This window comes from Centroberyx gerrardi, chromosome 7, assembly GCF_048128805.1.
Source record: "Centroberyx gerrardi isolate f3 chromosome 7, fCenGer3.hap1.cur.20231027, whole genome shotgun sequence".
Classification (NCBI taxonomy): domain Eukaryota; kingdom Metazoa; phylum Chordata; class Actinopteri; order Beryciformes; family Berycidae; genus Centroberyx; species Centroberyx gerrardi.
The window spans coordinates 14,996,740-15,058,956 of NC_136003.1; the positions used below are offsets into that span (position 1 = coordinate 14,996,740).

Below are 62,217 nucleotides of genomic sequence, written 5' to 3' on the forward strand. Positions count from 1 at the left end.
GCGGGCCTTCCAGATTGGCCAGCCAATCAGAGCAGTAGCTCATTAGCATAAGAAGCTGCTTATGTAAAACGACCTATTTTCTTGTAGGTGGGAAACAAACACTGGGAAGTGAATAGCTAAAGCTATAACTAAACCATTTTTACTGGAAAAAAACTTAACAGAAGTATTTTATAGACACCAGGTAATTATATTAAATTGCTGAAAAAGCAAAATATACCCCTCCTTTAATGTACAAATTGACCAGTGACCAAATTGACCATGTGCACAATGACTGTTTGTCCACATAAACCGTAACATATATATTCAATTTACAGTAATTAATTTTCTACAGCTGGCCTGCACTGTCATAGCTGGGCTGCTCCACTTCCTGGTTGTGGCCAGTTTTGTGTGGATGCTGTTGGAAGCTGTGCAGCTGCACCTGTTGGTTTGGAGGCTTTCCAAGGTGCAGGTCATCGAGAGGGACGGCCTCCCCAAGCCGCTTCTCTACCTGATTGGTTACGGTGTTCCCCTGGTGATTGTGGCCGTGTCAGCATGGGTGAAGTCTGATGGCTATGGTGGTACTGAGATGTGAGTAGCACAAATAGTTTAGTACAGCAACAGAGTGAACACAGAGACATACATAAACACACACATTCATACACACACACAAACACGCTACATTATTGCTCTCACATATTAGATATTGTGTTCATGATGCAGGTGCTGGCTGAGCACAGATGACAACTTCAACTGGGCTTTAACAGGGCCAGTAATTGCTGTCATCACTGTGAGTGGATAATCATGGATTTATACTTACGCAAATGTAGACTGGGCTCATATATACAATTACTCATATATAAGCTCATGTACGCTCACTTTTTCTGGTTCTCTCCTTCAGCTGAATTTGATCTTGTTCTGTGCAACTCTCTGGTGTCTGAGACCTACTCTGGCCAACATGAAGAGTAACATCTCTCAGTCAAAAGATACCAGGTTTGTGTGTAAAAGTAAACCAAGTTCCATTAAGAAAGACCAGTGCAACAGAGATAATATTGAAGCTTTTAGCATGCCCTTCCCCTGGTCATAAATATGTTTTACTGGCACTCATGCCCTTATTTCATGCCTGCACTTTGCCATGACTATTATGGTTATAGAAAGAGCTTCTGTTGTTGCGCTTGTTCTCTTTCTTCAGGAAACCTGGGTTATATGCATAACCTACCATTGTCACACAGAGCATGTGGGTGTGTGTGTGTGTACTGTCATCAGTGTTGGGGTCGTTACTGGAAAAAAGTAATACACTATACATTACTTTTTTTTTAAAGTAATGAATTATCTTATTACTCCCTGAGAAAAGTAGCTTGTTACACTACTCATTGTGTGCAGATTAAATAAAGAATAAGACAAAAAAAGGAAGCTCAGATGGCTGCAAGCAGACGTCTTTCACTGACCACCATTGACCAATGCCCAAAAAGTAGCCGGCCCGTACCTCTTGTGAAAAAGAGCAGGAATGTGTTGCCTTGGACAGACAGGCCAACAACACGTTGCACAGTCTGTGGAAGTTTGTCCTACCAAGGTGACACAGGGTCAAGGGGGAACTAATAAGGAATAAGCTCCAGTGTGTCATGCTGTGAGCCTGACGTCTCTTTATATAGGCCTGCCTGCTATGTGCTTGTTGACCTCAGCTACAGCGTCTGTGGAGGCAGACTTCTGCCATTCTCTGTGTTCCAGGGAGCCATTATCTCCTTTCTTTTTGTTTTATAATGAGCCGTGACAATACACTGTCTCCCTCAGACTTATTGTGTTCAAGATCATGGCCCAGTTTGTTGTACTGGGCTGTACCTGGATCCTAGGCCTGTACCAGACCAATATCTTCTTTCAGTTCCTCTTTATCGTTCTCAACTCACAACAGGGGACCTTCCTCTACATCGTCCACTGTCTGCTCAACAAGGAGGTACAACATAAAATTGATTTTGTGTTTCAAGAAATCCAAGTATAATTGTTTGTAAAATAAGATCAGAAATTGTAAGGAGTTTAAATCGTATGATTGTTGTATGTTTATTTTCCACAGGTGCGAGAGGAGTACAAAAAATGGCTAACCTGCTCCTCTGACTCCTCTCCACAAGCCTCTCTGGTAGGATTAGGTTTATTTATTTTTCTTAAATTCATGCTCCCTGTGTGAATATTAAAAGTAGTGAATAATATCTCTATGGTGAAACCCTCTCAACTTCTTTGTGTTATGCACTATATCACAGAAAGAGACACCATCAGTCTCTGAAGACCTGGACAAGGCTGAAGGACTGCAGGGCTGAGGGTCACACCAAATAAAAAGAAAATCAGAGTGTGATTTTCTTTTGAGCATCTTCATATTTTGTACATATTGTAATGGAAATGGGCACATAGTAAGAGCAGTGTACAGTAGTTGTACAATTTTAAAACATTGAAATGTGACATGGAAGTGTGGCAAACAAGACCGGTGTGTGAATGTGTACTGTTTATATATTGTGATATTTATAACCAAAACAAAGGTAGGATAATTCTTATAATTTTATTGCCATTGTTATAGGTTGACAAGCATGTCTTGATTATAATGTAGGTAAAATGACTGATGTTAGAAGAGACCATTTTTTTTTTATCATCATCTCAATGTAATTTAACCATCTGAAGCAGTACATATTTTCTTAAAATGTTTGACTTGTAGATGGGAAATCTTAGATGGAACCTTGTTAAACCACTATAACTCAAAATACAGGTGTGTTTTACTCCAGGGTTAACAAATATTAGAAATCTAAGCAAACATTTTACAGCCTCAAAAATACATACATCCAAAACTTGGGGTGTCATTTACTGTAAGTCCTTGTATCAAAAGCTCAGACAATAAAATGTGCCGTTCTTTACGAGGAACATCTGACCTGACACTTGATGACAATGCAACCATTCATTCTTGCCAGCAATCAACTGAGCATAGCCTGTCATACATAAACTGAGACCCATCAGACTCATTCAGCAAGAACAATGAATAAGTTAATAACTGCCTGGAGAAATGTGAGCACAGTGCAATTTAGATCATTCAATTAGTTTATTTCATCAGAGAAGCATTGTACATTTGTTTGCGTGTGTTTGGCTTCATGTGCACGTGTAAATGGGAGATTGCAAAACTGCTGCAGTCATGGTTTTATAGGCCAAAAATATCTAAGCCAAAAGTACTGAGAACCACAAAGACAAAGGACTGTTGATCACACATGCAGGCAATGGGCTGCAATGAGGTTGCGTCTCTCCACATCCATTTTTGTCTCTTTTTTGTCTCTCCATATCCATAGTTTGTTCTTGTAGTTTTTTCTCTAAGTACCGAGTACCGTCTTTCAAGTATGGCATCCTAATCAAGATTATTTTGTTTTTAAACTAGTAGTTCTAATGTAATCTAGTCATTCATTCAAAATGAAATGTATTACTTTTTTTGTACTTTTACAATATGGTTTGGCAGCATGGCGGCTCAGTGGTTAGCACCGTCGCCTCACAGCCAGAAATCATTGGATTCGATCCTCTGCTCTTTCTGTGTAGTTTGCATGTTCTCCTTGAGTTAGCATTGGTTTCTTCCAGGTGCTCCAGTTTCCTCCCGCATTCCAAAGACATGCAACTCAGGTGGATTGGAGACTATAAATTGGCTGTATGCTGTGACCCTGAAAAGGATTAAGCAGGTAGAGAAAATGAATAAATGATGTATGGGTTAATCATTAAGCAATTTCTGAACATTACAGATGAGCAATCTGTAGAGCAGATAAGATGTAATTTCACCATGTATATCTAACCTACTCTTCTGGGCCACACAATTTGTTTACTTCATACTGTATCGTCTGACATTGTCATTACGATTGTCAAATAGCGCCAGCAAATGGACGGAGCAGGAGTTGAAATTTTCATGATATGACATGAAACATCTTTGTCTCTGTCTTTCTCAATTAATCACCGTGATACTACAGTAAGTCCTGTTGGTAGTGTTAGTGGCTTGATGGGGTTCAGATGTATCTGGAGGGGTGGAAGCTCGGAGTATGGAGATCAGAATATGCTTTTGCAAGCTAATACAAGCTAACATTAGTGCCAAGACTAATCAAATGTGACACATGCCTCACAAGCAGTGGAGAGGAGAGCAGTGCTTTTTGTTGCACCAGGCCTCTAGGTTGGTTCTGCACCCGTGGGCATGTTCGTCCTCCTTTTCTCCATCCTCCTTTCTGTGTCACAACACCTCCGTAGCAGCTCCGATGGAACTTGTTCTGTTTGCTCCAGATCCACAACATAATGAATTAAGAGGGAAGGTCCTTCCTCCTTTTGCACCTTCCTGTCTTCCCTGTCCAGGCTTTCTTTCTTTCTTTCTTTCTTTCTTTCTTTCTTTCTTTCTTTCAGCCTCTGTATCTCTGCCTCTGCCATTCAATCTATCTATCTGTTATCTCTTTCCCTCCACTATCTTTTTAATCCTGGCCTTGAGATCAATTATTCAGAGCCCCCCTGCAGAGTAGGCAGACGCACTGATTATCCCTGACAGAGCGAAAGAGAGAGAGACAGAGAGAGAGAGAGAGAGAGAAGGTTGAGCAAATATAGGAAAATATGAGGACATTTCAACAGAAAAGGAGCAAAGGAGAATTCAAGTAGATAACGGTTAAGTGGGTGGAGATGAAAGGAGAGGTGTTTGTGTGTGTGTGTGTGTGTGTGTGTGTGTGTGGGGGGGGGGGGGGGGTAGGTGGGGTGATGTACAGAGCAAGGTAAAAGCTTATCTATGTCTATAATAACTACATGTGACACCAACCAAAGGCCCCACCTGTAAATTGTTTTATTACTGAGACTCCAGCTGCAGTAAATAACACGATGATGAAGGAGCATGTGTTGTTTATAGCTGCATTACTGCACGCACACACACACACACACACGCACAGTTGTGCATTTAGTAACTCAACTTATAACAACTTTATTGACTGAGTCTTTCTCTTACATTTCCATAATCTTCTTGCTTTTTACCCATTAGGGCTTTGTGTCGAGCTCAGTCTCTTTACAAACTGAATGTATTATTACAGCCATCATTGCCATTGTGGTGGAGACTGTGTACCCATTATTATTAATAAGTCAGCATACAGATCAAGGGCGGACTGCTCCTTTATCCTCTTAGCCAGCACTTAGTGGCAGACACACACCACATACACGTGCACACACACACACGCGCACGCACACACACACACACACACACACACACACACACACACACACAGACGTACAGACATAACTCCAGTTCTATCCAACTCTTTCGTTTTGTCTCACAGACCCTTACTCTCCCCATAGTCTTTTCTTTCTCTAACAGAGACAAATGGAGAGAGATAAAGACAAGCTACAGTGGGGGCCATCTCAATCCGTCTCAATAAGTAACGCAATTAGCATGCACATCTTCATCTGCAGGCGTAGAGAGGCCTCTTGTTTTCCACCACAGTTAGAACGTACACTCTATTTCTTTCAACACAATTCTGCAGCAGCGGCTATTTGAGGAAATCCTCACACTCGCTATTTCGGAGTGGGCTGTTAGATTTTTGCGATATTGCTTATGTTATCATTTTAAAAATAAGGTGCTGAATCTCTTGATGAAGTTGGTTTATCACCAAATATTTCAGAAAATTAGATAATGTGATTATCTTTGAATTTTGGACAAAAATATGTCAAAAGAATATATTCATAGAATAGAAAAAAAACATATAGAACATGTTTCTTAAACTATTGTTTGGGATTTAAAAATGGTCATCAACCTGTTTCTGTAGGATTCCCTCATGCAGAGAATGTGTTGAGTAAATTTGGGTCCAGGGCTGCAAATGTTTGAATGTTTTTCTATGTTTTTAATTTTTGTATTATTATTATTTTTCCACTGAGCCGTCACACCCACTCAATGTTCAACTTGAAAAGCAAAGGGGCTGATTCTGTACTGCACCCATAGTAGGTCCAGTATGTTGTCATACTCCTCAGCTCTTATCCCCCCAGCTACATTAATGAAAGTTATGCAGTGCTGTACTCAATAATTCCAAACAAAAACATCTCAGTTTAAAAGAAAAATTGTTTACAGCCTCATCAAATGGGGGTATATAGCCTAATTCATATGTATTTGGGGGTCTTTGATGTGAAACATTTTGGGGAACCCCTGCCTTAATCACCTGGGACCGTGAACTTCTGCCCTGCCGTCTCGCTGTAGTGTGAAATGGAATTAAATCAAAATCCACATACATAATGGACGGTCTGGTGACTGGGATGTTGCAGACATAGATTGAGGAATGTGTGTGGTAATCTGCTGGTTGATGATGGATTATGTTCTGTAATATTTCTGGATGTTTCAATCTAATCTCATGAATCAATCTAAACAGGCCCACACACATACGAGACACATACTGTAAACACGCACAGCAGAGCAAGGGGTGAGGGGTTGACAGGCGTGACACACAGCCATAAATACAAGATGGGAGGAGGTTAGAGGGATTTATGTAGCAAGAACATCCATCCATCTGTACATGTCTATCACTAAGACAAACAATGGCCGGCCTTCAGTCCCACTATACTGCAATCAGACAAAATGGGGTGACATAACTGAAAAGTAGAGCCGTCTATATTATCACTCATGGCAAATCAAGATATCGTATGGAAAAAGACTGTGGGAACATGAATCCATAATAAGGTATGATTGGGATAACTACAAAGGATTCTTAATAATGACTGATGAGATGCATTATTGTTGTAGCATCTGGTTACATAACTCTGCAGTTGTACTTAATCAAGTGTTTAAAAGGTGTAGGGTTGCAATTCCCCTGTCACTGCAACAATTGCGATTGCAATTTTGTGGATAGGGCTAAGAAAATTAACATTAGGTTGCAAAACAAAGGTTTTGTTGCAGTGTTGCATTAATACAGTTTTTGTATGCTGCAGTGAAAGCGAGGTCTAGATCCTGCTGTGGCTTGAGCCTTGCTATCTTTCTCACTCCGGCTCTGTACATTAAACCTCATATTGTAAATCCACCTCCTCTTGCTTCATTCTCCCATTCATTCCACCATTCACTGTCTTGGTGCCTCTCGACCTTTCTATCACTTTCACCTCCTCTACCTGCATCACTTCAATTCCCTGTGTGTGTGTGTGTGTGTGCGTGCGTGTGTGTGTGTGTGTGTGTGTGTGTGTGTGTATCTGCACGTGTGTCACAGCTCAACATTTCCCAAATGACTTGACCTGCATAAACAATGGAACAAGCTAAGAGAGGAAAGGGAGACAGAGAGATAGATAATGTATGATTTGACTTATATCAGTGCATTAAAAAAGCCTTGATGCCCATAAGAGATCTTTTTCTTTCTTCCTCTCTCTCACTTATCCTTTCCTCCCTGCCCTCCCCCTGAGCCATCTGAAAAGAAACGCTGACTGTTTTCTCTATTTATCCCATTTAGTTCAAACCTTTGTCAAACGGGTCACACGGACTTACAAAACACACTTGCCTTTCCCTTTTCCTTGCCCCAGGTGATCCACCCCAGGTAGGTCTAAAGATACAAAGTCACACATACAAAAAAGCAGCGGCTCCAATCCAAACACCCCAAGAGAAATCAATTGCCGTTGCACCGCATCGCCTCAGAGCCCCTGCCCTTTACATGCGACCCTCCTCATCCCAGGAGAGGCCCTCTGAGACGGAGGGAGGGGGGTAACAGCTGCGTGAAAGCCCCACCATCCAGCCCAAGAGACCCAGCCTGGCTTCGCCTCGCCTGGCCTCGTATGCAGAAATGATGTAAACGAACCCAAAGGCAGAGGCCTCCATCGTCATGCGCGTTACATAACCCTGTGTACTCTTTGTCCCTCGAGGGGCGCCCTATGCATGTGCGACTGGACAGCCTGGACATGAAGACCTATAAGAGGTCATCATGTTCCGGTTCGTTGTCTTCTAGTTGGATGAAGTTGCAGCGGTGGCGAAGACATTTATCGGTGATCCAAATGAAGAATGAGACGATGAATGTGGACATGGGAACACCGCACACTGTGATTTTAGTATGCATGCTGGATAAACATAGAACATACATATTATTCATACATATTATTCACATGGTTAAGCGCTTGAACTCTTTTACTAGGGCACACATGCACACACACACACATATACACATGTTCATGCATGAATGCGCAGATACACGAGGACACACAGGCCCATTCACATGCATCAACGTATGCATGCACACACACACACGCACACACACACACACACACACACAACACATTTCAATACACAGTATCTTTTCCTCCAATATGACACATGTTCGCAGTCGATTGTATATTATTGTCTCATGAAATGCAACAGCGCTATCTTCTGCCCTGCAGAAAAAATGTGCGACTGCAGCAAATTGATTCAGTGTGAACAAGTGGTCCTCTCTTACTCTTTTCTTCTCTCCTCTAACCGACGGTGACCTGCTGATTCATCTGAACCAATGAACACATTGATCTGAGCCGATGAACATGTCAATAAAAACGTGTGCGCGTAGGTGCTTGTATGTGTCTGTTCCACCCATCAGTATGTGAGTTGACAAAAAAACCCACCCACATGCACAACTAGGCGGTGAGCCTGAGGTCTCTGTTGCTTTATATGAAAAAGATTTCACAAAAATCCCTCTCTCAGCCCACGTTCTCTCTCCTCCCTCTTCTTTCTCTGTTTTCTTCTGCATTCCTTTTCTTCCTCCCCTTCCTCTAGCCCTTTATCATTCTCTCTTCTCTTGCTGTAACCCCCCATCACCCCCCACCACACACACACACACAGACACACACCACACACACACCATCTTGGCTCTATCTCTCGCTCATCCTCCTATATCTTTTTCATTCACTCTCCTTATCGCAGCTTTGTTTTTCTCCCCTCCCTCTCCCGCCCATCCTCCCACCCTCTTTCTCCCTCTCTCTGTCTCTCTCCCTCTTTCCCCTGGCATCTCCTTCTACCTCTCTCTCTGACGTCATAGCAACTGCAGTGTAGGACCCAGGGCTTGCTTAACAGCGCACATCTCTCCATCAATAATGATGGAGAGAGCGAGATAGCAGAACACTGGAGGATAAGGGCTGGTCAGAGGGGGGCAAGGAAAAATACAGGCTCACACACATCAGTTGTATACTCCAGCTCGCATCACACGGAGGATAGATGCGCTTACTGTGGGGGCTAATTTGGCTGGCGAGCTGCGGGCAAGGTCGCCTGTAGGGAGGGGAGAAAGTTATTCTGTCGGCAGCATTTTTAATGATATGACTCACGCTGGCATGGTGCAGTGAGCTGAGCGTGCGAGCGGTGCAACAGGGTAACAACGAACAGACTGGCGTCATACTGATGTGTCAGAGGGCAGAGGCGGAGGAAGGCGGGGTTAGAGGAGGACATGGAGAGAGAGAGAGAGAGAGACTGAGGGAAGGGCTGCGTAAGGTGAAAGAGATTGTTTTTAAGAATAAGGACAAACAAAATGTGTGGTGTATGAATGTGTCAGTGAGCAAGAGAAGGCAGTTGGTGGGCGAGACGCAGGGGAAAAGAGGAAGATGGAGGGATGGATTGGTGGAGAGGGGGAGGGAGAGTGCAATAGGTAAAGATGGAGCGAGACACTAAGTAATTACCATTTGAAAGGAATTGGCTGCTGAGTCAGGAGGCTATGCAACCATGTGTGCGCAGGTTCATGCACACACACACACACACACACACACACACACACACACACAAGCTTACAGACATACACACACACACACACACACACACACACACACACACACACACACACACACACAATCTCATTTTTAGAACAAGAAATTGAAATCCAGTTTCCCACGGCGCAGATTTTCCAGCTCTCGCATCAAAGCGTCTGCTCCTGTCACGCATGAATCTCCTCAAAGATAGGTGAATAGCTGATCATTTGGTTTAAAGCCCATTTAGGCCGGCTTTCATTGTACCTTAACTAACCTGAGATAGCACAGGGTATCCGTCCCTTCAGGCCAGTTTGTACTACAGGAGCACAAACAAGACGGCTATTACATCCCGTCTAAACCATCTCCCAGGTGTGTGTGTGTGTTTGTGTGTGTGTGTGTGTGTGTGTGTGTAGGCGTGTGTGTGTGTGTGTGTTGGCGGGTGGGAGTGTAATAAAGTGGCTGTAATAAAGAGAACAGATGCTGTAGGGTCTTTCTGTCAATGGTGGAGCTACAAAAATGTGCCACAGTGAAAAAGCCTGTGCAATGGAGACATCTTGTGGAGCAAAAGGATGAATGCATTATGGTGTAACATCAGTCATCAGGCATTAAGCACATTCCCTAAAATGATTTTAGGAGAAGTTCAAGGATTAACACAAAATAATTTCAATTGAATGATTGGCAATTAGTCGTCATTACGTGACGGAAGATTTGACTTTGCATGACCTGGCTTCATCTTATTGCCATTTCTGCCATTAGTGCCATTTCTGTTCATCCCGAAACAACAGCTTGGCTTGCTTTATTTAGTATTCTAGTATGGATAGCTCATCCATGCTCGAACTCAATTTAATCTTGAATCTATTAATTTGAAAATGTGAACAGAGGTTGATTGGCTAGAATAATAAAATATTACCCTTTCACCCTTTCAGGCTGTGTATCTCTCTCTCTCTCTCTCGCTCTCTCTCTCTCTCTCTCTCTCTCTCTCTCTCTCTCTCTCTCTGTGTGTGTGTGTGTGTAAAGTAGAATTAGATTGTGGAATGGGTGGTCGCCAGCAAAGAAGACATGTAGAGCCATCTTGCTTGGGCAAAATGAACTGGAATGACTCTCTCTCTCTCTCCATCTCTCTCTCTCTCTCTCTCTCTCTCTCTCTCTCTCTCTCCATCTCTCTCTCTCTCTCTCTCGCTCCTTTTATTGAGCATATTGATCCTTTCAGTTACCACGCATTTATACCCTGCTTTATCATGGGATATTGAATAGCATGACAAAAAATATAAACCACGCAAGTGGTCATCACATTCTTGAAATACATATAGTCATAGCCTATGAACAAGTTACCAGTTTATTAGGAATACACAACCATGTTTTCAAAATTGAAAAGAAAATGGGGAGAGTCATGTAGCCTAAGTACCGGCAGGCAAACAGCAGGCATCAAAAATAGCCTTTCGCTGAAATGACGTAGAATCGATGATCCTGGGGTGTTTTGGAGGCAAACCCGACCGGCGCTTGATGGATGGATGTATCTGGCTACTGAGTCTGCAAGACCCTATAGACATATTATTGGAATGCCATAGGAGATAAAATACCATAACGTGCGATACATACGATAAAGTCACTACAAACTCACTATTGACGAGAGGAATATGATTTCACCTCAGGTGTAATTTTCAAGTTCATTTCAATTCATATTTCAGTTCACAGTGATACTGTCGTGACGCACTTGTACTGAAACATTCTGATTTGTTGTGCCTGAAAGAATAAATTAACGAACTAAAGTGCGCTGCTGTGAATGAATGAATGAAAACGACGTATGGCCACGTCATTCATCTGCTCCAATGCGGAAGGATATTTTCAGAAACAAGTGTAGTTCCGGGATCGGGAACTACTTCTCACGATAACCCTCAGGGGCGTAGGGATACGAGGGAGCTACACATCGCTAGCAGGTGCATAACGCTAAACAGAGAGGAATACAAGAGGGAAGATGACATAGGAAATGCTGCTTTCCTTTCCAAGTAACCAAGGTACCATCGCCAGAAATCATAACCGTGTGCTTTAATTACAATAATGTTACGGTAAGTTTTGCGAGCAAGCTATTGCTCACTGGCACTGCACAGCTTATGTATCCAATGTAGCTAGCTAGCTAACGGCAGCCTGTATGGCTAACAGCTGATTATTCCCAGTGAGTACAGTGGTTCCTGAGACCGCGCTATTAACGTTAGTAGTTTAGCCAACGTCAGTAACTTGCTTTTTATCGCACTCTTTGGTAGGACAATTTACAAATATAGATAGAAATTCACTGGGCTAAATGTGCTGTCATTCAACAACAATGTTCAGTTTTCAGTCTTTCGACTTCACCTAGCGGCAGCTGGTGTGACGTAGGCTTGCTAATGTTAAGCGTGTGCTTTCCAGACCGTGACTGTATATACCATTTGCATAAGTGATAAGGATATTGCTGTCATAACTTGTTAACACATACTTTGCATTACAACGTGTGGGCCGGGGGAACCACTACACCAGTTTGCCAGCAAGTATCATATCTGACCTGCACCAAGCACGACAAGGTTTTACAGTAACATCTGGAAAGCAGAGGACTGTTATTGCACTGTGTTTGTGCTGAATTGGGTGCGTTCGTGTATGTTTGTGCGTGTTTGTGTATGATCGAGCGCGTGAGGGTCGGAGAGTCCGTCTATCCCAAATGAGTGTGAAAGACTTCCAGTGTGCCGCACCCTATTGTATGATTAATGCTTGTTTAGTCTCTCTCCTGATCCCAAGCCACTAGACTCACCTGTTGCTACTTCCAATGTCTGTAGTGGCTTGTTGCGGATGTGCTCTGGCACAGTAGGCTGCTTAGCTTAAAACTACAATGTTTGATCGAGAGCTTTAAGTTGTTGTAAACCTTTTACCCTGCACAGCTGTGTTTTCCCCCCCTCTAAGCTCTTTGGAAAGTTGTGGATTTAGAGGGGTTTCCCTATATCTTCTTATTTCAGTGCTGTTGAGGAAGTGGCATTCCTGTTCACAGTGACACATGCCTCAGTGTGTAAATGAGACTGTGAATGGATGGATGCAACACGTGGCACAGTGCATGCGTGTGTGTGATTCAGTCTGCCAAAGAGAAGGAAGGCCTGTCGATCATTCAGCCAAAGACAACTCAACGGGGCATGAGGCAGCCATTCTCTGATGTGTGTGTGTGTGTGTGTGTGTGTGTGTAGGTGGGTGGGTTCACAAGAGGGAAACATGACTCACCATTGTTGTTGTTACTGTGAGGGCCCACTGAAGAACGTGTTGTTGGGGGGGGGGGGGGGGGGGGGCTGGTCACAGGGCAAAACATATGAATAGCCTACATTCACAAAGGGAAAACAAAACAAGAGAACACTTTCCCCTATTCCCAAAATATTGAGCGACAGGAAACTCAAAAGAAGGGAATGGTTTAGCCATGGACACACACATGCTCCGCCTATAGAGCAGGAAGTTTTAATCTTTGCTTTCATTGCCACAAGGTGTTGACCAATGTGAGCAAACAGGTTGGCAGAGCCTCACCTCCACAATGGAAGAGGCTTCTGTGTGTTCATGCAGGGAGGAGGTGGGAAGACTCCTTATCATAAGCACACTGAAGTCATCCACTAAGTCAACAGGATGGGTTTGGTTCTTCGGGGTTTTCCTATGGATTCTATGACATGGTGTTGCTAAGGGATTGTGGTCCTAACAAGATTCTTTCTCCATGGAATCTGTGAAGGTACTTAATGCAACCGACAACTCTGTGTCTGTAATGAATGGAGGTTGGTTTTCTGACACCGTTTCTGAATCTAGCAGTCACAGCTCAGAGGTGATGATGTGCAAATTACTCCTCCAATGATTGGACTGGATAGCAACAGCCACTGTTTTTGTATTTTTTACCAAACAATTAGACATGAAGCTAATCTGTTTAATGTTAAAATAACTGGACAAAATCAAATCACTTCTTGCCAGACCACATCATAAGTAAGGTCTGGCAAATAAGGCATCATAAAAGATAGAAATAAGTTGTTGAGTATTGTTGATAGAATTCAGTTGTTGATATTAACTGTGTGTAGGCTAAATCTCCACGTTGTGGTGCTGCAAAAACTGTTTGTTGTCTGGTTGTCTCCTTGTTCCATGGCGCAAGACATGCGCATTAGGAGCCATTTACCCCTGTATACAAATGCACTATCAAGTTGATTGCAGTACTTGAGAATATAATTGTATATTTTTTGTTTCCTTGGTTTATTGAGTAGTAGGCCTATCTCTAGTATAAGATGAATGTAAGGCTAACAGTTCAGTTATTGTGAACATTTAACATTATTGTGAACATTTAACATACAAATGAATTTTCACACAACCTTACTGTAATTTTTGTTTAACTGCCCAAGTCGTTCCTTGAGTGATCATCTGAATAGTGATCTCCCTATACTGCACACTCCCGCCATTTATGTGCATGCCTTGCCTTCTCCCAGATTTCAGTTGGCAGTGCCAGTGCTGTTGAGAGTGGTCAGTCTAGGACTTACTAGTTTAACAGTGTGATCGACCAATCACTGACTGAGATGATGCATTTTACATCTTCTCTGGTAGTCAGTGCCTGACAGTTGTTGAGTTGTCCCTCCATAGTTTGCTCTGAGGTAACATCAAACAGCGTTCTCTTACCTCGTATTGTGTGATGCTTGTTACAGTCTCATTAATATGTGTAAACTTTGCAACTGCAGTGGATAATCTATGCGTGGAAAAAAAAAATCAGAAACATATTTTAGTTACAACTAGATTGAGCTAGCAAAGCAGTTTTGTGTAACCAGTGTGAAATGTATGAAGTTTGGGCAATGCCAAAAAAACATTTTGGCAAACTACTACAGGCTACTGTGTTATGATACTGAAAGACAGATAACCTACTGATGTGTAGCAATATAGTAGAGTGGATCTAGCCTATTCTTCTTGACAATACATTGGGTGAATGATGTGGGTATCCTGATTATACCAGGGCCCTGTCTCACGAAGAAAATTCAGCATAGTATCTTTGTGATAGCTGGCTTCACGGAACCAAACAATGGCAGTCCCAGGTAACTGGTCTCATGAAGGTGGTTATCAACTGGCTCTGTCAACCCAGTATCTTCTAATCCAGTTATGAGTGCGATCACACAAAAGGGACAGGGTTTGTAACAACTGGCTAATCACCTGCAAAATGGACAGATCCAGATCAGTGGATTTAAGATAAGATGAAACTATTGATCCCTGTGGGGAAATTGGGTTGTTGCTTATCACTGTCTGTCATTAAGGCACAGTGGGCATACTTTTCATTAGTATTGTGTTGTCACACTGAGGCTGTGAAAAGATTTTCATTTCATGAAGTCGGCCTCATGTTCCCCCAGGGTTGCGGTGATGGAGTATGGGTGCAATATATTGCACAAGTCACTCTCGGGAATCCTATGAAATAATTTAAGCGCACTTAATATGCAACAGTAAATTTCATTAATTGCTGCTATGTAACTATAGTCAACTATAAGCTAACTACTATTTGTTAGAAGCCTTCTTATATTGCCAGAGTGGGACTTGCCCACAATTACATTGTGCATGAGATCCGTCTGGCCCCAAGCCACTGCATAGTATTTGCTAGCCATTGCATAGTATTTCAGCACCGCTCAGAATATGAGCGGCCTATCAGCGCTACAGGGCAGGTTAGTTGATGATGAAAAAAGGAGAGCACTGAATTAAAATAAAAAAACAACAATGGTGGCTCTTGAGGATAGTTTAATTGATGCAGCTTTGGAATCTGTTTAGTTTGAAATGGACAACATAAAATCCTTAAAAACAAACAGAAGTCCGCTTTGAAGGCTTTTCTATGAGGATATATTTTAGCCTTTCTTCTGACTGCAATCGGCAAGAGCTTGATTTATCAGTTAGCTCCGTTATTGTCCAAGAAAATTTACCCGGTCAAGAACCGTATTTTCATTGTTGTTTAACCGTTGATTGCTCTCATGGAGGACCAGATCAATGAGGCTATGAAGCTGGGGATCACAGCTGCAGATTGGTGTCCACAGCAATTCTGACATTCTTCATGGACTTTGCCAACTTGTACTTTACAGAAATGGCAAAAATCACTGATAGACCACATAGCTGCTAGTTGCTATCAGCCGTGCATGTCAGCAAATGTATAGATGCGGCACCCATTGATTGCGTCTCATAGTTTGAGCTGATTTGGGTGACGATTTGACGCTGCCAAAATAATATGCTCCTCATTCATCTCAGTGACGCTTTTGGCCAGCAGATATGCTGTGTTCAATATGACTTTGGTCTCAGTGAAAATAAAAAAAAAAATCTGCAAGGGAATTTCCACCGCCGTTGGATTCAGCCTATCGCCCATCCCCGATCTATTCGTCCAATCTCCCAACCCTAGCCTGAACGTGTGCAGCCAGTTACCATGGTAATGCACTCTGCTGAAAAGTGAGCCACCATCGTAAGACCGAAAAGCCAGGGTTAAGCCCAAAGTTAGCTCGCTAACGCATTAATCTCGCTTTGTGAGATGGGTCCCAGGACTGTAGTAACTTAAACTACAGCAACAGTTGATGCTGCACACCTAGTTAGGTGCGTGGAACTGTATAGCATCTGTACTGCACAGTTAGAGATGAACAAAGGATTGTCCATGAGAAACTGTGCTTTGGGAACAACTACATCTGGTATTGCCTTTTACAGTAGCATTTTCCAGTGAGAATATCGAGATGAGTGCAACAGGGTCCAGGAGGCTTTCTATCATGTTGGCTTTCTTGGCAGGTGAACACCAATAGTCTAACTATTGGTGTTCTTGTAAAAGAGCTGCTCCAAAATCCCAGGTGTCCCTGAGATACACACAGACATGGCTTGTCTGGCCATCCTCCAAACCTCAAATTGATTTCTCATCTCTCTTAAGTCGTAAATCCTTCTTCAGATGCCACAAGCCTAGCACTGCAATGAATCACTCTGGTGGTGTGTTTGCATGCTGGTGAGCCTCTTTGGTAGTTTACAATTATTACGCTTTTGTTGTTGCCTATGTATGTTTGTTTGTGGTTTGTCAGTGCTTGCATTGCTAGCAGTGTCCCTTCTCACTGCCATATTGTGTGTTTTCCTCTACAAAGTGACATTTGTGCTGTTGCATATGTTTTCAAAGTGATGTTCTGAGGAGGGGATTGGATCTGTTTCCAGGAATCTGTTGCCATGACATTGTCGCCATGGAGTCATTGTGGCATGGAACTAAACATAATTGTCAAGGCAAGATCCCATTATGTTCGCATCGAAAGTCCTCCCTCTACACTAGTGCCTGGCTGATATAGGATTTTTGGCTCTAATACTGATAATTGGGGGTGTGACTTGGGGGTGTATTTGCGAATTTGGACAGACGGGCATTTGTTTGTGGTGTTTTGGCTCTGCACTCTTTGGCTCTGATCGCCAGACATATCAGATGGACAGTATAACAACTGCAGCACTATTTGTACATAATGCTAAAATGATATTAAATGAAATAGGCTAGTTGTTTTTAGTATGTGCAATGACCTATAAGTGTACAGCCAATAAACTCACCAGAAATTGTGTGTTGCCAATCTGAAAATGCCATGGGCAATAAAGTGTTTGCTATTTTTAAGAAATCTGCTGGTACCACATCAGCTGAACTTTTGCCGGCAATGGTATACTAGCAAAGGCCAATATCAGCTGATATCATTGGCTGATTTATCTCTCATACCCTGCTCTATGTTGTATTGTTGTGTCCCTGCTTGTGTGTTTTTTTTAATATGTGCACAAAGTCATGAATGCTATACAGTCAAGTCCAAGTGTAAGCTAGCTGATGCACTTAAGATACTCTTTTACATGTGGCATAACCATGACCACCATTGCCAGGGCCCCGGAGGGCTGTAACCAGGCCTTTATTGCCATAGCAATGAGAGGAGAAGATGGTGATTGGCTCAGAGGGACTGTAAAAGGCTCTGTAAAGCTTGAAGCACAGGGACTGCTGGGATAGAGTTGAGTACTTTGTGTTTGGCCACTTCATTATTTACTTCACCGCCTTTCTAATGAGGTGAACACACATCTAGGGACCCGTCTGATTTGTAAGGACATAGCCAGTTGGACAACAGAAAAGTGGTGACCATTTTTAAAATCAAAACACTCCTTATGTTGGCTTAGATTTGTCCCTCAGAAAACCTTAATGTACAGGAGATCTGATGATTCAAATCGAGTACACATTCCAAGTACTCATGTAATCATTTTGTAGGCATGATTTTTATGTATTTATTTATTTATTTTGAATAACGCAGTCCTTTATGATCCATGAAAGGAAGCACTGGAGAGCACCACAGATGTCATTACAGGCTTACAAACTTCAGCACTGAACAGCGACTCTACCTGGAGCAGATTCAGAGTCCCTCCCATCATAGTGCAAATCCTACCATCAAATAAATTGCATATTATTTTAGATATAAAAATCCTAACTTTCTGCTTTTAATTTATTGTCTTCGCTCCCAGGACTTATTCCTACTAACTGTCCCTAAAGTCCGTACTGAACTGGGAAAAAGGGCGTTTAGGTATGCTGCTCCCTCTGCTTGGAATCAGTTGCAAAATTACCTGAATCTTTGGGAGCTGGTCTCACTGGATGCATTTAAAGTGTTTCTAAATGACTTGGAAGCAAACACATCTGGCTGTAGATGTTTTGAATGTTGATGAAATGTGTTCTTTGTTTTCATTCTAAATTGTTATATGTTTGTTTTATGTCTGCAACTGTGTAACTGTGCTGCTGCCTGTCTTGGCCAGGACACTCTTGAAAAAGAGATTTTTAATCTCAATGAGACTCCACTCCTGGTTAAATAAAGGTTAAAATAAAAAATAAAAAATAATTCTATTGTGTCAGGTCAAAGTAGCGCCATATGTGACAATTTATGCTTTATGCCTGTGAGGATGCCACATCTTGTGTATCATATAAAATTCAGCTTTCCTATTTACCACTTTATTGGGTCGTTCAAGCACACTCTACCCATAATTACAATATTTCTGACAGCATTTGAAGGCAGCATCTGCTTGATACTGTTTGGCGAGATGAAGTGTGGAAGATCTAGGAGTAATGAGTTAGCCTAAATATTGGACTTTTGGACCCACAGTGTAATTGTTTGGCTTCAGAACACTTGGATTATGCTGCATGAGCTATTTGGAGTAATTTTATGTTCATTTTATGATCATTTAATTAGGCTGTTGATTGATTGATTTGTCATATTTTCTGCTGGACACTTTGGCTGACAATATTTTTATTGGTCGGACAACTGCACGCCAAAAAACGACATACGGGTCTCCACTTCGGCATTCAAGCTAGCTGTTGTGTCAAATGATTTATTGTTTTTGCTATTGGCAAGTTTTCTGCCTGTGCTGTTCCATCAACATGTAATAAACATCCTGTAATGTTTGCTAACCTTTGCTTGCATTGGCTTCTGGTCCAAGTAGAAAGTAGGCTACTGATATCATGAAATCTTGGCGTAGATGATCTTCTCACTGTGGCACGCAAGGAAAGTCATCATGGTGTTTGTGTTCAAAGCACAGTGAGAAAAGGCTGAACTTGTCCTCTATATAAAAATATATATATCTATAGGTATATAGATAATTGAATTAAATCAATAACATAACTGTAATTACTTGTGGGCTGCTGAAGGTGACATTGATTAAATTGTTCAATCTGTTTTAAGGCATGAAGCTTTGTTTTACTACTGTAAGTTTCATACGGTTGATAATTCAAGAGAAAATATTTTGGATTTGTCAGTGGGAAAATGATTTTCACAGCAATTACTGTAACCACCAGTCACTGACACCTTTACCCGCCATACCAAAGATGTTCAATATCGAAGAACCTACTGAACCGTGAATTTTGTAGATTGTCCCACCCCTGTTGTCTGCGGACCCCCCTGTGTTCCTTTCAACCCTCATAGGGAGAGAGTAAGTGAAAGTTGCTGGCTGGGACTCCATGTTCCAGACCTCACAGTCTGGTCATCAGTATTGACTTGCACTGTCTGAGATGCTGAGATAGCCTGTCCAGTCTGTGGAGCGAGTTGTGTAAGGCTGCTTGTCTATGACAACACTGACCTTTAACCCTTTGTGTCATTCAATTGGTTGACCCTCCAGTGTATGTATGAGTCTGTGTAGTTGTCCATTCACACTCACACAAACACATGTTTGTGTATCTCCATCCCACATTAATCTTTTGCATTGTGCTGGTGGACACCTGTTGAGTTTCTATTTACACCATATGCAACACACCAGGCACAGATGCATGCATAGAAAAGTATGAACACTTCAGTATTTTTCTTATATTTCCCTAGTGGATGTCCTGGACAACATTTCAAGATGACTGTGTTTTGAGCTAAGCTAATATTTTAAAGTTTGCCACTACTGGGGCAAGCTTCTAGAAACAGGTTTTGTGGTTTGGCCAGGAGCACCCTTTCTCCCTTTTCCTCTACTCCGTGTTGAACTGCCTGCCGTACCTTTGTTTTGCTTTAACCATGATAACAAATTAAATTCAAACTAGTGTAAACAACAACATCACTGCAGCCAGTAAAAACAATATTGCATTATTCATGCACATGCTCCCTCGTGGCAAGCTTGTAATTAGCACTGTGCTAGTTTTTCTCTTAACTTTCTTGTTGCATTTGGTCTTGGAAATTTGGCTTGGATGGTAAATTGTGCTTAATTAATCTATTAGACAATGCATTCTTCCCATGTATTCAACGCATAAGGAAATGTTCTAAACCTAATGCATGACACCACAATGAGGAAACTGTATTTTTTTTCCTCTTGAGGCAAGATACAAATGCACTGTACTTCCTCCAGAATAAATACAATAGAGCTTACATCTGGGCTAAACTGATAACCAGATTACAAGCATTCTATTGTAGTATACAATCAGGCTCTGTCCAAAAAGGCTCTAGGCTTTTTTGATCAGGCAGAGGTCCCTACAACTGTTCCATGAAGTGGAAGTATACCCCAAGACACAGGGTGATGTTTGGCCTTGTTGCTTCCATCTGTAGTGTGCTCATTAAGTTAACCACCACAGAAGAGAGCCATGTCATGAGTTTAGCCTGGGAGACTTAAGACACAGCAGACTTTGTGGGGCTTATGTGACACTTTGACACATTGCAAAAATAAGCATAAAGCCAGAATTGACTTCTATCATCATTTAGTCTTGTGCAGTCATTGGGGTTATGATCATGGTAAGACAAAAAAAGCAGGCAAAGCTTCAGGAATAGGAATTATGCATTTTGTAATACTGTTTTCCTCCTTGCTATGTTTTGTTTTCATTTAGTTGCTGTTATTTAATTCAGATAAATAATGTTTATCAAACATTATTTTTCTGTTCTTTTTGTAATTCTTAAATTTGCAAATAAATAAACTCTAAATTCTAGGACTTGATTGTCCAAAAAACAGACAGGCTGAATAATCCCATCATAAACATACGCACATGTAGCCTACATGCAGACACACGCGTAAACAAGCAATGTTAAGCAAGCTAATTGGCCTCCAGCCACGGTCATATGGCCATAAGAAGAGACACTGCCACAGAACCTCCCCCATTTTCTCTCCCAGTATCTCTCTCTCTCAGTATCTCTGCCTCATTCACTCTCTGCTCTCTCTCTCTCTCTCTGTGGTTTTTAAGTTAAACATTTAGAGTGTAGGAAATTTTGTGAAAAGTTTTGTGAGAGGATTGTTGGACTTTGGGCTTGGGTCTGTACTTCCATCACTTGAACAATTTTATTTTTTAGTGACTGGCTTTGTTTCAAAGTGTACAACAACAGAAGTGATTGGGCAAGGGATAAACTGATTTTGAGAAAGTAGGATGTCATGGCTTGCAGTCAGTAACGGCAAAGGAAGCTGAAGCGCAAAATACAAGACCTTGCAAGGCAGATTTCAGACAATGTAGGAATTCAATAAGCGTCAACTTTGCCTTGGATGGAATGTCATCGCAACATTAACTAAGTCAACGGGTCACTTGGTGCTGACTAACCGGCACTCATTATCTTCTCTTCCTCCATTCTTCCTCTCTCCAGAGCAGGAACTGTCGACTGACCTCCTTTCCCCAGTGTGGCTGCTGCCTCTGCATATAGACGCCATTGACTCTACTACCCACCAGCATGTCAGGTATAGACTGGGCTACAGCCTGTCTCTTCTCTCTGTTGACTCACATGCTCCTGGGTTTGGCTGTTTGCTTTATTTTTCACCATTTTTTTTGTGCAAATTTTATGTTTCCTATTAATCAAAGCCATAGCCTTCAAAGTTATGAAAATCATTAAGTAGTTGAATGTTGAGAGAAACCTTAAGTGAATGTCCAACTTTTTTTGTCATTATCCAAAGTATGAATGATACATACCTACATATAATTCTCTGACACAATTACACGTCTCTTTAAATCCTCTCACTCTCCTCTTCGGTGGTGTGTACTGGATAGTAGTTCTTGTTTTAAGTGTATTTTGATCCTAAAACAGAATTCACATGGCATTCTTTTGATCTTAGACAGTTCAGTCTTGGGCTGGGCAATATGACAATCTCACATTCTCACAGGTTATAACTTATTGTCATGATTTGGCTTCACAGGGTGATTGTGGACATTATGTAATAGCCTGAAATCCACACAATTTCCATTCATAACTTTAACCATAGTTTACATTCACTACTTTCTGTGTAACTTTAGTACCAACACTTTTGACACAAATACATTTAAACAGTGTCAGACAGCTCATTAAGAAAAAAAATGGAAGAAACCTTGGAAACCTTTTCTCCAATTCCTCTATAACTTATATCATATTGTCTTTTTTAATATCTGTTTATCTCTCTCATCTCATCAAACTTTCTCTGTTCCAGGTAGCTACACACCGGCCCCTGGGGGCCCATTCTCTGCCCTTACCCCCAGCATGTGGCCCCAGGACATCTTGGCCAAGTACCACCAGGTGAGGATGTGACCTTTCATATGTTGTTTCATTGCAGACTTTTTTGGAGGTATTGGCATATTTTTTTGGTGCTATTTCTTGCATGGCTTCCAAAAGTCCCTATCTGCGATATGCTTATCAAGAAGTCAGAAGGCCAGGATTTGATGTTATGTAATCTGTTAAATGGTTTTCTAATTGATTCTGTTCTGGATAGTTGTGCTCTGAGACGTGTTGTCCTCCACTGTTTTTCAGTGTTCATATGTGATTGCATGAAGTTTCTATAATGTTTAAGTTAATTTGCACAGTGATAAAGCATAAAAGCTCATTGAATGTCAATTGAATATGAAAAGAAATGGAATGAAAAGACGCAATCAATAATCTGGGCAGGCAAGATATAACAAAACAAGGGTCTTATAAAAATATGTCACCTCAAAACAAACTACAGAACACAAGATTACAAGCTAAGACACATCTGCTTAGCATAACAGAATATATATAACAACAGAAAACAACAACAGCTCTGTCTTGAAGTGACACGCTGTGATTTGATCTGCTGAGTGGTAACTGATGTGTTAGTTCCTTAGAATAGCTGCCTTGGCCGTATCCAGCAGTGTTTCTTTCAAGCACCAATCCTGGATGTTTTTATGTGTTTTGCTCTACAGAAAGATCCCACAGAGGAGTCAGAGCTCCAGTATGACGAGTTTGGCTTCAGGATGGACAGCAAAGGTAACACACACACTCAAAGTGACACTGACACACACTCACACACACACACACACACACACACACATACACATGCTTTCGCTCATTTTATCACATGGCTAATATTAACTCCCAGTCAAGGAACAAAAATAGACATCTTATTGATACCTTTTCACCTCTAGGCACAGTAACTACATTAAGCTTTTTGTGACCAATTGAGTGTACGTGATCTTGGACTGATGACTACAATTGAATTGAGCCGGTCTTCCACCATGTCCCAAGATAGCTCTCACTGATGGAAATGTAGTTCCTACCACTTTGAAGCACAGGAGACATTGGCTTTCTTGTTCAAGGCTAATTCTTAAATTTACTGATTCAATATAATCTGGTAGAAGAGTGTTAGTGATTAGAAGGCTGTTTTCTATGCTTAAATGGTCCGATGGTGTGTCTGACACAGTCTATATTTCCCAAGGCGCAGCCGAGGGCATCATGAGGTAAATTCAGGTCAGACAGGCAGTCAGACATCTGTCGCTTCGTGAGATGATGCGCTTCAGAAGTTGATGCGCTTCATGAGATGGCCTCTAGAGGGCGTCTTTGACTGCGAGATGCAGTGTTTCCCATAAACAGGCACAAAATCAAAAGTTGGTCAATATATAGAAATTGATTTAATGTGCCTGATGCGTGCATCATGTCATGTTTGTCATTTGTAACGTTAGTGGAATTTGGTAATTTAGCTGATAACCGTGTCACAGTGCGTCAGTGCATGTAATTGAATTTAATTTAATTGAACACACACGCCATGGGTCTGTACAGGATCCCTGCGTCCGCCGCCGTGTCTGCCGCAGATCCTTCGCGTGAACGCGATAACTTGAACAGGTTTTATAGGAATCTATTGAAATTTGGTATGGACATTGATGACCCCTAGAGGAAGAACTCTATTGATTTTGATGTGTTTATGATTATTATAACTATTATTAATTAACTAGAGAAAGGATTTTTTCTGGTATAGATTGGGCTTCAGTTATATTCACACAAGTAGTTATTACCATTCTCCATCATTGCACCCCCTACAATTCAAGAGCTTAATCAGCATAGTACAGATAGGTTTACATTAAGATGACAAACACTACAAACGGTATCATCAAAAACCCTGATATATTCCTCTGTCCTCACTCAGACGGTGAGGAGCCCAGGTCCTGGCTGGGCAGTGAAGGCTCACCACAGCGTGAGGACCCCCAGCAGCGATTGCGCTGGCAAGCTCACCTGGAGTTCACCCACAACCACGCAGTGGGCGACCTGACCTGGGAGCTCATCGCCCCTGTCCTTCCACGCTCTGAGCGTCTGCGTTCCCTGGTGCTGGGTGGTATACCTCACAGCATGAGGCCACAGGTAAACCAGTGTTTCCCACATATAGACTTTACTTGGGCGGGCCGCCCAGGTGTATTAACGGCCGCCAAAGTATATTTGGCGACCCATTTTAGCATTTTTTATTTTTTATTTTTTTTATCCGTCCGAGAGAACGACGCCATCCGCGATCGATTAACTAGTGGACAATCTCCCCTCGCTCTAACTTACCCCTCCAGGGTTTCCCACACACAGAAAACTTTATATGAAACTATATAATCGTAAAACTGCGTGTAGCGCATTGATTCGCTCAGCCCCTAATTGCTCCACGCGATCTCTGTCTCTCGCTCTCTCTCTTTCTCTGTCTCTCGCTCTCTCTCTCGCTTGCTCTCTCTGTTGATCCCCCTCTCTCTCTCTGTTGCTCGGTCTCGGTCTCTGTCTCTCTCTCTCGCTCACTCGCTCTCTCACCGGACCAGTCTATTCGCCTCCCACTGCACACGCATGAGGGATATTTTTTTTCCATGCCAAGAAGACGGCCGACTAAATTCCCGAAAAGAAGAACTAACAGTTAACGTTACTCGGAATAGCACGCTGTATAGCCTAGCTGCTAGTCAGTATCCACTGAGTGGACTGATATCGTTAATATTAACTTTTTAACTCTGATTCTGAATGTTTGCTCTCTCAATCCAGATTAATATTGAAAAATATTTTCAAAGAAGGAAAAGGCCTCGTCCTGAGGAGGAGCAGGACAGTCTGGACCAGAGGAGCTGCTGAGCAGTAAAACAGAGTAGATAATAATATCAAAGGCTGTAATGTAACAATGTAAAGATACAGGTGAGACTGACAGCAGAGAGATGCAGCAGGGCAGAGGGGCAAAAAGCAGATTTCTCTTTCTGTAAAAGGGGTCTCATTTCTATTCTTCACCTTGTAGACAAAAGCAAGCAACAAACAGAACAGTGTAGCACTGTTTATATTTTTAAGTTATGTTATCTTTGACACAAAGTACTTTAGATATATACAGGTTAGTTATTTGTTTGACAAATGGAACTATTTAAAATGGAGTACATTAGATAATTTTTCAGCCATCCAGGTAGTGGGATCCTTTATTGATATTAGCCTATATATTGACAATATAAGAGAATACAAGAATAAAAAGGCACTTTTTATTCTAACTTTTTATGCCAACCCACCTACCACCACAAGTACATTCGAATTCTGTGGGAAACACTGTAAACACACACAGCAGGGGAGAACAACTTGTGCTAATGTCTGCTTACTAGGAAAGGACAAACAGAGCAGTGATGAGAAGTGGTCTGCATGGGGTTAAAACACACAGGTCCATTTTGGAGCTGTGGGCGGGTAGAAGGGATTTATGAGGCAACGGGTCACAACAGGTTAATTGTAATTGCTTTGGTTGTCTTTGCTGCTTGAATATTGCTTTATCAAATGAACTATATAAAGGGGAAATATGTAATCTGTTTGTCATGTTGTGGACTAAGGAAAGTAAACAAACTAGAGGACAGCCCAGGCTCTTTTTACAGTTGTCTGGGATTATTTTTTACATTTTTTAATCATCACAAAGGACACAAACTTCATTTTACTTCTGTTCTCTCTACTAGCTATGGATGCGTCTGTCTGGGGCACTGCAGAAGAAGAGAACCTCTGAGATCTCTTACAGAGAAATTATTAAGAACAGCTCCAACGATGACACTACCACAGCTAAACAGGTAAAACATACGCGTACATGTGTACACACCCACTATTCCACTGCAGTTAAGCTACATAGCTTTCTACTTCTTAAGAACATATGAAAAGATTGTTGGAAACTGGTTCAGAAATGGAGACAAAGATTCTCCATTAGAATAGTTATATATTGGACATAGGAAGCATGGGAATTTGCATGACAGAATTGCAGTAGTCTAGGTAAGACTTTTGCTCTGCTTTACAGTACATAATCTATATGGATTCCATAATCCTCCACAGCCCCTAGCACACATGTGGATGCAGCAGCTTTAAATCTGTTGTAGCCCAATGGTAATTTAGTCTATCTCCAACACAGAGGGAGATGGCGTAAATGAGAAAAAAGACAGATGGGATAGGTGAGGGGTTGAGCACTACCATTAAAGTCAGACATTCGCAGATCTTTTTAAGCCACAATTAATTTAAATTAAATGAAGTATTGAAATTCTCTCAATATTAGATCTTGAATAACAAGGGGCACATTAATGTGGGAATGTGAGTTATTTTGCACACGGCATACATGGACTTCCTAGATTATGGTGATTACCCAGAGTTTTGAAAATCCAAACCATTTGGCCATGGTGCACAAATGAAGATGGTGAGGACTCGCAAAAACAAATGAGGCATAATTCCAAAATGCTTGATGCTAGACCACCCAAACTTCACTTAGGCCTAAGTGAAGGGCCCATGTGTGTTGACCACATTTGGTCATGCTGAATAGCACCACCATGAGGACAAATTGGAAAGTTTTTAAATGGCAATATGTCAGGCACCGTTTCATCTGCAGTTGCAGGTCACTGAATCTCTCCCTCTTGTTTGTCCCTCAGATAGAGAAGGACCTGTTGCGGACCATGCCGTCCAATGCATGTTTCAATAGTCTGACCAGTGTTGGCGTGCCCAGACTGCGGCGGGTACTGAGAGGCCTGGCCTGGCTCTACCCAGACATAGGGTACTGTCAGGGCACTGGCATGGTAAGAACACACACACACACACACACACACACAAAGCCTGATGGCCTCACACACAGCCACATTATACCAGCAGACTCACTCAACACACACATGTGCACGCACACACTGCGTCCACAAATTTCTATACCATTTTCCTGTAGTCATGTCCCTTTCACATTCCCTCATCCTACCTTTTTTTTCCCATTTTGTCCTCTATACCCCCTTTGTTGTCTCTTCCCCTCTCTTCCTCCCTGGTCTCTCCAGGTGGTTTCCTGCCTCCTGCTGTTTCTGGAGGAGGAGGACGTGCTGTGGATGATGTGTGCCCTGATCGAAGACCTCCTCCCCCCCTCCTACTTCTCCTCCACCCTGCTGGGTGTCCAGACAGACCAGAGAGTTCTCCGCCAGCTCATTGTCCAGTACCTGCCTGCCCTCGACCGCCTTCTGCAGGAGCATGACATCGGTAAGGATGGGAAGGGAACAGGTCAGGGGGCAGACGGGGTGAGCGAAGGCGTACTACATTCGATCGTCTGCTACAAGAGCATGACATTTTTATGGGGAGGCAGTGTAGGAGATGGGAGGCAGATAGGGGAAGGACTTAGTGACAAGTCATTACTCAATACTTGCTCGCTGCTGACTGCCTTCCGCAAAAGAACAATATTGGTAAGTTGATAGGGGTTGGGAGGAGAAAAGAGGAGATATGGATGAAGAGGGGATGGGGAACGATGGAATACCTGCCTGCCCTCAGCCTCCTGCTGCAAGAGCATGTTGTAGGTATTGGAAGAGAGGAGGACATCGGGATGGAAGGGATTGGGGGAAGGGGTGAGTGACAGCTTGTCCTGTAATACCAGTTTGCCAACAACTAGTTCCCTGCAAGAGCATGATATTGACAAAAAAAGGTATGGATGATGGGAGGATAGAAGAGCAACCTTTGCATGGGGAATGATTGTGGGTGATGTGTGAAAGCAAAAGGCGAGGTAAAGGGAAGATGTGATGGAGAGTTAAGATAAGATAAATCTTCAGTGATCCCTGTGGGGAAATTGGGTTGTTACAGCAGCAAGTAACATTTGGATACAGCATCACTTTTGTGATTTAAAGAAAAAAAGATGAATTACAGCATGTATGCAGGGTGTGCAAAATAGCAGCAGTAGAACATATTGACACAAAGAAAATTTTATGGAAAAAATATATACAATATGAAAAAATACAAAAAGTATGTGCAGTATAAAAATAAACAAATTCTAAAAAAAACATATATAAGGATATGCGCAATATATAAAAAATGAGAAAAGTACCTGAGTTTGTTGGTTAGTTTTCCTCTTCTTAGTTGGATTGTTGAATGAGTGTATATACTGTACATGTAACACCTTCCCTCCTCTCCACTTGTCTCTGTCTGCTCGCCACCTCTCCCCCTCTCTTCCTTCATACCTCCAGAGTTGTCACTGATCACACTGCACTGGTTCCTGACATCATTCGCCAGTGTGGTGGACATCCGCCTGCTGCTGAGGATCTGGGATCTGCTTTTCTACCAGGGCTCTTTGGTGCTCTTTCAGGTCACACTGGGCATGCTCAAGATCAAGGTACTTGCACTACACTGCCACTTCCTCATTCTGAGATGATTTGAATTTTCACATGTTTGTTATTTTTATACTTTGGCTTTGATTTTGCAGCATCTCCGGCAAATGCTCTGTTGATTTGGCTTTGGCTCTGTCGCTGTATTTCTCTCTCTGTGTATCTTCTCTCTTTTTCCTCACTCTTAACAGCTGAAGTCTACTATAGTTTCTGCTAATACGAAGATGATGCTATTTTATGCCAAGATTATATTATTATAGCCTAGAACCACCACTCAATCAGTAGCCACACCTACTATTAAAAATGTTGCCAAAAAAAAACAGTACATGTTAAGAAAGTTATCCATATGGAATTGACTCCCCCACCCCAGGAAGAGGAGCTGGTATCATCAGAGAACTCTGCATCCATCTTCAATACGCTGTCAGACCTGCCTAGCCAGCTGAGAGATGGGCCAGCGGTTCTGGGGGAGGCTATGAGGCTGGCGGGGACACTGTCCCAGGAAACACTGGAGGCCCACCGACACAAGCACCTGGCGTACATCCTCAATGAACAGGCCCAGCTCAACAACGGAAACAACGGGACACTCAACACAAACCTCAACAAGGTCGGTCATTGTAGCCGTAGTATTGATTTTTGTCGCAAACCAAACATCAACTTTTGGGTAGTGTTAGGGTGATTTGTGCAAACTGCAATCACATGGTTTATGCCAGTGCTGTTGACATGTCCCTTGGGCAGACTGGGAGGTCTGTCTCTTTCCTTTTTTTATTTTAACTAAAAGCTAAAAAGTGTTTATTCTGTGTTTGTATGTCTATGTGATCAGGTGGTGAGGAGACAGTCCCTGCGCAGGAAGTCCACCCTGAGCTCCCTGCTGTTTGGGGAGGATGAGGCAGAGGCCCTCAAGTCTAAGAACATCAAGCAGACAGAGCTGGTGGCTGCCCTGCGAGAAGCCATATCCCGCACTGCAGAGCACTTCCACTGTCTGGACCCACGTCACTCCAGCACTGTGAGTCCACGTCCTGAATCACTCACCACCCAGCACACAATCTAATGGGTGATTTTATGGGTTTGTTTTATGTCCTGTTGCACAGTCTAAATGAATCAGTGAGTCATGCTGGTGCAACAGTTGAACCAAGGCAATCATACAACAGAGCTGTTGAGCGTCACACCCCTTTTTTGAGGGGGTGGGAGTTTGACATTTAGCTCATTCTCTTATCCGTTTAAAATGAATAAGCAGGTAGGAGTTCAGGCTCTAGCTCTAGGGCATGTCAACGTCTTACCTGGCTGTTGATGGACACACTGGCTGCTGCGAGGATCAAACCTGTGATCTTTGTGTTACAAGACTGCCTCTAACCTCAAGCACCCCCCCTGTATAGAATGGGTTAGTCCTGACTTAGTAATGCAGTGCCACCACCATGAAACATTCAGTGTAGATACCGTTTTGACTTTTCTGACTTCTCCCGTTTTGTCTTTTGCATCATTCCTCCATCTGTGTCTGTCCCTCCCTCTGTCCAGGACCTGACTCCTGACTACTCCATGGAGAGCCACCAGCGGGACCACGAGAACTTCCTCGTGGTGTCCCGCAACCGGCGGAGACGGGCCAAGGCCTTGCTGGACTTTGAGCGGCACGATGACGACGAGCTGGGCTTCAGGAAAAATGACATAATTACTGTGAGTCGGGATGCAAGCGCACACACGCGCACACACACACACACACACACACACACACACATCACAACTTTCTCCCTTGTTCACAAACACATCTCTATCCCTCTATATTTTTTTTCTATTTCTCTTTCAGATCATCTCACAGAAGGATGAACACTGTTGGGTGGGAGAGCTCAATGGCCTTAGAGGTTTGTGCTTTTTGATGAACTCAGTAACCATACCCACTACTGCCAGTTGGATTATTGCTGTTTCTACAAAGCTTCACACAGCTCATTTGACACATTTTCTATGTCCTTCTGCAACAGGTTGGTTTCCAGCAAAGTTTGTGGAGATTCTGGATGAAAGAAGCAAGGAGGTATGATTACTAGAAGTAGATGATTTTCATCTTAGTGAGTTAAGTGTGTTGTATCGACAGTCTGTTCTGGTCTGTATGTCACTTTCCTTAATTCATTGGTCTCTCCTCACTCCAGTATCCTGACTATTAATTGATCCAGTGTCCTAAACATTTATCCGTGCTCTTGTGTGCCTCCTCAGTACTCATTAGCAGGCGACGACTCTGTGACAGAGGCAGTGACGGACCTGGCCAGAGGGACCCTGTGCCCGGCCCTGAAGGCCATCTTCCTGCATGGCCTGAAGAAACCATCCATACTGGGGGGGCCCTGCCACCCTTGGCTATTCATAGAAGAGGTAGGAAAGAAACTGGAGAGAGAGTCGGCTTGTGTTTAATTCCACATGTGGCAGACAGTTGGCAGATAATTATGGTCTCTTATCTGCTCTGGTGTGCACTTATTCACTTCTTTTCCAGTATTTTTTTTCCCTCAATCAATCCATGCTATGCTCTGGTCTTCCCTCAGGCGGCCAGTAGAGAGGTGGAGAGGGACTTCAACTCTGTCTACTCCAGACTGGTGTTGTGTAAAACCTACAGGTAAAACACACACATACACACACTCATTCTGTCACTCTGGTCACTCAGACCACATTTACGCCAGACATTAACATGCTTCCTGGGTGATGAGTCCTGGGGATTGTAATCCGTTAAAGCAAAAATGCATAAAATGTAGGTATAAATGCGCTCAAGATGCATTGAAGATCCGATCATCCAAACTACCTCCAAATGCGGTCAGGGATGCATACATAATCAGACAGGTGGCAAGCAGCTTGGATAGTAGCATACCTGCCATGATACTTGTGGACTTGTGGAAACAAAGATGGATAGTACAAGAGGAAGTGACCTTTGTCTGCATGTACAGCAATCCATATTTTGGCAAGAGAAAGAGAAATCCAGTTTTAATTTTTGTTGCGCAATCCAGCTAAATCATGCCTAGACAAAATCCCGAATATGAATGTATTTTAATGCCAGATGTAAAGGTGGCCTCATTCCTTCACTTTCCCACAATACAGTCATGACTCATTCCCTCCTGTCATCCTCCAGGTTAGATGAAGATGGGAAAGTATTAACACCAGAGGAGCTGCTATACAGAGTGAGTACTTAAAGCTAAAAGATTACATTTACATTACATTTAATCAAATGTAACATTATCACTAAACAATATACAAGACAATTTAAAAGCTATAACAGTTACTCTTGTTAAGTTCATTGTCTTGTTTTCATGTCTCTGTTGAGAGAAATGTCTTAGTTGAGAGAATCCAGCCCGTAGGAATTGTTTGTCATTAGCAAGTTTCTAAGCACCCTCTGTTGCCCTGGCCAGGCGGTGCAGTCAGTCAACATGAGCCACGACACGGCACACGCTCAGATGGACGTCAAGTTCAGGTCCCTTGTCTGCGTGGGCCTCAAGTAAGTGACACACACACACACACACAGTCAGAGTCACACAGTCAGAGTCACTCAGTACTTGCGCACAGGATTCCACCCATGGCATGCTATCAAAAAGTACGGGAAATGGTTTTGGCAATGTCAAGGGCTTTAAAAATGTGCAAATGCACAAATCTTGAGAAAGTTGAGGAAAAAGTCTAGAAATTCATCATGTCATTATGAACTCACCACCACAGATAATGTATTGAGGTACGCACCCAAGTATTGGTAAAGTTTTTAGCCTGTGAGTTAGAAAATGGAAAATGTAGGAACACTGACTCACCTTACCTCAGGCTATGAGTGAACACACAAGCTCTTCACTCACTTCATTCACACTGTCTCTCTGACACACACACACACACACACACTAAACCTGGTTGTTTCTTACCATGCGTCTACCCCAACAGTGAGCAAGTGCTCCACCTGTGGCTGGAGGTGCTGTGCTCCAGCATGGCTGCTGTAGAGAAGTGGTACCATCCGTGGTCCTTCCTCCGCAGCCCTGGCTGGGTCCAGATCAAGTGTGAGCTCAGGTAAGACACGCATGACTGTAAAAGTAAGGCTTACCCATTTAGTTCACCCATTTTTTATCTCACCAGCACCTGCATGTGCAAATAAATACATTCAACTAAACTAGTAAAGTAATGTAGGCTTGAATCTGACAACATTTGTCATGTTATCCCCCCTTTCTCCCCCATATTCCATATCACTCTCCACCATTTATTATCAAATAAAGTGAAATTGTCATTAAAAATCTACAAAAATGGCTTGACTTAAAAAGGAAATGGAAGAATCAAATGAAGGGAGAAGTTGTGAATGGATATGGACATGTGATCTGACCAACAAGCCAAGCAATGACCAGTGTACTGTTGTCGTCTCCTCAGGGTCCTCTCAAAGTTTGCCTTCAGTCTCTCCCAAGATTGCGAGCTGCCTGACAAGAAAGAGGTGAGCCAAGGATATTACCAGACCCCCATCCCCACACAGTGCACTTACATGCTGAGACTGCACTGAATATTTTGAAGAAAACAGGGAAAATTGAGGCAATATAAGTCGTTATAAAACTTGTATGGGCACTCACAAACACGCATGTACAGTATACATGGAGGGAGAATAAACCCATGACTTTATGCTGTTTCAGAGTTCTCCTGTTCTGAAAGCAGAAGTTGTGGACGTGCTGGTTCAGCATCACCTCTTTAGTTGGGATCTCTAGGTAACTTGTCACAGATCAGACTGTAGATGCCGTAGTCGTTAGCTACACTAGTCTCTACTGTCCTCAGCTGATTGAGGTTCTGTTCCTCTATCAGACAATCTCAAGTCTATATACATATCTGGTTCAAAATATGTAAGATCCTTCTTTTTTCCTTTTCTCTTGACCTCAAGCAAAAGTTGTAAGTTTACTTGATCTCTGTAGTAAAGTGACAGGTAAGATAATATAAAAAACTGTTTTCACACTTGTTAGTCATTCCCAACATTCCCCTGCTTCCAGTTGCTTAAGGCGGTGCGGTGGTGTTTGAAAAGGGTAAGAGCTTGGTGCTTCTAGGTTGAACCTGAGGGCTTTTGAGTCTCTCCAGCTTGTATCATTACCACCCTGTTTCAGATCTCTTAAACTGGGTGGTCAGTAGTGCTCATCTGAAGTGGGGAGCTTCAAAAGACTTCTGAGATTCAACAATGCAGTAGTGGGGAAGTGACTGGAGGTGACAGTGGTAGTAGTGGGGCAGTTGGGGCAACTACCGCAATGGGTGTAACTGTGTTTTAGTTTGATAAAATCTTCAAATTCACTTTATTGTTGATACAATTCTGTAGTTTCCTCATGATCTCAAAAGGTACTATATGCCATTGCTTGGCTCCCAAAGTGTGCATGCATGCTTGTCTGCACACTATCAATGTATCCCTGCTACCATAACACTTAAGTAAACCTCTTCCTCTCCCTTTCCTTTCCAGGAGAAGGAGCAGAGGCCGCTGAAAGAGGGAGTGCAGGACATGTTGGTGAAGCATCACCTCTTCAGCTGGGACATCGACGGCTAGACGCACACACTGCAAAAAATGGCTGCATCCCACCCCGTCCTCGCCGTGTGTGTGTGTGTGTGTGTCTATATATATATATATATATATATATATATATATATATATATATATATATATATATATATATATATTTGATCCATCTCTTTAGCTGTTGCTTACAGACTGATATCAATCATACATTTGAATCCATTACCTCCTACAGTTGCTGACTGTATCACAGTTCTGAAGCACACTCTCACTATTTCACAGACATGGCGATATGCATCATGTGGTTTGCCCAACTCAACCTGGAAAAGTCATTTTTTTTTGCATCAACTTAATCTGTTAAATCACTGTTAGTCTCTGGTCATTGATCAATCACATTTATTTTACTAAGCTCATTTACTCAGTCCAAGGTGTTCATTTTATGCCACAAGCTTTTAACGTTGGACAATGGTGACTCTGAAACTCATGTCTTTGCAAAGTTCCACTGGTTTGTATGGGTTGATGCATGCGTGTGTGCTTGTGCATACTTCCAAGCCTGTTTTTGCCAGTGTTTGAGTTTGCACTACATGATAAAAACTATACAAAGTTAAAAATATAACACTCCTCATGGGACTTGAGTTGTATCATGAAGTATTTATTACCACTCTGGCCTTTCACCTTTTCATAACTGAGTAAGTGCGTGTTTGGTACAGGTGTGAGAAATGTAGGTCATTCTCTTGTACTGGTTCTGTTATGGCACCAGTTTGCCCCATGACAAACACTTGGCCTTTGACATTGTCCTAAATTCCGAGTTGTCCCGTAAATTCCCAAATAACAGAACAGAACATTCCAAAACATGAAGCTGTAAAATTCCAAAATGTTATTTTTGAAGGGGAATAGTACTTTCTCTCCCTCAATATCATGATGAATTCCACACAGTGCTTCATTTAATGTTAACGCTGCACATGCCAAGTAAAGCCTTTCCAAGTTGTGATACTAGATTGTGGGCATGTGCACTAGCTTACTACTTAACAGTGGTAGTAAACACTGTCTATGTGCACTTGTATGAGATAATGTAAATGCAGCAGAGGATGACTACTTTTTGTGTTACAGTCTAAACAAATGTTACATAAATGTATATGATCTATAAATTGTAATGTTTTCTTGTATAGAGAGTATACATTCTGAGATGTCATATGTGACTAAATGTTTGGACAGTTAAAATTCAATGAAGGACTTGGTCATTACTATTTTGACATACTGATTTCCTACCCACACACATATGTAGGTTACAAGGAATTGTATAATGTGATTCATACAAAGTGTCCCATTCTTAATAATGGAAGATGGTAAATGGGGAATTGTAAGGGTTGATTTGGAAACAGGTACACATTTTTCTTAACAAAATTGCATTACCTTCCCATGACTATTCTGTGATATATAGTGCAATTTTCATGACCAGTATTTATTATCCATGTTCATATTATGTTTTTTGTGGAATAGCTTTTTTTTTTTTTACTAGTTACAGCTATCATTTGGGACTGCTGTTACCAGTGAATTTGTTATACTGGTTGTTATTCATTCCAAAGTAATTAGATCTTCCAGCTCAAGCTTTACAATGAACATTTTCTCTGCTGAATTTCCATGACATTTCCACATCGTTTGGGCATACATCATTTTCTATAACATTTCCAGGCCTGGAAAACACAACAATCAAACATCTTTTCTGGATTTTCCATGATGATAGGAACACTGTGTAAATTATACAGATTGTGAAAAACAGTCAACTGAAATAATCTACTGTAGCCAAACAGTCTGGTGTCTGTAATCATAAGAATGAAACAGGTGCTTATCCAGCCAACAATTCCCACTTGCCTCCTGTTTTAGTGTACTAGAAATATTGAGACTGAGATGACAGTGCTATACTTCTGGACTTATTGTAAATACAATGTGACAGTATGTTAAACTAAAGACGATAAACTTATATATGGAAAACCCACCCCTTGTCCTGTTTAATTATTCCAAGATAAACTTTTGTTGCAGACTTTCACACTAACAAATGCATTGCATGCTACACTGATTGTTTAGATATTTAATATTTTAAGTTACTTATATTTCATGAGGAAGTTTGAGGAAAATGTGAATGTGGCCTACAAGAAAAGAGGCACTACAGACAAGTTCAGTAAAGCCTGTTTATTAATGGTCAATTTATCAGAGGCAAAGTGTGTTTAAAATGTCCACAACATGTAAACAGCAATGGGTCATAACGCATGGGGAGCTAGAGATACAAATAGCACTGCAAATACCGCATGTCCTACAATCATGAGCAACTGATGGAGTGACAAGGTTATGTGTTGTATTCATCTGTACTGTGTCGCATACTATCGGAACAAGGTTTGTAACTTGAATGATTGACAATGGAAGCTTGATAGACACTATTGGATGTAAGAGCACACGTGAGAGTGGGGTAGATGGAAGACCATCCAAGACTTAAAGTTCTGCATGTATGGCAAATAAATAATTGTTGACAATTATAAAATGTAATAGCTTATATTTTCCATATCTCTAGAATTTGGAACCACTATGTGCCTTCTGCTACATTCATTTGTGATTTTCATACATTTTTGTACACGCATCTTTCCAATCAGAACACAACTAATAGCTATATTACATATGCAATATATAAATAGTACATGAAACCGTGTTTCATTGCAGAGACAGAGGGAATGCATGGGGGTTTCAGTTATAGCTGCTCATATTGGTACTGGACCCTTAACCTCATGTTTTGGGCTTAGCCTCCCTCCCTGCCACTGACTTTGACACAGAGGATCATTGTGGGTTTAATTCAAAACCAAAAACCTGTTGCTGTTGACTCAGTGGCATTAAGGAAATTCAACTTGTGGATTTGATAGACACATAATCAATATGTGACACCGGGATAAAATCAAATTATATGGTACCATAAAGCATCCTGAGTGAGGCTAGCCTCAAAAGCCACATTGCTTTTCCACACCCAAACCATTCATAATAGTGAAGGCAGCAGTCAAGAAAATGCAGGGAAGGGCATACGCTTTTTGGTTGGGAACACCGCCCTTCGTGTTCCCTTTTAAAACGGATCCGTACTATACTAGGACCCGGTGCAGAAAGGCAAATGAAAGGAATATTAAGACTGAGGAGTGTATGTATGTATGTATGTCTTGGTCCAAAGAAAGATTTCCTTCTTGATGTGTGCAACGAAGACACTTGCTGGAGTGATAGCAGAGAGGGAGGTATAGGTCTGAGGGATGGGAGGGTAGTTCAGCAGCCCCCTATCCCTGATGAGGAGGGGGCTGTTGTGGAGTTGGTGCTGCTGTTCTGGCCTTTTCCTTTGTGCCTCTGGCCTCCTCTTCTCCTTCCACCTCCTCCAGACTTTGGCTGCACAGGAGAGATAACAAAAATCAACATTTGATAAGGGCCCTCCAGATTTACATTTGAGGTATTTAACTGATACCACTGGAGCAATTTAGAGTAACAGCTAAGAACATTAGAAAAGCACAATTAAAATCACACTAAAGCTATAGAAATTTCATCCGCTCATTCACACATTTAGCTGAAAACCTCTTTCACTCAATGACATTTATCCAGTCGGCAACATCTCCAGTTGATGCAACCTTAGCGAGAAACACCATCCTTTGTTCAGCCTCTCCACAGTTCTGTTTCAATTTGAATCTACCAATTTTACCTTGTTCTCTTTGTTGCCCTCCTTTATCTGAGGGTCTTCATCTCCCTCTCCCTGAGGCAGACCGCCACGCAGCAAAGGAGAGGGAGAGAGAGGGAGGGAGTCATGTGGCACAATAAAGTGGGTGATTTGGAAAGAAAGGAGTGGAAATCAAAGCAACATGAAGTAGGTGGTGGATAAAATATTGCAAGAGAAGAAACCAAACATGGAGTTATGATAGCAGGGGGATGAAAGAGGGGGAGATGAAGAAGAAAAGGTGAGAAGGAACAGTGATGTTAAGTACAAGTACACAGCAGGAAAGGAAGGAGGCAAGTAGGAAGAGCACTCAAGAGTTGATTGATCTCATGCTACATTACAAAATATCCCTTTCTTATACACTCCTAACTGCACTAAATAATACTTCATATTCATAACACTTTTTATCCACTTTTCTCTCACCGGCTGTGTTGAGTTTGGACTTGCTGTCTGTGCTATCGTTGCTACATCATCACTAGCTGCCGTGGTGCCGTCCTCTTTGCGGGGAGGTGCCTTTTTCGTGGACTGCATTTTGATTTGTGGAGGTTTGGAATTCGATGGCAAGTTATTGGTGGATTGCAACAGCTGAAAAGAAAAGTCAATATTAGAGTAAATGACAACAGGGGGAACTGTCATTATCGCATTCAAAGAGATGTACAAAAGAAAAACAGCCACTCTTAAAAAAAGCACAATACCCCAGCAAATGCTACATATCTCAGTGTTAGAAACTGGTGCAAATGGGGGGGGGGGGAAATCATATCATCTCATTTTGTTTTAGTCAGTGGTTCAGCTCTTAAAATAATTTTGACTGTTCCACCGCTCACCACCTTGGCCATGTCCCTATATAAAGCATCCCTGATCCTCCATAAGGCCCAGTACCTTAGTGATGGTGCCCACGGCCTTGGTGCGTCCCTCTCTGAATACCAGCCTCTGGTCACAGTGCAGGTACTCGGGGGTCTTGATGAAGCGGAAGTGGACTGAGGCCTTGTCCCCCGTCCGTAAGCAGTCTCTGTTCATGGTCAAGATGGTGGCTGTCTGCCTGATGCTGCCGCAGTGGACTGAGTGGAGGGCGAGGACAGAGGGGTGATCGGATAGAGGATGACAGTGAGTTGCGAAAATTTTACTTTCACTACAAACCGGCGACAAAACTCCCACAGTCCTATTCTAAATATATGTCATCACCACGTGACAATGCGTTATGGGATTGTACAGACTTAGTATGTGCCTCTCTGTGTGTTTGTTACCCACCCATGGCCTGGTATCTGGGGGATATCGTGGTGGGATGATGCAGTACCAGGATCTCAGCCTCGAACTCCCAGGTGGCCTGGGGGCTTAACCTTGGGGACACCATCACCATGCCTTTCCTTATGGACGAACGCTTGATCTACACAGGAAGAGCACATGGTAGGAAGGGCAAGGCCGACAGGAGACAAATTCTCAGAAACGGGTGACCACATTCATTATACAAGCACATCAATCCTGTGATCTATACGTGGTTCATGTAAACAACTTAAGTTCATTTTTATAAAAGGTCAGAGGCAGACTTTGATTATGTCATAATTTGATTAGAGTTTACATTCAGAGGGGAAAGGCAATAATTGGATTATTGTGTGCATGTCAAGGTCATCGCTGATAGTACTTCATTGTTCAATAGTTCCCTTGTTCCATAACACTGTTTTTCAACATCGCAAAACCACTCAATACCAACACCAACAGTGATGCTTGAGCTTGGATCAAATCTGTTAATGACAATTGCCTAAACAAGCAAAATATGCCTTTTTATAATATACTAACAATAATGAATAGATTTGAATAGCACTCTTCAAAATCAATCTTGCATTTGAGATATCTACACATTCATACTGGATCAAAGTAAGAAAATGGGTTCAAGAGTGTTCTTGACTGAGGCAAAAAGGACTCCTCTAAAAGAGGAAAAGGTAGACAGAAGGACGTTAGAAAAGTGAGAATGTAGTGCACTAAAAGTAGGGCAAAGGCTTTGGAAAGAAATTCATACATAGGTATCAACTTCACTATTTATATTTGTCTAAAAAACAAATTTCAAGAATTTAAGCATCAGCCTTTAGATCAAAATGTCTTTAAGATAATGAAAAACACAGTACATTCAATCAGGTGTGTCCAAACTTTTGACTGGTAGTGTACACTGTAGAATAGTATCTGTCATCACATGCATCTTTTTAGACCATTTTTAAGGCATTGCTGCTTTATTAGATTAGTGAAGAGTGATAACAAAAATAGGAGAGAGAGGGGAGATTACATGTGACCAAGGTCATGAACCAGAACCTAACCCATGACAAAACAAATACATCAATCAATCAATCCCTTCACTCACTGAGCCGCCATGATGCCGCCACCTTAAAATCTACTACTGACTTATCATAATACACAGAAAACCTGTGCAGTCCCAAACTGTCCCACTAGATGCTGCTGTGGGAGATTCCCCCCCCCCCCCCCCCTTACCTTTTTGAGAGCAAACGAGGCAGTCTGGCCGCCCCTAACCTCCTTGACAGGCATCCTCTTGCGGTGGATGGATTTGACGGCGATGGGTGTGAAGCTGCCTAGGGGGTCGGGGCCCAGCAGCATGGTATCGTTCAGACGTATGAGTCCGCGTAAAGTAGTCCCCGATACTACCGTGCCCACTCCCTGACACGTAAACACAACACGATTAGTGGACCAGAGAGCATGTAGCAGCTACTGTTTTGAATGACGTGTGAGCAGTAGCCTTTGCACGATATTCTTTGCATCTATAACGCACACACTTGAATATATTTAGCAATGGCGTCCATCAGTAGTGTGTATGCGTGTGTGTGTGTGTGTGTTCATGTACCGGTACAGAGTAGGTGTCGTCTATCTGAAACTCAGCGGGCTGGTCGTCCCGGTACGAGGTCCTGGAGGAGAGCAGGTTGAGAAACATCTTCAGCAGGTCCATGTTCTCGCCTGTCACGTTGGAGATCTGAAAGATGGGACACATCCTGGGGGGGGGGGGCACACACACACACACACACACATACATAAATACACACAAAAAGGTTAAAAAGGAGCTTTTTCGCTCTATTTGAGCATGCACCTTTCAGATTCAGGTTCAGAAAGCTTTATTGTCTAAAATTGTCTTTGAAGTGCTTCATAAAAAAGACAATAAACAGACATAACGGTTAAAAACATACATAAGATTAGAGGTAAAAGTGCGAATATGACAGTGTGTGAATGTCTTCCATTGTTTGTTTAAAATGCTGACGGCGGTTGGGATGAAGGAGTTCTTATAAGTGTTCTACAGTGTGTGAGTACAGTGTGTGTGTGACGGACTGACTGGCTGGCTGTGAGACAGACTTGAGCACCTCTCAGAGCTGAAGTTGGAGGCTGTGACAATGACGTCGTCCTTGTTCTGGACCAGGACAGGGATCTTCCTACAGCCGGGGGACTTCAGTAGCCTCTGGAGCAGCTTCAACGTCTCTGTTAGGACCAAAGCAAGACCGCAATAATTATATAGCCTGATGATGAGGGCTAATTAGTCTAAATCCCAACACGTCCTCAATGTTTTGGCAGCAAGAAAACATTCAAGTGTAGCTTTTTGAGAAATTTTGGGGGAAAATAATGTCTCACAACTGTCTACTGAAAAATGACAGCATTTGGGCATAGTAACTTAGTTATTCCTATAACTGCAATGGGTATTGGCATGTAACAGAGGAAAAAAAGGCAGGAGAGAAAGAAAAGGGAATCAAGAGAATGACCTTGTAGGATGTTGGCGGGACACATGTCTATCTTGGTTACCACTACAAACACAGGAACATTCAGAGCTAAGGCCAGGCCCAGGTGCTCTTTGGTCATCCCTACGATACCTGCGTTACTGCCCACCTAGAGAGGCACAGAGAATTTTAGACTTTTAGTTATTTTAATGAAAGGAAAATGAAGTTTTGAAATTGTCAACACTGCAAATAGGCTTCTTTTCTCAATATTTTGGTATGTAAAAGAACTGGAAACAGTTTCATCTGAAGTTTAAATATTTGATGGCATATATTTAGAAAGCTTTATAGAGAGATAAAATGCACAGACAGATTTTATGTTTTCTTGACACTCGATCTTGATATTAACTGGCACAGTGCTGATTGCCATCTCTCACATTTCACCTCCTGCCCTCACACACACACACATACACACACACACACACACACACACACACACACACACACACACATCTCCCCCTCCCCGCTCCCCTGCCTCCCTTCCTGACCATGAGCATGCAGAAGTCGGGCAGGTGTCCGGTCATGCCGAAGACGGTGGTCTTGAGGTACTTCTCGTGGCCGGCCAGGTCGATGAAGGTGATGACCTTGGAGGACTTCTCGCAGATCTTGGTCCAGTCCAGGCTTCCTCCGTGACTGTCCGGCTTGTTCACCACCTGGGGGAAGACAGAAGAGGACTAGGTTATATCCAAAGCATTCAGACGGTCACCTCCTCCTCTGCTTGTATGTCATTTCGCAGATTTTGGGGTGATATCATGACCAGGAAGCTACACAGCCCAAGGTACTACCAAAGTTCAACATCCCTTTAAACAAGGAATATTGGAGAGTGACAGAAAAGATGAGAGTGGAGCCATGCAGGATATGCAACATGAGCCAGTGCTGTACAAGCGCTAGCCTGCTGAACCTTGGATCACCTATCTACATCTCACTTTTGCTGTATCCCACCCTCTATATTCCCATTATATCCTCTACTTCACCTCTTGCACTGTTATCTCCTTCACCTATCTAGTTCATGTCAATATTTCTCTCAGAATGTCAATGCATTTGAGCACCCATGTGTTCAGCATCAAACCCCATGATGCGATTACTTTAAAACACAGTTAAGTTCAAGTTCAGGTTTGTTTATTTAGTTAGCCCTTTATCACATGCATGTCTCAAAGGGCTTTACAGAGAATGAGCCTAACTAGATCTAACTGATCAACAATCAACCATAGAACAGAATGATATAGGGCAAACATAGCAAGACATCAGCCTACCTATTCCACATAGCCTTACCTACCCGGCACCACCAGCCTTAGGCCCTCAATGCATACATGAAAAAACTTCCAAGAAAAAACCTAACCTTTTTAACCTAGTTAAAGGATAAGGCCGGTGTTTTTTAATGCATTGCTTACCGTCAATAAAAATAACAAAATCAACAATGTGTTTGCTCTACTCCCGTTACTTTCTGACTTCCCACGTATCGTTTTTAGCCGTCAACCCAGAAGTCATTGGCTCTAATTGTAAGCTAAAAACCTTGAAATACAGCTCACAAAGACATAGTTTCAATTTTAAAAATCACTAACTGTTACCACGAAAAGTCAGACTGTTGTAGTTATTACCAAATCAAATTCAAATGGGAACAAATTCTTCATTACGCCGGGGACTATTTTCAGTGCTACGGAACTACTTTCCTGAGATCGCAAAGTGTTTACAGCCGGCTTATTAAGTTGTTTGAGGAAAAAGTCGGCTGGCCCGGTGCATCGTGATGATGAAATATATTGCCCAGAGCAACGGCATGGCTCTTTGACGTGTTTTTAATCGTTTTTTTAATACAATGGAGTTCTATGGCTGCTGGAACATGGCTGCATTGGGCACCGGCTACATGGATGAGACTTGTTGGCAAAACAAAATCATTGCTGATTTTGTTATTTTCATAGGATTTGTTGACGGTAAGAAATGCATTAAAAAACACCAGCCTTATCCTTTAATCAGTTTAACAGTTTGATGTGCATCTCCTGTACAGAGTGGAGAAATCATGCAATTTCCCTGGTTCTGGGAAATTTTTGCTTAATTGTCTGTAGCAGACAGACTTCATCATAGGATGGATTTACATAATTTGCAGATGTCATTGGTCTAAGTGATTACAAAGCAATAACATCATATAAATGGTGAAATGCTGAGTAAGCCCATTAAAAAAGCTAAGACTGAATAACAAATTATTTGAGCAGTCATAACCAGGGCAACCAGGAGACGTCTCTGCTCTGTTACCTCTGGGTGATTCTCTCTCTCTCTCTCTCTCTCTCTCTCTCTCTCTCTCTCTCTCTCTCTCTCTCTCTCTCTCTCTCTCTCTCTCTCTCTCTCTCTCTCTCTCTCTCTCTCTCTCTCTCTCTCTCTCTCTCCTCTCCTCTCCTCTCCTCTCCTCTCCTCTCCCCCCCCCCCCCTCACCTGTCCCTCCTGGTCAAACCCCAGGATGTCGTTGCCCACACTGCTGGTCCGGCCGCTCTCCATCTCATGCTTGTGTCTGAAGAGCTTCTGGCGGGCAAAGCCCCTGCCGTTGTCCAGCTCACCGTGGGTCAAAACCCCCAGGAGGGTGCTCTTACCGGCATCCACGTTCCCCACCACCGCCACCCTGAGGGAGAAAAGGGGAGGGGAGAATAGAGAAAAAAGGAAGAGGTTAAACAGGTAAGAAAGAGTAAAACTGTAATTCTAACCATCTTAAAAGGATAACTCAGGCCATTTTCGACAAGGACACTATTTTTCTATAAATTTCCATCATTCGATTCTGACCAAAATGTTGTCAATTGTTTCACTATAGAGTTTCTTATGCCTCACGTGCCTATTGGGTCCTATTGGGCACTCATAAAATTAGTAAATCAATAAAGTAAACTTTTGACCCAAACAGTACCCAAAGCATGTCCTTTTCAACACATTGTATAATATCATATATTATAATATATAATGGGATATCTCTATATTTCATTTTCAAGTTATCCATCACCTGACAACTTTTGCTATTTATTTTTGCTAGATACAGCTGAAGCACACAACAAATTTGGCAGTGAGGGCAGACAGAGGCAACTTGAGAGTTGGAGCCAAACTGTGGCACTGTGGGGTCAGAATCAATTGATATGATGGAAAATTACAGGAAAATAGGGTCCAAGTCAAAATGGTGAGAACTGTCCTTTAATATTTACTCCTAATTGCTTAGATTGAGCTGAACATGTCATTAACAATTGTTGGTGGTTTTCAGTAAATAACTAGGACGAAGAGGAGAGGAGAGGAGAGATCGGGTCCGTGGCCAAAATAATGAAAAAGTAAGACTTCAAAGAGAAGAAGGGGGGCTTCAGAACACCTGAACTGAACAATCAACCCGGGGGAATTATCATCATAACCACAGGTACTGTGAGGGGAAAGTACTATCATTTTGATCTCCGACCACTCGCCTCCACTCACCTGACCTCCAGGAAGTCCAGCTCACCCACGCGCCGGCGGATGAGATAGTCGCGAACCAAGCCGGCGGCCTCATTGCGCTCCCGGAGAGGGATGAGGTCAGAGTCCAGCTGCTCACACAGGGAGCGCACCGTGGCCACCGAGGCCTCCATATCCTTCTCATCCAGACCCCAGTCACCACCGTCTACAGTGGAGTGGGAGGAGGGAGGGAAGGGGAAGGAGGGAAACAAAGAGGTTAAGTACATATGGTTGAGATAACAAGAAGGCCCAATGTACTGTACAGACTTTACAAGTTGCTGTAGGTATAACTCACGTATATATATATACAGTATATAGGCAGGTGTAATTCACGTAGTCTATACCCTAATTTTCCAATTCTTCAAGTGAGCTAAAGGAGATTGTTCATGGGTTTCTCACCTGAACCCATTCCCACCACATAAATGGTCTCACCACACCCTTCTTCCATCCTGTCCCGCAGCTGGCGTAGTAACGAGTCATACTGCTCTCCATTTGGGCTAACCAGTGCCAGCTGGTAGGGGTGGGGGGGATGGAGAGAGAGAGATAAAGAAAGAAAGATAGAGAGGGAGAGACTTGATCATTATTGCAAAATCACAATCCTGATGGTTGTGTGTTCCATGATAACAATATAATCAATGCAAATCCTTCACCCAATGAAAGGCCTTCAGTGACAGTCAATAGCTGTTCAAGTGGAATAGTGAACTGCCGTTGCATACCATTGCATCAGGTGTTGTTGCTTTTAAGAGAGACAGTGACTGGACTTAATTTGCTGTAGGCGTCACTGAGAGGATTGTTCATTCAGTTCAAACAATTACTCTCCTGTTCAAAATGCAAACAGGAGAATAAAGTAAAAATTAATGACATGGCAAAATGAAAAGCTGTTGTTCTTCACACACACACACACACACACACACACACCTGTCTTTCTTCCCATGCAGCACCTCAAGGACACGTGGTGACCATACTATTAACACTGACCTAAAAAGCTTCATGACAATCAATACTATAGTAAAACTGCCTTAGGCTATAATTAGATGGAATTAACCTAGTAATGCAAGTAAAATAGGCCCATCAAAAACACTGCGCTCACAGCCACCACTCAAACAATACAACGCAATACAATTTGAAAGATAGTTTATAGTATGTGTTCACCATACATCACAAATTAAGCAGAAAATTAAAAGTGGCAATCAAATGGACCAGATGTACAATGCTTTGCTATTAGGAACTGTGACTTTGAAATGATGTTATCCAGTCATCATATCAGATTATTACGGCAGCGTATTGATGCCACAGTGGGGAAAAAAAAACGGCTCAGTATCTCGTTATAAGGAGAAACCTTTCTTGTTATTATAACAAGATCTTTTTCTCATTTTAACAAGATATTTTCACGTTATAATGACATCTTTTTTCGTTATTACGACATACCAACTTATCTCATTGTAACGAGAAACGTTTCTCGTTATAACGAGATATCAACTTTTCTCGTTATAACGAGATATTGATTGTGTCTGAGTCAGGATGAGTTGAGTTGACTGTATTACCCAGCTGGCTGCAGTGCTGAGAATTGTGAAATGTTTGTGCAGTTTATTGTTGATGCAGTGTGGAGCTTGTAGCATCCAGCATCCCATTATATTTTGTAGACTTAACACCATACTGATTTCTTGTGTGACTGTGTGTCTAAGAGATTACCGTGTGTGTGTGTGTGTGTGTGTGTGTGTGTGTGTGTGTGTGCGTGCATGCTCATATGTGTTTATGGTATGGATCCATGTAACATGAAGCCCCCCTGTCTGATTGTTGCTGAGTTGTTGAGTTAAATCATGTAAACGAGCCTTTCTCAATTTCTCCGATGTCCATAGGCTGTTTTCTCATTAGGCTATAGATCTTTTTCTCATTATAACATTTGAAAGTTTCTCGTTTTAATGAGAAAAGTTTCTTGTTATAACGAGATATGTTGGTATGTCATTATAACAAGAAATGTTTCTCGTTATAATGAGATAAGTTGGTATGTCGTAATAACGAGAAAAGATGTCATCACAACGTGACAATATCTTGTTATAATGAGAAAAAGATCTCGTTATAACGAGAAAGGTTTCTGGTTTCTTGTTATAACGAGATACTGAGCCGATTTTTTTTTCCCACTGTGGCATCAATACGCTGCCGTAGATTATGGCTGTAAGTAATACCACAATACATTTTACAGCTGTATGATGCATAATGACACTTTTTTTGCATCACAATCACAATATATTGTATTGATGTATAGGCTACACATACTGATATTGGTAAATCACAGTATCAACCTACTGGTTTATTGATAATGTTACAGCATAGCACGTCAACGCCTGACAAACAGATGAAATTGATAGGTGCCAAAGGTGAGCAAGAGAATTGCCTCCCTGTTGCAACCCTGTGCAATCTGTGTAAACAGGACAGGTCATAACTTTGTAATGTGTAATTTGAGCCTACACAAGCCATAAACCTGTTTGCCTGTCACACAACCATCACACACACACACCCACCCTTATTGCCCTGTATTTCATCAGTCAATGTGCTTTTGTATAGGGGAAACTCACCCAGTCAACCCAATGTTATGATAGTGGTTTGTTGACAACACATTCAGGTTGCTATGCCTTGCTTAGGAGAATAATTGCATCACCCAACATGGTTGGCAAGTTGCAGATGTTGTAGTTGTAAGTGATGTGGTGGTTAAATGTTTGAGTGCAATTTTAAAAGAAGAAGATACAGGTGTATTGTGCTCCGACCGAGAAGCAGCTAACGCTAGTCATTTAAGTGCTTGCTTGCTAAGCAACAGCGGCTAGCGTTAGCCACAATTAGCTAGCTTAGTTAACGTCAGAAAAGCAATTCCCCGAGTCCAGAGAGCCAGTGCTGTAATATCAGGTGTTCAACTAGGCTCGACCTGCAGTCTGCAACTGCTTAAAGTGTTGCCTAATTACATGCATGCAAATGACACACCAATATCTGTTTCATTCATTCATTCATTTCTAGATGCACACGTAGCTAGCCACCATTAGCTTGGCGTTGGTCCTCCAGCCCTCTGATACCCAGGGCCTACCTTGCTAGTGAAGTCGACCCCACGGTCCCCGGGCTCGCCGTTGAACATGTCCCCGTCCTCGAAGCACTCGTCCCCGGCGTCGTCTCCACATCCTCCCCGGTCTGGTGCAAATATACTAGCGGGAACTAAAGCTTCTGCCAGCGGTATGGACCCCGGGCTTATACTCGGCTCATGCGCCGCTGCCATTGATGCCATTTTTATGCCAGCTTTGCTGCAATAAATTTCAAGCCTTTCCTTACTGTTGTGATGACGACTGGCACCCAAACACACAGACAGACCGCAAGCCTAACGCTACACTGAAGGAGACAAGGTAATTGTCATCTAGCTGCAGCCTTACTCCAGCTAACGTTACAACAACAAACTGCTCCTACTGTATGCGAAACTGACAAGACATCAGTTTCGTTTCGCCTTCATGACATTTAAAAATGAAATCGCCACAACCTCATCAATAATTATGAGGAAGGTGTGGATGAGCGTACGGACACGCCTCTTTATTTACTATTCGCCAATGGCATCTAAAATATTGTAAACATTTTACCAGTGGACCAATAAGAGTAAGGGGGTCGTTCATATGATTACAGGTTGGTCAAGTTGGTCAAGACAGCAGAGAGGTGTTGCAGTTGTTACTACCATTATAAACATAGTTTCTAATTGTGTAATAATCATGCTAACCTAATAAATTTACCATTCATGTAATAAAATGTACCGACCATAATCGTAATAACTTTTTTCCCTGCTAACATAAAAAATGATTAGCCTACATTATTGGGTTTTATTACATTAACACAATGGCCAAAATTTTCAACTTTCAAAAATGTAATAAATTAACTGATAATTTAATGATTATGTATGGAAGAGATCTTTGGTGATCTTTGTACATGGCTTACATTGCCAACCAGAGTGATTTAGCATTATACTCAAGTATTTTTAATACACTATAACAAATGTGTATTGTCTGTTGATATATTCCTTACTGCATTGAAAATAAGTATAATGGATGCAAGCCAGCTTGTTCACAAAGAAAAAACAAATAAGAAAGGTGCCAGAAAGGTTTTCATACAAAATATAAGTTAATAACGATAATGATTTTAGTAAATCATATATATAACTAAAATTAAATCAAAGTCAGTGAATGAAAGAATCAGAATTAGTATCTAACTTTCAGCTGCCATTGTGGAATCTGATCAATCCCTTCTCCATTTGCGTACAGTTGTTTACCACACTGACCTGCTCTGTATGACAGCAACCTTTCCATTTCTGTCAGTTGGATTACCTCAGTGAAATGGTCAACTCATCCATTTAGACTGATGTAATGCTCCCCATGTCCTAATATGCCATGTCGACTCGATGCCCGAGAACTAACTGGGGCAAACTGTCACTGTAGTGATTTGAAGGTAGAGTGAGAGATATTCAGTCAGGACCAAGTGACATGCAACAAGCAGCTGAACATTAAACAGTTCAGATTCTCTCTGCAGACGGGCCTGACTCAGCAGGCGACCAGCAACAGTGCCTTTCACCAGTTTATAGACATTGTTATAGTGTATCTATGCTCATCTCTGTATAGTTTTTTTGTATTCTAAGTACTTTTTAATTGTAAATGATTGTTTGATTGATTTAAAATGAGATTAAAAGGAGATGCAACCCATACATGTGCAGATATGCTTGTCTACTTTCCTGAGTCCCCAATACACCACATTCACTTTGCCTATGGATTATTATTATTTAGATGATTATTTACATAATAACCTGGGGCATCAAGATACTTGTTAAATTACCCCTTTAAAGAAATGTCTCAAAATAATTTCTCAGCTTTTATTAATATGCATACATTTATAAAAGTTAAAATATAGAATTATTACGCTTTTAAAGGTTGAAATTGTTATTACGTTTATGGTTTATTTCGTTAATGGGAAGTTTTATATTAACAGTTGTAACAAGGGGCCCAATGCATAAGAGCATATGCAATGTCCATGGAAGAGTGATTGGCATGTTTTTAGGCTACACCTGGTCTTAGTATATTGACTTTTCTGTAGGGATGAAATTAGCAAACTCATTACAGAAACAAAAAAGCCAAATCCAAGAGCAGCATCACCTCTGGGATCAACTGAACAGGCTATAAAACAGGATAGAGATACATAATTGGTGGGGGATCCGAAAAAAATAGTAATTTAAAACAAATTTCCTGCATTTCTACACCACCTAACCTCTTGGATTAAGTCAAGAAACAGCAACCCTGTATAATGTTAACCAAAAATGTAAAATTATGTTATATTACTAGATTTCAGCATTGAGGTGCTTACATTCATGATTTTGCACAGGCATACTAACCTAAAAACCTATTATTGGGAATCGCGAGAAAGTTTCAGAGCGACAAGACACAGAGCGTCCCGTAACCATAGTAACTCACTCTCACTCCTGCCTGCGTGCGCACCGTGAGAGGAGAGGGAGAGACGCAGAAGAGCCACTGACTGAGATTACTCTGAGCACCATGCATGGGAATAAATTACAATATAATAGATTTGTGTATATTTGTTGCTATTCAGATGGTCTGAATAACTCTCTGCTGCACGGTGCTGCTCTGTCTCGTCTCGTGCGCTGTCAGTGTCTCTTTTCGTGCCGCAACGTTATCAGTTATGAATTTGTTTTTCACTGCGTGAGAAAATGGACTTGTGGCGTGAGAGCGTGTGAAATGCGTGAGTCTCACGGTCAATGCGTGAGAGTTGGCAGCCCTGTGAACTCGCTTGACATTGTATGAAACTGCCAATCAGATTTATTTACTTATTAACCGAAGGTCCCGGAACGCCGTTCTGGATCGTTCCGGCCCACTTTAACCCTTGCCTGTTGTTGAAGCTGGTGCTCCTCAACAGATTCAGGACATACTGCTCCAGGCTCTCTCCTTGATGGCAATAAAATTGTGAAGGTCAGTGAGCCGTTGTAAACTGCTAGCGGTCTTTCTGTGATAGACACAGGGCTGCATGCATGCCATGCAGTCTCTCATTGACCAAGACTTGGCCGTGGGCGGAGAAAGGACCTCCTGCACTGACAACTGTCCAACAGCTGTGTTTGTTTCAGCCACTTCAGGACAGCCCCATTCAAAACTGGCTGTGTTGCTCCAATTGTGCGTCTACAACAGATGACAAGATGACTTTAACAATGTAGCTCCTATGTGTAAACAGTTGAAATATTGAATCTATGGTCTTTGAATAGGAGAGGGGCAAAGACTTTGACTGTACTGGTCTAAAATTAATGGTCTTTTCTTTATTTTTCAAATCGAAAAAAGCCACTATGTTCAGCAAGAGGAGGATAACAGAAAGTTTGTTCAGACTCCCTCTGACAGTAAGGCTGGTATAGCTGGATTACCTTGATTCTTGGAGCCAAAAGGACTGAAAATGCATGCTCTAACCATAAGATTTAATTTAGAGTTTAACTTGCACAATGGCATAATTGCATAATAAAGCTATTTCTGAATGTCAATGTGTTTGGTTTAAGGTATATGTTTGTAAGAGTAGACAACAGTAGATAAAACAGTATTCAAAACTGTTTTATCCTGACTGAATCAAGCTTTGAGCAAGAGGACATGTACAATTTGACACGCTGAACTAGGCAAGACAAAGCAAGGCAAGTTTATTTATATAGCACATTTTGTACACAAAGGCAATTCACAAGGTATACAAGACATTAGATAAGAAATACAGGATAAGATAAAAAAATATAATGTATATATAAAAGAGATAAAGAGTATAAGTAATGAGCAGCCAAAGTTCATCAAATCCATACACTATATTACATGTAACACCACATAAGAACCCAAGAAGTCTGCCTGAACAGGGAAGATATTCAAGCTTGCTATGTCTTAGGCATGGCTATACTAATACACCCGCCATTCTTTGAGCTCCCGCAGTGAAAAAGAAAACCCTGTGGAGTTGTAAATGGAGTGTATAGATATACTATATACTGTTGGTAAAATTCATTTCAGATTGCTAAGTAACTCAGCATGTGCTCTTTTGCTACATAGTTTACTATAGAAATCACCCTCCATTCTTGCTGTAAAGAACTCAACACATGGTATTTTGCTAGAGAGACAGTTATAGTTAGCCAACCAGTTTGCTGGCTCATCAAAAGAAGAATCATCTGATTACACAACACATATTCTATCTAGCAACCTTAGTAACTGTATCCAGCAAGGTCTGTTGTCGATTATTTGATTAGGTTTGTCAGCAGATGAAGTTCTTACAATCCGCCCCTCTTTCACTCTTACGTCTTGAGAGCTTCAGGTTTGAGTGTCTCTAGTTTATGATGCATTTTCGCGACAAATCATCTCGTCAGGAGATATTATGGTTCTTGAGATTTACCCAGAAATGACCCTTTCAAGAGGGAAGTTTGCTATGGAACTTGCACTGCTTCCCTATTTTCCACATCTTCCACATCTTATTACACCATTACATTATTTCTCAACAGCATTACTTACATCTAATCGGGGGGAAAAAAACACATCCCCACAGGGATCATTAAAGTTTCATCTAATATGTTTCTGTTATATTTTATTTCTATCCTAGAGAAGAGACAGTGTGTGTGTGTGTGTGTGTGTGTGTGTGTGTGTGTGATATAATTGAAAGCTCTCTCACTGTGTATTTCAAAGATCTCTGTGTCATTAGATCTCATGACTGTCTCAAGACTGGGTCTTGGGGTAAGAGGGAACATATCAGAACTCTGTGCCACTTTAAACTTTTGATGCTAGTTTTCCCTGGTGAAAGCCACAGTATAATATCTTTTCATACATGCATATTAGATCCAAATGAATGAAACTAATAGTGCGGTGGGGGTTGATATGAGGAATGCAACTGTGTTATTTGAGGTGGGGAAACAATGTGCACTTTCAGCTGTAGCTGTGACACACACTGCCAAATCTTTAAGGCTGATATGCCCCAACATTGACAGTCAAGAAAATAACACATCATGGGCTTTTTTTTCAGACAAAAAGAGTCAGAGAGGCCAATCTAACTCAGCTGCACCTCTTGCGGATAAGGGTGTGTGTGCGTGTGTAATTGTGTGCATGTGCTCCTCCGCCAGCGAGCACATGAAAAAGAGGGTTGTTGAGTTATTTTGGATTATAATCAACTGATATACAGAGCATTGCTGTGATACGGCCTATCAACTATCAATTTGTCTGTCATCCAGTCTCTACCACAGACACAATAACAAACTCTTTCTCCCCCTCAGAGCATTCTCACACCCCTCTCACAGATGTCCCATCAGGCCTGTTGTAACTAACAGCACAAACAAAGGCTACTGCCACCAAGGACGTTTTATAATAGGCAACAGTTGGTATTGGTAATATAAAATGAAATCTAGACTCCTGTAGTGTAATCATGCGGCTTTTCTCGTGGCTTATGCCCTCTTTGACTCACAGGAGTTGTGTCAGAAAGCCTATCCCCACGAGTCAGATGTATTAAAATCACTTTGAGCAATGAGGCAGTTTCAAAATTTCACCAGGGTTTTCTCCAAACCAACGTTTACTTAAAGTCAGACTGAATTCAAACACTGCCATCTGACCCTGCATTACAGGCTATATATGTGGCTTTCAGGATATCGGCTGTGCCAAATATTTAGCCGTCTCCCCGGCAACAAAGTAATTTCTATTTTTATCTGCCAGGCCTCTAGTCTCTGGTCTTATGGCCCCTTCCTCTTGCCGTCTGACTAACTCCACTACAATGTTGTAGTAACGGTCCACTGTCGAAAATACTCTGTCGCTAATTATCTTCACCTCCATCAACATCACAAGGCCGACGTTTAATAGCTTATTTATGGTGTACGTCTATAGTTTCACCTCGTTGGTCAGTGTTCGCTAATGGCGCGATTCTATTGGCTGCTTGAAATGTCACTCAAGCGGAAGGCAACACGCTCTCTATAAATGCCACCGTAAGGTCGCAGTGCGGCCCGGACCCACGCAGGCAGCACTCTCACTCCTCCTCGGTTATTTGACAGCATCTGCAAGCAAGATGAGCGTAAGTGTGATTCAGAGACTACAGCATTGTACTGCTGCATTGCCTTTGCTTTCTGTATTTTATGACCCTGATGCACGAGCACAGATTCGTTTATATAGGGCCTACTTGTACTGGAACTGACAGCTGTTTGTCATGAGCCAACACAATCTGATATGCTGAAGTAACTAAACTTAACCAAACTAAACCAGCTCATAGCTTCTAACAGTGATTTTGAGACTTCTGCATCTGTGAATTGCTTTGATTGCCTTTTATGGTCAAAATATGCACTGCAGAGAAAATAGGCATGTTAGCAACCTAATTACTATTGGATAATGCATTATGGGCAAGTTATTCTATTCATTGTATATACATTACCACTGATAGCACATAGATTATAACTGCACCCCCAAACTGTTAGATTCTAGCTTCAATGTATGTGAATTCTTATTGCAAATATGCACTACCAGTCAAAAGTTTGGACACAGGCATTTTTCTTTATTGTTACTATTTTTCACATAATAGTAAATACATCAAAACTACGAAATAGCACAAATGGAATTATGTAGTGACCAAAAAAGTGTTTAACAAATCAAATTTTAGAGGCAAAGGAATTTTAGATTCCTTTGCCTCGATGGAAAGGCAAAGGCTTTGGAAAGAAATTCATACATAGCCATCAACTTCACTATTTATATTTGTTATATTATTTCAAGCATTTAAGCATAAGCCTTTAGATCAAAATGGTTTTAAGATAATGAAAAACATAGTACATTCAATCAGGTGCGTCCAAACTTTTGACTGGTAGTGTACTTTTGAACCCTAAACTCACTCCAGGGAAAATGCCTGCAATTATTAGTGCACTTTAATTCAATAATTTTCCCTCAATCTCAATAACTAGAACTGGGAGCTGAACACGGGCAGCATTGTGATCTCTTTGGACTCATAAATTGCGCTGGAGGAGTAGCTTACAATAAAAGCCCTGTATCACTTTGGCTTTGTGTTGGCTACAGGGGTAAACACGTGTTGGGACGATTTGGAGGGCAGCGGACTGAAATCACATTACGGGATATAATGAAATAAAGTCGTCCTCCGGAGGCTAGAATAGACAGTGCAGAGCAGAGGTAGTCTGCTATGTTGTGACTCTCAAGGCTAACCTCTGGGGGGGGGGGGGACAAATCCATTTCAGCAGTGGCAGATTCTGGAACAGTGTAACTGTAATTGCACTATATTAGATCTACTCTTTTATCCCTGCCATATCACAAACTGGTTCGTATTACACAGAAGTTGCAGTAGGATGACATTGATTTTAGAATAAAGTAATCCATTTATAGCAGTGACTATATACTATATTTGTGGAGGATAAATCCGCTTGACTATACATATTTGATAGGGGTGTTTCCAGCCAGTCGGCAGCCCCAGCTGTCTCGTCTCTCTCAGTGAGAGGAGGGAGGTGGGTCGGCATGTCACACACATATGGGGATTCCTTCGGTCTGCAGTGTCGGGGGGATGCAGGACCACTGCCAGGTCCGACCTCAGCCCAGCCCCATGCAGCCCCGGCCCCAGTGCTAAGCGCTATGCACGCACTTTACAGTTGGATTCAAAGACTAACATGGAAAGAATGTGGTACCCTGTGTCACTCTATCCCTCTTCCCTCCCTTTCATTTTATGGTTTAGTCGTTCTTTCAGATAGACTTTTTGGGGTTTTGACGTTTTCCCCCTCCGTGTTTTTCTCTCTCTCCAAATTGATCCTCTCAGGCTCTGCCAACATTAACAAAGCACTAACGACATGGCACTATTTCAGCACAGGGAGTCATCGTCTAGTGTGTATATTTGTGTGTGGCTCAGCACTAGACTATACAAATCACTATTAATCCTTAAACTAATGCATTTCTTCTGGACTGTAATGCTATCTTGATAGGCCTATATCCCTATCTTATTATCCAAAAAGAGGACTATTTCACACCGGTGTTCTGCTTTTTGAGAAATAAGCAGCAGCCTCATGTTTGCATTTTTTTTTTAAAACAATATTACTACAAGTCAATGTGCAGCCAAGCCATTTCTCTTAGAATCCAGTCAGCCATATTACTCATTATGACTCTTACTTCGTCAATTCAGTAAACTTGCACGATACTTTTGGTGGAAAGACTTTTGGTGTTGACTAGGCTATATCCAACTTTGTTAACATTTGCTAGGAATTTCCTAACAGCTGCAGCAGTCATAAAAAAACTCTTTGGGTGCCCTGAAACGGGGCTTAGAATCAATAAAATAGACCAATATCTATACCCTTTTTATATATATTTTTTTCCATGAATGGCAAATGCTTCCTTAAATGTAGGCACAAATAGTCAACCATGTCAATTCCAAATAATCAACTTAAAACACATCCATTTGTTCGACTGTCAAACCATTTATTGTTGGGGCTTTTACTACTGTGTATGTTCAGAATTAGATTGCTCTAATGTCTAGGGTAGCCAACCCCTTCAGTGCACGTTTAACTACATTGTGAAAAAGCCGTCAGTTGTCAAAGGCTTGCTACAGTTGTAACTGATAGTAATTATTGCCGTGGTGACAGTTAACAGTTCCCCCAACGCCGAATTTGACACATTGACAAAATGTTGAACAATGGTGGTCTGTGTGTAACGAGCAAGTAATAGAGTGCTCAAGTGCAATTTCCTAATCATGGCACAACTCCGTATTCCCCTGCCACATGTACAGTACTGACCTAGCAGAGCCAGTTCTGCTGTGCTCAGCCTTTTTTTCCCTGTGCACTAGCCATCCACTGTGGCGTTGAGGAAAATATTACTCAGTTTAACAACAGCCTTCCCCCATCAATTTTCAACATTTTTAGCCTCTCCTCTGCCAAAATCGGTGCAGGAGAAAAAAAGGGAATGGCATCCAACACTAGAACAGGAAAGAGTTGGAATCTTTGACCAGTCCTTCAATGGGAGAGTGTAATCGGAAACACATGTTTTATTACTTGGATAGATGGAGTAAGGCTTTCAGAGAGTAGGCTGAAGCTACCTCTGATTCTGCCTGCATCCCAAGCTGCAACAATAATTGGATCCAAGTAAAATCCAGCAGTGTTACCATACAGTAATGTATTATATCATTATCTCACTCTCCTCTCTCTCTTTCTCTACAGGGAATGATTGTAAAGAATATGTCCTTCAAGGTCGGACAGACCCTGACCATCACTGGAGTCCCCAAGTCTGACGCCACCAAGTGAGTGTCCTAGAAGCACAATGGCTGTTGCTCATGTAACACACACTGTCTAGACCAGTGGTTCTCAACGTGGGGTCCGGGGACCACCATGGGTCCTTGAGGGCGTTCCAGGGGCTCCCCAGCAAAATGATGAATTGTTAAACTTCAACATTATTTCATTTACAAGTTAACATAGTTAACACAATTAGAGAATGTAGAAGAATGACTATTTTGATCATAGTTTCGCTGTTATCTCTCTACCTACAATACAGATAGTCATGGAATTCTGGACAAAATCATATCTAACAATAAGAATATTCTCAGATCTGCGTCTGAGAGACAAAATCTCATCAAATGGGGGTCCGTGGCCCTAATGTTGATTAAAGTAGGGGTTTTTTCTATGAAAAAGGTTGAGAATCACTGGTCTGGTGAAATGTAAAATCAGCTATTGACTTTACCCATTAAATCCACCTTAGTAATGAAGGGGTGATGTGGATGATAGTGAAGAGATGGATTAAAGAGTAATTCTGCACCTGAGTTTTCTGAGTTTGAGCTTCTCTCCGCCTACTGCAAGATTTAAAAAACAAAATGCAAGAAACTGGGCGAAGAGCGGGGGAGAGGAGGGGGGGTTTGGGGTTGGGCTGTGTTGGTGAGCAGAGGGAGAGTTAGGGTTAGGAGCGTCTCAAATCTACATTTATATTGTGGGTGGGAACATTTTTTACCAGATGACGTATCTTAGGACAGCTGTCCTTGTACACAGCTGCATCTCCAGCTGAACACCGGCTGCTCATTTTAACCACTGGAGGGCGAACTGAGCCATGTTCAGTGAGATAAATATGACACATTAGTGCTCAAATGTTGACAATATGACCGGCGTTGTCGTATTTCAGAACTACTTTGTACTAAATATCTGTTTACAACTCAAAAAAAGTGTTTTAGAGTGGAGCTTTAAAGGAGGATTTTTCAGCATTGAGAGGTAAAATGGGGTGCAACCCAATTTTGTACACTCTGTGCTCTCTTTACTTTATCAAATGTAATGAATAACATGGAAATGTAATGTATCTGTTCACGTCTGTGCTGCAGTTTTGCAGTGAACATCGGTCCCAATGAGACGGACATCGCCATGCATATGAACCCTCGCTTCAGCGCCCACGGAGACGAGAGGGCCGTGGTGTGCAACTCCTACCAGGAAGGCGTCTGGTGCGAGGAGCACCGTGAGGGAGGCTTCCCTTTCAACCAGGGGGAGGAGTTCAAGGTGAGAGGGAGAGACAGGTCCATCTTAACAGGTCTCATATTCAGCCTTCAGATTTTATTTTTCTTAAAACAAGAGAAAAATTCTGCCAATGAGGAGAGATAACGCCACTTGTTTCCAATGCGGTTTCATTTGTTTCAGGAATTGTCTAGAAATGAGTCAGTATCTTGAAACAAGTCAGAAAAAAGGCAGATCACTGCACTATGATCAAGAAAATGAAACTTGATGCTACAAAATTCTTGAAGCAAATTGATTTGCATTGGAAACTAAAATTATCTTTCCCCAATGGCAGATTTTTTCACTTGTTTTAAGAAAATGACGATTTTAGGACTCAATAATAGACTAATTGACTTGTTAAGATGGAGATTTTTTGCAGTCTGTGTGTGTGTGTGTGTGTGTGGGTGGGTGGGTGTGTGTGTACGCTAGTGAAAAGGACCTATCAGCTCATGCATGTTTGTCAGTCTCTCCCATACCACCTTCCTGCTGCTGTGAGCGACCTCTGCAGGGAGATCTGTGTTATTGTACCTCAGATAATTTGACCATGATCATCTGAATGCCAGTTTCAGCTCTCAAGTGCAAAGAACGAAACATTGATTTACACTGAACACAATATATATTTTTCATCAGATAAATCATTTTCAGATATGTTCTGAATTTTTTATGTGCAATGTTTTAACCATCACCATGAAACATAAATTAAAAGACTAAGAAGATAGCAACTGCTAAATTTGAAATCTGAGAATAATTATCCCAGGCATTAAGCAGAGTCTGGCTTTGCAAATTTGTTATTGTTATTTTACGGCATTCATCAGTTAAACATGAAGAAATGGCCTCATACGGGGTTCTGTGTTGAAAAATTTATCAAAATTGCAACCCTCATGCATGTTTCATAAAAGACAGATTCAAATAAGTTCAAATGCTTAAGAAGGAAGGGAAGGGAGGGAAGACTTCTAGATGGTTTTTCCAGCCTAGTTGTTCTGACAATTATTCCACTATGACAAGAATGTAGCAGAATGTATCAGTATGTATCAGTGTTGTTAATCTTTGTCTGCATGCTCTCTTTCTCTCTCACACACACGCTCGGTCTCAACCCCCCCCCTCTCCTTTCCTCAACCATCTCTCTCCTCCTGCTCCCCTCCCAACTCTCTCTCTCTCCTCCCCAGATCGTCATCACATTCACCCCTGAGCAGTTCCTGTTGACTCTGTCGGACGGCTCCGAGATACACTTCCCCAACCGCCTGGGCAGCGAGAAGTACCGGGTCATCAGCTTCGACGGGGAAGTCCGCATCCAGGGCATTCAGATCAAGTAGAGCCCTCACTGTCCCTGGAGTCATTAGGTTTAATGCTTTTTTTTATTTTCTGCCATTGGGCCAGAGAGTGCCACATATCGCCCTATAAGCTTTCAGGTTTCTGAATACATGTGGTAACAGCCGTGCCTTAACATGCATATCACACAAGAGATGCACACATTCACACACACATGGACAAACACATGATTATATACAGATAGATGCAGACAGATAGATAGATAGACAGATGGATAGATAGATAGATAGATAGATAGATAGATAGATAGATAGATAGATAGATAGATGCATATATACACAAATGTACACACAAACACATATGCCAAGAGTGTAATTGCATGCCAGTCCTGCGCACTTGACAGAGCTACTAACAGAAGAGCGAGCCGAACAAAAACTAGCCCCGAAGCTCATTTTATTTGACAGTATTATTTGCTTTATAGATGCAGTGTTTAGTTTGAAAGCAACCAGATAAAATGTGATCAACTGTTCTTCAAGGTGCCTTGAAATGCTGCGTCCTTTATATGTCTCCCTCCCAGACATTCCACATTTGTAACTAACTGTAATGCTTTCCCATGATCATAATAATAACGTGTATTAAAACATGTATTCTTATGATCAAAATGAGCCTCTGGTGATTCCTTGAGCAAAACCTGTGCTTGTGCTTGTACAGTATGTGATACGTGTTTGTGAAGCAGACACCTGAATTGCTGATTAGACTCATTTCTGCAGCACAAGAGCTGTAAGTAATGGAGTTGTCATGACAGTCGTTGCTTTTGTTGGACAATGATTTTATAACTCGCTCATTTAGGACTAATATAACGATCACATTGCTTTGACACCACGTCGTTAAATATTTCCTGCGCATAATCTATTCTTTTCTCCGCGGTTAATCAGCGAGCTATATCATTATGATCACTATGTTAATTATAGGCTAATCTGAGTAATAGTTTAATCAGCGCTACATTTTCTCTCTCATTTTACGCTCGTTAGGTCGCCTGATAGATGAACTGGTCTCGCATACTGGCATTAAATTTATTTAGACAAATGCTGAGGGTTTCTTTGCTGAATTTGGTTAGACGGGGACGAGAGAATTTCTTTGATGAACTGGGTTAGACAATTAGACAAGATCATCAAAGTTTTGTAAGCCTGAATTCTCAACTCCCCTTTTGAAATGAGATGTCCTTTATTGTGGTTGGTTCAACTATGGCATGTGAATTGATACAAGAAGTTGATAAATTAAGTGTGTCTGACTTAAGTCTGCCATTATTCCCAATATTCATGAGCAGGATTGGTGTGATTGGTTCTTCTATCAAGTCAGTCGTCAGAATAAAACACACAAAACGTGCATGTTTGCTGTGGGGATCATAATACTCATGCACCATACATGCAGTGCAGTCTTACAATTACAAATCTACATTTAAAGACTCCTAATTCTAGTCAACTCTGTCTAGCCTGTGTAGTTTTTAGTACTTATTTTGTTAATTAAGCCTTATTGTTGTAACCAGGGGGGAAACGTGCCAAAAAATTAATTGAAGACCTGTTTGAAGATGTGTTCAAAGTGTGTGGGGGGAGAAACAGCCCAAACTATAAGAATGATAGACGTGTATTTCTCTTCTGATGGAGTGGTCAAAGGGTGGATTAAGCAAGCTTCAGAAGCTAAGCAACCTTTACAAGGAGAAGATTAGATCAACGAGAAAACCAACTCAAGTCAATAAAGCAAACACAAAAGTTCGGTGCTGTTTTTGCACATTTTGAGATAGTGCAACAATCTAGCCAAATGGGAGATAGATGATAGTGTGATTAAAAAAGTACATGACTGCATCAAAGGTTGGCCACTAGATGTCACCACTGCCTTACTAATACAAGTTATTCTTGTCTAGTACAAGACAGTGTGGGAAATGTTTAGAGCCACACACAGGCTGCACAATTCTAGCTGCTTTTGAATCTGTATCAGTGAACATTTCCAAATGTAATCATGACACAAGTTTCTGTGTAAATGAAATTCTTTGTGTTTACTTGTTCATTCAAAGGATCCCCTTTAGCTGATGCCATGTCAGCTTGTCTTTGTGACCAGAAGCTATGATTCTTTATTGATTTCACCTATTTA

General features: G+C 41.8%; 4 protein-coding genes across 10 annotated transcripts in view; 3 read left to right on the top strand and 1 right to left on the bottom strand.

The window, feature by feature from the left end:
• Nucleotides 1-2,285, top strand: part of LOC139922470 (adhesion G protein-coupled receptor E1-like) — a 22,784-nt gene extending 20,499 nt beyond the window's left edge. Inside the window, exons 13-18 of the mRNA XM_078284513.1 lie at nucleotides 332-567; nucleotides 700-766; nucleotides 878-969; nucleotides 1,768-1,927; nucleotides 2,045-2,107; nucleotides 2,229-2,285. Coding sequence (XP_078140639.1) covers nucleotides 332-567; nucleotides 700-766; nucleotides 878-969; nucleotides 1,768-1,927; nucleotides 2,045-2,107; nucleotides 2,229-2,285 — 675 coding nt within the window. The remainder of the gene's footprint in view (nucleotides 1-331; nucleotides 568-699; nucleotides 767-877; nucleotides 970-1,767; nucleotides 1,928-2,044; nucleotides 2,108-2,228) is intronic.
• Nucleotides 2,286-11,576: 9,291 nt separating this feature from the next.
• sgsm3 (small G protein signaling modulator 3) lies at nucleotides 11,577-34,835 on the top strand. 5 transcript variants are annotated; one of them, XM_078284594.1, is made up of 22 exons: nucleotides 11,584-11,732; nucleotides 21,711-21,801; nucleotides 22,522-22,607; nucleotides 23,249-23,312; nucleotides 24,466-24,677; nucleotides 26,252-26,359; nucleotides 27,200-27,343; nucleotides 27,587-27,782; nucleotides 28,754-28,899; nucleotides 29,262-29,495; nucleotides 29,712-29,894; nucleotides 30,404-30,559; nucleotides 30,690-30,744; nucleotides 30,862-30,911; nucleotides 31,091-31,243; nucleotides 31,411-31,481; nucleotides 31,989-32,037; nucleotides 32,266-32,351; nucleotides 32,777-32,899; nucleotides 33,251-33,311; nucleotides 34,308-34,440; nucleotides 34,641-34,835. In XM_078284594.1, the coding sequence occupies exons 2-21, from the start codon at nucleotides 21,795-21,797 to the stop codon at nucleotides 34,389-34,391; spliced, it is 2,268 nt and encodes a 755-aa protein (XP_078140720.1). In that variant the 5' UTR covers nucleotides 11,584-11,732; nucleotides 21,711-21,794; the 3' UTR covers nucleotides 34,392-34,440; nucleotides 34,641-34,835. The 5 variants fall into 5 exon arrangements, with proteins under 5 accessions (XP_071769106.1, XP_078140720.1, XP_071769105.1 ...); XM_071913005.2 differs by lacking the exon at nucleotides 34,641-34,835 and having other exon boundaries at nucleotides 11,577-11,681; nucleotides 34,308-34,517; XM_071913004.2 differs by lacking the exon at nucleotides 34,641-34,835 and having other exon boundaries at nucleotides 34,308-34,517.
• Nucleotides 34,836-36,533: 1,698 nt separating this feature from the next.
• Nucleotides 36,534-48,733, bottom strand: gtpbp1 (GTP binding protein 1). Of its 3 annotated transcripts, XM_071912999.2 has the most exons (14): nucleotides 48,370-48,733; nucleotides 45,693-45,804; nucleotides 45,279-45,459; nucleotides 44,271-44,454; nucleotides 42,335-42,499; nucleotides 41,835-41,958; nucleotides 41,442-41,556; nucleotides 40,934-41,078; nucleotides 40,567-40,749; nucleotides 39,337-39,472; nucleotides 38,968-39,146; nucleotides 38,512-38,673; nucleotides 38,077-38,127; nucleotides 36,534-37,769 (listed from the first exon to the last, which is right to left on the bottom strand). In XM_071912999.2, exons 1-14 carry the CDS (start codon nucleotides 48,562-48,564, stop codon nucleotides 37,653-37,655), a joined length of 2,049 nt encoding a protein of 682 aa, XP_071769100.1. In that variant the 5' UTR covers nucleotides 48,565-48,733; the 3' UTR covers nucleotides 36,534-37,652. The 3 variants fall into 3 exon arrangements, with proteins under 3 accessions (XP_071769100.1, XP_071769101.1, XP_078140722.1); XM_071913000.2 differs by lacking the exon at nucleotides 38,077-38,127; XM_078284596.1 differs by lacking the exons at nucleotides 38,077-38,127; nucleotides 40,567-40,749.
• Nucleotides 48,734-54,319: 5,586 nt separating this feature from the next.
• lgals2a (lectin, galactoside-binding, soluble, 2a) lies at nucleotides 54,320-60,731 on the top strand. Its single transcript, XM_071913008.2, has 4 exons — nucleotides 54,320-54,374; nucleotides 57,493-57,572; nucleotides 58,635-58,806; nucleotides 59,967-60,731. The coding sequence occupies exons 1-4, from the start codon at nucleotides 54,369-54,371 to the stop codon at nucleotides 60,111-60,113; spliced, it is 405 nt and encodes a 134-aa protein (XP_071769109.1). The 5' UTR covers nucleotides 54,320-54,368; the 3' UTR covers nucleotides 60,114-60,731.
• The last annotated feature ends 1,486 nt before the right edge of the window (nucleotides 60,732-62,217 follow it).

Bases quoted from the DNA above. Each gene is read 5' to 3' on its own strand.
- sgsm3 (XM_071913005.2), top strand. The intron at 31,244-31,410 runs GTAGGAAAGAAA...GTCTTCCCTCAG, and splicing joins CTTGGCTATTCATAGAAGAG to GCGGCCAGTAGAGAGGTGGA. The intron at 32,038-32,265 runs GTGAGTACTTAA...TGCCCTGGCCAG, and splicing joins CAGAGGAGCTGCTATACAGA to GCGGTGCAGTCAGTCAACAT.
- gtpbp1 (XM_071912999.2), bottom strand. From the start codon at position 48,564: ATGGCATCAATGGCAGCGGCGCATGAGCCGAGTATAAGCCCGGGGTCC. The intron at 45,460-45,692 runs GTGAGAAACCCA...ACTCCACTGTAG, and splicing joins TGTGGTGGGAATGGGTTCAG to ACGGTGGTGACTGGGGTCTG. The intron at 44,455-45,278 runs GTGAGTGGAGGC...TTTCTCCCTCAG, and splicing joins CTGGACTTCCTGGAGGTCAG to GGTGGCGGTGGTGGGGAACG.
- lgals2a (XM_071913008.2), top strand. The intron at 57,573-58,634 runs GTGAGTGTCCTA...TCTGTGCTGCAG, and splicing joins CCCAAGTCTGACGCCACCAA to TTTTGCAGTGAACATCGGTC. The intron at 58,807-59,966 runs GTGAGAGGGAGA...TCTCCTCCCCAG, and splicing joins ACCAGGGGGAGGAGTTCAAG to ATCGTCATCACATTCACCCC.